The following is a 71,767-nucleotide window of genomic DNA, read 5'->3' on the forward strand; positions in this document are numbered from 1 at the left end:
AAAGTTGCGTACATATCTGAGGATCACGCACGTAAATTGGCATATTTTTCTGAGCTACCTACAGAGAGGCAGGTCGAAATTCGTGACAGAAAAGAAATCTGTTTCTGCGCAGTAATCCAAATCTAGTATTCACTTTACTATCAAAGACTTTACTTGGCACAACAAAACACAAAACTAAGATAAGGAGAGGTTGCTACAGTAGTAAACAACTTCCAAGACTCAAATATAAAACAAAAATACTGTAGTAAAAACATGGGTTGTCTCCCATAAGCGCTTTTCTTTAACGCCTTTCAGCTAGGCGCAGAAAGTGTATATCAAGTGTTATCAAGAGATGGAGCATTGATATCATAACTTGTTCTAATAATAGAATCAAAAGGTAACTTCATTCTCTTTCTAGGGAAGTGTTCCATACCTTTCTTGAGAGGAAATTGATATTTAATATTACCTTCCTTCATATCAATGGTAGCACCAACAGTTCGAAGAAAAGGTCTTCCCAATATAATGGGACAAGATGCATTGCATTCAATATCCAAGACAACAAAATCAACGGGGACAAGGTTATTGTTAACGGTAATGCGAACATTATAAACTCTCCCCAAAGGTTTCTTTACAGCATTATCAACAAGATTAACATCCAAATAACAATTCTTCAATGGTGGCAAGTCAAGCATATTATAGATTTTCTTAGGCATAACAGAAATACTTGCAACAAGATCACATAAAGCATTACAATCAAAGTTATTTACCTTCATCTTAATGATGGGCTCCCAACCATCCTCTAACTTTCTAGGAATAGAAGTTTCAAGTTTTAGTTTTTCTTCTCTAACTTTTATGAGAGCATTTGTAATATGTTTTGTGAAAGCCAAATTTATAGCACTAGCATTGGGACTCTTAGCAAGTTTTTGTAAGAACTTTATAACTTCAGAGATGTGGCAATCATCAAAATCCAAACCATTATGATCTACAGCAATGGGATCATCATCCCCAATGTTGGAAAAAATTTCAGCAGTTTTATCACAGGCAGTTTCGGCAGTTTTAGCAGTTTCAGGCAATTTTGCACGCTTTGCACTAGGAGTAGTGACATTGCCAACACCAATTATTTTACCTTTGATAGTAGGAGGTGCAGCAACATGTGAATCATTAACATTACTAGTGGTGGTAATAGTCCAAACTTTAGCTACATTACTCTCTTTAGCTAGTTTTTCATTTCTTCTCTTTCCCACCTAGCATGCAATTCGGCCATCAATCTTATATTCTCATTAATTCTAACTTGGATGGCATTTGCTGTAGTAACAATTTTATTTTCAATATCCTTATTAGGCATAACTTTTGATTTTAAAAGATCAACATCAGAGGCAAGACTATCAACCTTAGAAACGAGAATATCAATTTTATTGAGCTTTTCCTCGACAGATTTGTTAAAAGCAGTTTGTGTACTAATAAATTATTTAAGCATAGCTTCAAGTCCAGGGGGTGTGTTCCTATTATTGTTGTAAGAATTCCCATAAGAATTAGCATAGCCGTTACCATTATTATAAGGATATGGCCTATAGTTATTACTAGAATTGTTCCGATAAGCATTGTTGTTGAAATTACTATTTTTAATGAAGTTTACATCAACATGTTCTTCTTGGGCAACCAATGAAGCTAATGGAACATTATTAGGATCAACATTAGTCCTATCATTCACAAGCATAGACATAATAGCATCAATCTTATCACTCAAGGAAGAGGTTTCTTCGACGAATTTACCTTCTTACCTTGTGGAGCTCTTTCCGTGTGCCATTCGGAGTAATTAATCATCATATTATCAAGGAGCTTTGTTGCTTCACCAAGAGTGATGGACATAAAGGTACCTCCAGCAGCTGAATCCAATAGGTTCCGCGAAGAAAAGTTCAGATCCTACATAAAAGGTTTGGATGATCATCCAAGTAGTCGATCCATGGGTTGGGCAATTTTTAACCAAAGATTTCATTCTTTCCCAAGCTTGTGCAACATGCTCATTATCTAATTGTTTAAAATTCATTATGCTACTTCTCAAAGATATAATTTTAGCAGGGGGATAATATCTACCAATAAAAGCATCCTTGCATTTAGTCCATGAATCAATACTATTCTTAGGCGAGAGATAGCAACCAATCTTTAGCTCTTCCTCTTAATGAGAAAGGAAACAATTTTAATTTTATAATGTCACCATCTACATCTTTATACTTTTGCATTTCACACAATTCAACAAAATTATTGAGATGGGCAACAGCATCATCAGAACTAACACCAGAAAATTGCTCTCGCATAACAAGATTCAGTAAAGCAGGTTTAATTTCAAAGAATTCTGCTGTAGTAGCAGGTGGAGCAATAGGTGTGCATAAGAAATCATTATTATTTGTGGTTGTGAAGTCACACAACTTAGTATTTTCAGGAGTGGCCATTTTAGCAGTAGTAAATAAAGCAAACTAGATAAAATAAATGGAAGTAACTAATTTTTTTGTGTTTTTGATATAGAGTGCAAGACAGTAAATAAAGTAAAGCTAGCAACTAATTTTTTTGTGTTTTGATATAATGCAACAAACAAAGTAGTAAATAAAATAAAGCAAGACAAAAACAAAGTAAAGAGATTGGATTGTGGAGACTCCCCTTGCAGCGTGTCTTGATCTCCCCGGCAACGGCACCAGAAAAAGAGCTTGATGGCGTGTAACTCACACGTTCGTTGGGAACCCCAAGAGGAAGGTATGATGCGCACAGCAGCAAGTTTTCCCTCAGAAAGAAACCAAGGTTTATCGAACCAGGAGGAGCCAAGAAGCACGTTGAAGGTTGACGGCGGCGGGATGTAGTGCGGCGCAACACCGGGATTCCGGCGCCAACGTGGAACCTGCACAACACAACCAAAGTACTTTGCCCCAACGAAACAGCGAGGTTGTCAATCTCACCGGCTTGCTGTAACAAAGGATTAGATGTATAGTGTGGATGATGATTGTTTGCAAAAAACAGTAGAACAAGTATTGCAGATTGTATTTCAGATGTAAAGAATGGACCGGGGTCCACAGTTCACTAGAGGTGTCTCTCCCATAAGATAGCATGTTGGGTGAACAAATTACAGTCGGGCAATTGACAAATAAAGAGAGCATAACAATGCACATACATGATATGATGAGTATTGTGAGATTTAATTGGGCATTACGACAAAGTACATAGACAATTGCATCTATGCCTAAAAAGTCCACCTTCAGGTTATCATCCGAACCCCTTCCAGTATTAAGTTGCAAAACAACAGACAATTGCATTAAGTATGGTGCGTAATGTAATCAATAACTACATCCTCGGACATAGCATCAATGTTTTATCCCTAGTGGCAACAGACACATCCACAACCTTAGAACTTTCCGTCACCTGTCCCGGATTTAATGGAGGCATGAACCCACTATCGAGCATAAATACTCCCTCTTGGAGTTAAGAGCAAAAACTTGGCCAGAGTCTCTACTAATAACGGAGAGCATGCAAGATCATAAACAACACATAGGTAATAGTTTGATAATCAACATAACATAGTATTCTCTATCCATCGGATCCCGACAAACACAACATATATAATTACAGATAGATGATCTTGATCATGTTAGGCAGCTCACAAGATCCGACAATGAAGCACATGAGGAGAAGACAACCATCTAGCTACTGCTATGGACCCATAGTCCAGGGGTGAACTACTCACTCATCACTCCGGAGGCGACCATGGCGGTGAAGAGTCCTCCGGGAGATGATTCCCCTCTCCGGCAGGGTGCCGGAGGTGATCTCCAGAATCCCCCGAGATGGGATTGGCGGCGGCGGCGTCTCAGTAAGGTTTTCCGTATCGTGGCTCTCGGTGTCGAGGTTTTAGGTTAGGGACCTTTTTATAGGCGAAGAGGCGGAGTCGGAGGGTCGACGAGGCGGTGACACACTAGGGGGGCGCCCCCCCCCCTAGGCCGCGCCGCCCTGTCATCTGGGGGCCCAGTGGCCCCCCTCTAGCGACTCTCGGGTGTTCTGGAAGCTTCGTGGAAAAATAGGATGCTGGGCCTTGATTTCGTCCGATTCCGAGAATATTTCCTTACTAGGATTTCTGGAACCAAAAACAGCAGTAAAACGAGAACTGGCCCTTCGGCATCTTGTCAATAGGTTAGTTCCGGAAAACGCATAATAATGACATATAATGTGCATAAAACATGTAGATATCATCAATAATGTGGCATGGAACATAAGAAATTATCGATACGTCGGAGACGTATCAGTCATCAGTGACGTCGTGAAGCCCGCCGGAAGCATCCGAAGGAAAACGAAAAAGCATCGGGTGGTCAACTCGAGTCTACGCACGGATCGCAAGCATCCGCACCTAGACTCGGGGGCTACTCCCATCGGGAGCGTTGGACGCGCACCCGATAAAATGAGAACTCAAAGATATTCTTGTGAAGAACTCGGGGCTACTCCCATCGGGAGCGCTGGACGCGCACCCGATAAAACTTTTTTACACTCCAGGATCAGGCCCGGGGACTTGATTCTGTGTAGGGTAATGTTGTTTTGCCATCGGCAGTTAACCATCAAAGCTGGGCACGTTACTCAATATCCTTTACGCATTAAAACCTTACTGAAAAATACAAGCCCTGGTACAAATGTATCGGATGGCCTATGAAGACTTGCAGAAAACTTCGGCATAAGAAGACGTTCGAGTGGCACAACTTGAGTCTACGCACGGATTGCACGCATCAGTACCTAGACTCGGGGGCTACTCCCATCGGGAGCGCTGGACGCGCACCCGATAAAAAGAGATGATGTTGTTACAAGATGGACAAGAACAATCAAGGGAGAAGAACATTCGATGGAAGCATGCTTTAGTCTTTACCCAAAATATCTTCGGCTAGACACTTGGGGACTACTGACGTGGGCATTACCCTTCGGGTAACTGACATTGCCCTGTCCTATACGACCCAACTGGAGGCCCATGAAGACACCCGATGGCAAGGCGGGCCACTAGGACAGTGCAGGAGAAGATTCCTTGAAGAACAAGATAGGGAGGAGCCGAACAAGGAAAGTTTAGAGCTAGGTCTTTTCTAAACCTAGTCGTACCCGGACAGATCTCTTGAGACCTGGCCTCTTATATAAAGGCCACGAGAGGGGCTGCCGAGGGACAGAATCAATCTTAGCAACTTTAGCCACCATAAGTCTAGAGCTAGGTCGCCGTAGCACTTAGCCTCTCGACGAGATCACAGCTGAAACCAATGGCACCCCATTGTAACCCGATATTCTCATAATCAAGATCAGACAGGCAGGACGTAAGGGTTTTACCTCATCGAGGGCCCCGAACCTGGGTAAATCGCTCTCCCCGCTTGTCTGTTAACCGATGTCTCGTGTCGGCCTACATGATTCCATCAACCCTAAGCCCCAATCGGAGGGAATTGCCGAGGAGTACCCTCGACAACGGTTGTGTTTCTCGTGGAGCTCATCTCTGCTCTCCTACTAATGGCTGCAAGTACACAGATCTATTGTATATAGTTTCAAAATAAGAGTATCGAACTACGAGGAGCTACTGGTCAAGATCTCAATGTCCCTTGTTACTATTTATGTATTGTCTAATAATCCCAAGTGGGGTTTGGTTTTAAACAAGATTGTGTTGTGGTTTGAGAAACAAAAGTAAACAAGAACAAAGAAATGAACTAAATGTAACCGAGAGCAGCGAGTATGGTTGCGAAAATGACAATATGGCTAAGGTGTTCTTGGGGAGCGTAGGATACACCACTAGGGTTGCTATTAAGTATGGGCAAGATAATATATGTTTTTGTTCTCGTTGTGTGTGGGAAAGACTCGATAATGAGATGCGCGTTTGATAACGAATATCTAAATTACCACTGCAATGACCTTCGGCAAACCACCTATTGATACATCACAATTAAGGGATTCCACATGGTTATTTGTGAAATCGTAGTGAGTCCCTTCTTATCCCCTCCTTCCATACAATAGTGCACCGCTCACGGTATGTCACTTCCCGCCGTATGCACTACCATACGTCCGAAGGTAGTTTCCTCCCATGACCAAAGGCAAATATTACATGGTCGACTTCATATAATATCACGAGAGAAAACTAACACACAATCATAACACAAAGTTATAAATCATCTTTACTTCATATCATAATATAGCTAGGGTTTCTCCATCTTTCCCCAGGAACGAAGGAAGTACTAACAAATGAAGGAAATCAACATGATCTCAAACATATAACTGGAATATGGTAATTCAATTGAATACAAGATGAGATCCACACTAGGGATTAGATTACAACCAAGTAAACAAAGGGGATCGATGTAACATCCATGTTTAACAAAACCCTAATCAGGAATTGTTTGTTCTTTTATGAGCATCATGTAAAATCCACTAAGAAATTTTTGCATTTAAAATTAAAGTGGAAACCCTAAAAATATGCAAATCTTCCTCTATTTTGAAATGGATTAAAATTCTTTGAAAACTTTAAAACTAATATGGGGACATTCCAAAATGGTTTAGGAAAGACCCTAAATACTTTCATAAAGTTGTTGCTTTATTTGGAATCTCCAAAAGGTTGCAAAACTATTAAAAAGCTTTAGAAATGGTGTTGTTTTTATTATTTTCTGGAATTCCACAAAAACCAGGGGTTTCTGAAAAATCCCCTTGTCTTCTTCCTCCACACACGCATGCACCTCCATCTTTTGCTGCCGCCGTCGGATGAGAGGATGCCCTGGAGCTTCACTCGCGCGCCAGGCCGACGCCTCTCCCTCTCCTACCCTCTCTCTTCCTAGTGATGGCTGTCTCTCTCCCCTCGCCCCGACCCAACCCTAATAACCTCCGAGATGCCGCCAGCCACCGCTTCGCGCCGCTGCTACCGGCCACCCCGTGCCCCACCACAACCACCATTAGCTCCGCCTCGTCGCCCTCTACATCCCTATAAAAGGAATCGGCCCGAGATGTCGTTAATCGATGCAAGCGACCTCTTCTTCCCTGCGGCCGGTGAACATGCCGACGAACTCCGCGTTGCCATGAGGCCGCCTCCGCTCGCCGCCAACCTCCTCGCGCTCCTGGTGAGCTGGAGCTCCTCCTGGACCCCTTCGTCTGCTCCCTCTCGCTCTGCACTGCCCCCGCGTCTCCGTCGGGCATGGCCGCCGGCGCGTCTCCGATGACCATTGGCGGGTGGCTCCCCTGCCAGTCGGTCCCCCTCGACCAGCCGCGTCCAACGCCCCCTCTCGCACGGTCGCGCGCCCTCTGTAGCGTCGCCTCTGCTCATTGCCGGCACCGGGCCGCCGTGGTTGACCACCGACAGGTTGACTCGGTGGGCCCCAATGGAAGGCCTTTTCCCTTTTCTTTTTATTGTTTTATGTAATTTGAGAAATCCCTGACATGCGGGTCCTAGTAATCATGATTTTAATCATTTCTGAAAATCCACTTTAATTATTAAAACGCTGATAGTGGGCCCTCTTTGTCAAATATTTAACAATTTCCAGAAAAGGCAGAAAACGAATAAAACTTGGAACTTCAATATCTAATTCATTCTAAATCAGAAAATATGTATAATATATCAAAATGATCAGAAAAAATGAAACCTATCTATCTAAGCTATCATCATGCACATTCGAACAACTTCAATTAACAGTTATGTTAGAACAACGAAATACCACTTTATGGAAGTCATCGAAATGCAATGTTCTATGCATTCGAATTCCATTTAAAATTGATGATGTCGTAGGGTTAGTTTCAATACCTTTAACATGTCATATCATCATCATCCTTGTATGCGAATTGCATCGATGCCATGTGTTGAATGCTTTTTTTTGTTTCCGGTGTGTTTCTGCTTCTTCACGATAGGACTCGAAGTTGATGTGAGGAACGAGACGATGATCAAGATCAACGACTCCGGAAGATCAATACATGTTCATACACGAACAAGTCAAGTACAAGATCTATGAAGCTTCATATTTCTTTGTCAGGGACAAAGGCAAGCCCTATCCTGGTTCATATATGTTTTACAAATGCTTTCATTATGGTTACTTCATATTGCATGCGATTCCAATGTCTTTCATCAATAGGTAGAATTATCCTATCAAATGCATGTTCTATCCTTGTAGCCAAAATACCATGATCCAGTGCTCCTAGCATAACTAGGTTTGGCTTATGTGCTTCGTTAGAGCCTTTATATCTCTATGCTTAGCCATGCTTAGTTTGTTACGCTATTCGCTCCGGCCTTCGGACTGGAGCCTTCAAATGAAATGATTCAAGCATGACAGGTTGTTGTAGTAAGTGTGGAGATGATTGATGAATATGATTAGAGGCTACGATGAGAGGCCACATTGGGATGTGGTGGGTTGTTTCGTTTGTGCCACCCTAGGACCCGATTTCCTGTCTCTTGATCCAAGATTGAGCGTACAACCACACGTGAGGTGTGGGACTCCCGTCGACTCAATAACTTGCTTAGATCTATCCATAAGCTACCTAGTTTGGGTGTTCCATTTGCCATACGCATGAGTGTGTGAAAACATTTGCAAAGAGGTGCATACATAGAGGGAATATGGCCGGGGTTGGCTGGGGGTTAGAGTCTCATGTGGTTAGAGTTCCCTGGGGTTAAAGTCCCTAGGAAACCAACCTCCGCACACAACGAACGGTTCCGCGTCGGAGACGGCCGGCTTACGATGGCGGGTTAAAACCTTTTGGCGTGGCTCATGGAATAGGTCGACGTAAGGTAAAGGTTGTAGGCGATCACCCCTCTGCCAGTGCCCAACCTGAAGGGCATCATGTTGCTAATGGAGACGGTTGTCACGTGTGGGCAAAGTTGTACACCCCTGCAGGGTTAAATCTTTTCAAAAATCCGTGTCCACGGTTGTGGACGACTTGGAGATGGATGACGCGATCATCGATAACATGAACCGAATGGTAAAACTTGGCAACAGTGTGAATAAGGATTCCCTCCTCCGGGGTTTCGAGGGGGTTATCCGAGATGAGTGGTTTCAGATGATGATGATTATTATTATTATTCGGTGGATACAATATGATGATCACTAGAGCTAGTGATATCGTTCTCTTATCCCCTTTTAAATGATCTGAGTAGTCGAGTTTCTACTCTCCCTCTCTATTACAAAGGAAAACTAGCTTTACGCAAAAGAAGCTCTACATGAAGCCTCGCATACCCGCTTTGCTAAAAGGTTGTACTAAGTCTTGCTGAGTCCCTGTCCTCAGCTTTGCATCCTTTTGTTTCAGACGAAGTCGCTTCGACGGATGATGGTGTCTACGTTGACATAGACGAGTAGCTTGGGGTTCCCAGACAGCAGCTTGTGGCTGCGGAACGGGACGTCTAATGCTCCTGGCCTCTTAGGCCTTTTGCTATCTTGCTATGTCTAATAGCATAACTTGCTTCTATTGATTGATGTCATGTCAGGCCAGTGACCTCTGCGTGTAATCATTTTGGATCTTGACTCTGTTAAGAGTTGCAATAATTTGCTTTCGGTCGTAGAGTCACTGTTGTGTTACTGATTCTCTCACCGTAGACTCTCGAGCTCATTGTTATGTAGTTCTGGTTATGATTAGCAGGGCGGTTGAGGTGTCGTTGTGCCAATGGTATTATTGGTGCCTGCCGATATTTCGGCCTGGGATTGGTACCCAGTAGCCCTCAAACCCAACCTGACTATATGGGGTGGTGTAGTCCCTGTTGTGGACTGCCTGCCGATGTGATTCGGCTTGGTAGTGGTAACCCCAGTAAACCTCATATCGCATGACTAATACACATAACATCTCTGTATAACTCTGATCCCGGTGGTGCCACAGGTTTTGGTATCAGAGCAGGACTATCTGTAGGAAACCCTTTCTATTGGTCGATGTTGAGTCTACTGCTTTTGAAAACTATTTGAGAGATAAAAGGTATTTGCAACATCTAGTAGTTTTCTTTTTACTCCTTACCTGGTATCGCTCTAAGTCTGAGTCACCTTACCTGATTTTGTTTGCAAAAGTTTGCTCTCTCTTCTGTTCTTTCAAAATCTAGGTGTCTCATGGGCAGGTCGTTTGCGAACCAGTTGACCTAGTGTTGAGTTGCCAGACTCTAGTGTCTCTGTCTGGTGTGTGTTCTTCGCTTCCTCGTTGTTTTGTTTCAACAAAGAGATCTCCTTTTATCATAATCTCTCTATTTTGTGGGTTCCACATAATTCTATTCCAGGATTCGAGGTTTCCTTTCGCCTTGTATGCCTCCTTTCTAGTTGTTTGGGTACTTTAGAAGCTAGGCTTCTAGAAGCTAAACCGTGATTACACGTAGCAGTGTCCTCTGTGTCACTCATCTAGTAATTACTCCTTTCTCGGTGTCTTAACCCATGGACTCGAACCGAAGGTCCCCGACTGTAGTGGATTCTAGTGTGTGAACCATGTTGTTTCTTAACATGTGATGATCATACTATCTATGTGAATTCAGTACATGAAGTTGGCCTTTAACCCATGATCCATGCCATTGAACACTGGTGTTAATGTTCAAACATTACATCGTGATGACTAACTTCCAAATCAAGTTGGCCTTCAAGCTTGTGGATATTGTCGTGTTGAACAACAACAATAAAGGTCTTTCCCTTCCACTAGCTATGGCAAAGGTTCTTCCATGGAACCAAATAGATCACGACAAGAGTGCTCTTTGTGAGTCTCACATATATGTCTGTGACTTTGTCACACCTCCCTTTTCACCCTACGTTTTGCAAGAGTGTTACCTTGTGCATCTACATCTCAGGATTTCTGATCCTGATCGTGTTGCTCCTCTTTAGTTTCTTTCCGGCCTTTGTTTGCTAGTTAGCAGCCAAGTTGTAATTGTGCATTGGTGTTCTCCGGTGTATGTTACTCTTGTGATTTGTCAAGACATTCAATATTGGTTTGTCAGGAGAAACAAACTCCAGTACTTTGTCCATTTCTAGGATCAGGTCAAAGTGTTGTACTCCGCGGGATATGAGGCGTATGCCGCTTCTATTTTCTCTACCTCATCGTATCACACTCTTTTATATCTAGAGGTCGTGTTGTGTATCATGGCCTTATTGATGAAGTGACGCCCTTACTTACTCACCCTTCCCCCAAGCTACTAGTGCTTGGGAATGTTGGAGTGTGTATTGATGTGAACATATGAGATTCTTAGCGATTCTTATTGCTTCGAAATCCAAGGACATTTATGTCATTCTTAGCATGATTGGTTCACCAATTAGTAAGCGAAGTTTGATGGTGCTGTCAAGTCCATTTGTTCAGGCACACCTCTTTGGTCAAAGAGTTAGGTTGATACCGAAGCTATCAGGACCACATCGATTTCTTTGTAAAGCAAGTTTTTCCCTCTTGAATTTAGTAATATACTGGTGGTTTGTGATATCCTAGTCGCCTTTCTAGAAGTATTGCCATGTTGCCACATGACCGTGTTATCAAATTCATGAGTAAGTTGGTCCTTTGAACTACTCCTTTCTCCAAGAAACCATGTTGGATAAACCTGGACTAGTTGGTTGAGCATAAACAACAACTTGGAGAGTTGAAAGACAAAAGCTCTATCCAACTTTGCTCCTTCTTAAAGGGATGTCTAGTTTTGTTCATGTTGTAGTCAGATAATATCTTCCTTGTGGATCTGCTATCTTCCTTAACCTTTGATTTGAGTTTGGGCTATCGCCAAATCAAAGCCAGTTCCAAGGACTATCTTGATGGTGTTTCTACTCATGGTGTTTCTCCTTTGTATACCATCATGTCTTTGATCTGACCAATACTTTTGCCCTGTTCATGCAAAATATGAGTCCATACTCTTGGAGTATCTTGATAAGTTTGTTGTTGAGCCCATCGACGACATTCTTGTCTCCTCCATATTTTAAGAGGATCATATTGGACAAGTGGCACTAATGTTGGAAACTTCTAAGTACCTATTTATGTCATCACGAGGTATGTGCTTTGGATGTTGGAAGTGACCTTCTCTGGTTCACATGCATTTGCTGAAAGGTGTCTCCGTGGATCCGAGTCGAGCTCCCTTTATTTTCCTTGGGAATCATGGCAAGTTGGTCAGGCATGTGTGAATTATTCTTGAGATGGTAGGTTGTTACCTCCATTTCCCTGAAATGTTCCTATATGCACACCAAGCCACTGAGTGATTTTTTCAACAAAGAGAAGAAGTCCAACGAACTTCATTATCTTCCTTGATATTTCCAAATAAGGACTTGGTCGTGTTCATTGCAGACAGTTCATGTTGGCGCACATGTCTTTATGGCAGTCGTAACCACATGGGTCTTGCAATCTAGCTCATTCTTTTGGAGCTTGACACTTAGTCCATATTTTGAGAATCTAACAACTTTACCTCCTTAGTAATCGTTGTAATTTTCCTTTCGGACATATGGAGTCTAAATCATCATTTCACCTAACCTAAGATGAATCTCAAGCAACAACAAATGGTTGGTGCTCCTCAAGGTTTTTAAACATAGGTCTCTTTGTAAATCCGGCAAGGATGATGTTGTGGTTAACACAACTAGCCGGAAGGCCTTTTATCATAATCTTTTCCTTAGGTGAGAACAACCACACTCCATAAGGATTTTATACGACTTGTTCAAGAAGTTGTCTCTTATTGACTTTTCTAATCTTGAAGTCCGACTCTTACTTGATGTCTGATTGAGGGCTATCTGCAAGCCTAATATTGGTATCTAAAACCTCCACGAGAATGTTAGAGATGGGATCGCTCAATGTCTCTTGGTCGATAGCCTATAACTCTTTCTCCCGTGACAAAAACTCCATCAGGAGAACTTTCACTCCCCGGTGATCTTTGCTACGTCGTTCGACAATGCTTTTCCCCTTCTTTTGGAATTTACTTGAAGATCTCTTTAATTCACACGTTGCATGAATTCATCAGCCATATGTGACCCTAGTACTTAGCAAGCTTTAACGTAATGACAATCCTCTTTTCACATTCAAAGTTCAAAGCCTGGGAGAAGTATCTTTTCTTAGGGCGCCAAATCTCCGCTGTCTATTCATTCAAATAACATGAAGTAATATAATGAATCTCGGCACTTCATTAGCAGTGCTATTTTCCTTACTTTGGTTTGTACATGAAGTTATAATCAATTCACATGTTGTGTGAATTCGTCAGTCATCTATGCCCCCAATCTTTTGAGTACTCTTCAATCGTATCAAGGAAGAGTAACTATGATTTTGAAATATAAAGTTGCTCTGGCTGGATAGTCATTTGTGCTTCCACGAGCTACCCACTCTAAAGGTGTGCCTCATCATGGTATCAAAGGCAGATCAACTCCTCGCTGCTAGTTCCTCTGTATTTTTGTCAAGTATGGAGCCATTGTCTACCAAATTTGAAACTTCTTTCGTATCCTCTCTTACCTTGATGTGTTTCATGGTCGTCATCTCACAAGATGTTTTTGAACATTCCTACCTTGTGTTGACCATAAAATACTCGATCTTCATGAAGATCAATCTGTTCAGAGTTATTCCCTCTTTCCTCAGGTGTAGTTGGACGAAGAGCTTGAAGGTACAAAATGAAGGTCCACGTGGACCAAGAAGATCGTTGTAACCCTTCTTCTTTTCTTAACTACGAATCTAGGGGTCGAGATTCTTGTAAGGTGGGTAGATTTGTAACACCATGTTTAACACAATCCTAATCAAGAATTGTTTGTGCATTCATGAGCATCATGTAAAATCCATTAAGAAATTTTCGCATTTAAAATTAAAGTGGAAACCCTAACAATATGCAAATCTTCCTCTATTTTGAAATGGATTAAAATGCTTTGAAAACTTTAAAACTAATATGGGGACATTCCAAAACGGTTTAGGAAAGACCCTAAATACTTCCCATAAAGTGTTGCTTTATTTGGAATCTCCAAAAGGTTGCAAAACTATTAAAAATGTTTAGAAATGGTGTTGTTTTTATTATATTCTGGAATTCCCCAAAAACCAGGGGGTTTCCTGAAAAATCCTCTTGACTTCTTCCTCCTCACATGCAGGCACCTGCGTGGCCATGCCCTGCACCTCCACCTCCTGCTGCCACCGTAGGATGAGAGGACACCCTGGAGCTTCTCACGTGCGCCACGCCGACGCCTCTCCCTCTCCTACCCTCTCTCTTCCTCGCGCTGACTCTCTCTCCCCTCGCCCTGACCCAACCCTAATAACCTCCTAGACGCCGCTGGCCGCCACTTCGCGCCTCCCCTACCGGCCACCCCGTGCCCCGCCACGACCACCATTAGCTCCGCCTCGTCACCCTCTACATCCATGTAAAAGGAATCCGCCCGAGTCGTCGTTGATCGATGCCAACGACCTCTTCTTCCCCGCAGCCGGCAAATATTCCGATGACCGCCGCGTCGCCATGAGGCCTCCTCTGCTCGCCGCCAACCCCTCCGTCTCGTCCCTCTCACTCTGCACTGCCCCCGCGTCGAGCTACTGCCCGCGCCGCCGTCGGGCATGGCCGCAGCCGCGTCTCCGGCGAACTTTGGCAGGCGGCACCACTGTCAGTCGGTCCGGCTCGACCGGCCGCGTCCAATGCCCCCTCTTGCGCGGTCGCGCGCCCTCTGTAGCGCCGCCTCTGCTTGTTGCCGGCGCCGGGCAGAAAATGAATAACTTGGAAATTCAATAACTAATTCATTTTAAATCAGAAAAAATGTATAATATATCAAAATGATCAAAAAAATGAAACCTATCTATCTAAGCTATAATCATGCACATTTGAACAACTTCAATTAACAGTTGTGTTAGAACAACAAAATACCACTTTATCGAAGTCATCGAAATGCAATGTTCTATGCATTTGAATTCCATTTAAAATTGATGATGTCTTAGGGTTAGTTTCAATGGCTTTAACATGTCATATCATCATCCTCGTATGCGCATTGCATCGATGCCATGTGTTGAATGTTATTATTTCTTTCTGGTGTGTTTCTGCTTCTTCACAATAGGAATCGAAGTTGATGTGAGCAACGAGACGATGATCAAGATCAACGACTCCGAAAGATCAATACATGTTCATCGACGAACAAGTCAAGTACAAGATTTATGAAGCTTCATATTTCTTCATCAGGGACAAAGGCAAGCCCTAGCCTGGTTCATATATGTTTTACAAATGCTTTCATTCTGGTTACTTCATATTGCATGCGATTCCAATATCTTTCATCGATAGGTAGAATTATCCTATCAAATGCATGTTCTATCCTTGTAGCCAAAATACCCTGATCCACTGCTCTTAGCATAACTAGGTTTGGCTTATGTGTTTCGTTAGAGCCTTTATATCTCTATGCTTAGCCATGCTTAGTTTGTTACGCTATTCGCTCCGGTCTTCGGACTGGAGCCTTCAAATGAAATGATTCAAGCATGACATGTTGTTGTAGTAAGTGTGGAGATGATTGATGAATATGATTAAAGGCTCCAACGAGAGGCCACATTGGGATGTGGTGGGTTGTTTCGTTTGTGTCGCCCTAGGACCCGAGTTCCCGTCTCTTGATCCAAGACTGAGCGTACAACCACACATGGAGGTGTGGGACTCCCGTCGACTCACTAACTTGCTTAGATCTATCCATGAGCTACCTAATTTGGGTGTTCCATTTGCCATACGCATGAGTGTGTGAAAACGTTTGCAACTAGGTGCATACATGTAGGGAATGTGGCCGGGGTTGGCTGGGGGTTAGAGTCTCCTGTGGTTAGAGTCCCCTGGGGTTAAAGTCCCTAGGAATCCAACCTCCGTAGACAACGAACGGTTCCGCGTCAGAGACGGCCAGCTTACGATGGCGGGTTAAACCCTTTTGGCGTGGCTCATGGAATAGGTCGACGTAACGTAAAGGTTGTCGGCGATCACCCCTCCGCCAGTGCCCAACCTGAAGGGCATCATGTGGCTAATGGAGACGGTCGTCACGTGTGGGCAAAGTTGCACACCTGTGCAGGGTTAAATCTTTTCGAAAATCCGTGTCCACGGTTATGGATGACTTGGAGCTGGATGACGCGATCATAGATAACATGAACCGAATAGTAAAACTTGGCAACAATGTGAATAAGGATTCCCTCCTCCGGGGTTTCGAGGGGGTTATTCGAGATGAGTGGTTTCAGATGATGACGATGATTTGGTGGATACAATATGATGATCACAAGAGCTAGTTATATCGTTCTCTTATCCCCTTTTAAATGATCTGAGTAGTCGAGTTTCTACTCTCCCTCTCTATTACAAAAGGAAACTGGCTTTACGCGAAAGAAGCTCTACATAAAGCCTCGCATACCCTCTTTGCTAAAAGGTTGTACTAAGTCTTGCCGAGTCCCTGTACTCAGCTTTGCATGCTTTTGTTTCAGACGAAGGTGCTTCGATGGATGATGGTGTCTACGTTGACATCGACGAGTAGCTTGGGGTTCCGAGGCAGCACTTGGGGCTCCGGAATAGGACGTCTAATGCTCCTAGCCTCTTAGGCCTTTTGCTATCTTGCTATGTCTAATAGTATAACTTGCTTCTATTGATTGATGTAATGTCAGGTCAGTGACCTCTGCGTGTAATCATTTTGGATCTTGACTCTGTTAAGAGTTGCAATAATTTGCTTTCGGTCGTAGAGTCACTATTGTGTTACTTATTCTCTCACTGTAGACTCTCGAGCTCATTGTTATGTAGTTCTGGTTATGATTAGCAGGGCGGTTGAGGTGTAGATGTGCCAATGGTATTATTGGCGCCTGCCGATATTTCAGCATGGGATTGGTACCCCAGTAGCCCTCAAACCTAGCCTGGCAGTATGGGGTGGTGTAGTCCCTGTTGTGGACTTCCTGCCGATGTGATTCGGCCTGGGAGTAGTAACCCCAGTAAACCTCATATCGCATGACTAATACACATAACATCTCAGTATAACTCTGATCTCGGGGGTGCCACAATCGGTGTTGGAGATGGTGTTGATAATGAGGATGTTGTAAATCGGTGTTGAATCCTTCAAGATTCAAGCCCCTTATCCTCTTGAGTGGTGGTGATGGATGAGATCTTGTGGAGGCAGCGACTATGGAGTTTGCAAGGTAGCAGGGCTCCGTTGTGGAGGTATGTGGTGATGGGTGCTCTCTCCCTTGGCTCATCCCCTCTTTATATAGGCCTAGGGGTCTCCAATAGCCCCCCCCCACCACCCACGTTGCCTATGATCTAAGAAAGATCTAGGAACAAATGGGGACAGATTCTGTGAAGAAACGCGTCCAGAAATGCATTTTCCACGCTTCTAGTCCTATGGTACGGGTGGACAATACGGTTGGACCTGTCGTCGCTATTCGATTTGGATGCTTTTGTACTTTGGCTGCCATTTCCTCGTACGAACTCCGATTTGAATGTTCTTGGGCTCGTTGAACTCGTATGGACGAGAGCTACAACACCATGGTCGTAGATATTTATTTTGAGACGCTGAAAAAATACCACATTTTCACTCCTCAAATGACTAAGTCTAGTGCGTGCAACTCTTCCATATTTCCCTCTCTTGATCCCTTTGGATTTCTTTATCCATAGTTGTCCATAACACCTACGCACATGTAAAAGACAAAGGAAAAAGTAATAAAATCCTACTAAAAATTACTAAATATGCAAAGCTCATATGAAAGTGAACAAGAACTCGTAAGTACGCAAAATAGGCATAGATGTAGCTAGATGGAGCATGAAACGAGTGACAATATGATTAATTGCATACTTAAAGATCTCAGTAAAAGTATTAAAATTTGGAGCTATCACCTACGACTGGATTTGTCGTCTCATTCCTTGCGAGCATCAAGTTCTCGCCTCATCCTCCTTGGCTCTTTATTCTGCATCTGCAACATGTACTAATATGCCATAAGCTCATCCCAGGTAGCGTTAGACCTCAGAAAACTTCTGCCTTCGATGGCATCCTTCACTTTGTCCCAAGTTGCTTGCGGGAGTTCCAGCAGTGGTCTCTGCCGCCCACGTGAACCTTCAGCATGTGGCGTATCCGCGGTGCCGTTTCTTGCACCGACATTGGCGTTACTAGCGTTAGCATCGCCGCTAGTATCGGTATTGTGGTTACCAATATCCTCGGCTGCCGTTCTTCTCAGACGCCGTTCCGATTCTAAAACGGTTAGGGTCTATCCCGACGTTGCCGTTTTTATCGTACTCCTCTTCTGCATCTCAATCTTCTTCGACATAACCATCTTCACCGGGGAGTCAAGTTATATCGACCATAAACACTTGATGATGTGCTAGGTAGATCTTGTTAGTACAAAAATCAGGGTACGAGTCGACTTTCCTGATTCCGAAGTCTGCGATGTCTCCGTTGTCGATGTTCTTTGAGTTCGTGTGCTGGAGCACCCGAGTGGACGATGCGTCTCTCTTGGTGCCGAAAGAGACGCCGTCGAATAGATCGACGAGATATCCCAAGCTTCCAGCGGAGCCAACATTACTCCGCGTCATCGGAGTTGATCATTCTTTGCTTACGGAGCCGACATATGATGTTGATGTTGCAGTTGTTGGTGTCGATGCTTCGGCCGTTGAACTCGAACAGATCGGTTCCGATTGGTGGAAAGTTCCTTGTGTTCCGACGTGGAAGTCAAAGCTTCCAATCGCCAGATCTACCCCTCGGCTAAAGTTACTAAAAGCCAGGAGATGTGCCGGCGGGGGCAGACGAAAATCGATTGAGCCCAAACACACCTGATCACCAGATCTCATCCAGTTGTTGCTCGAAGAAGAGGTCGTCGAACGCATGCTTTCAACGTCCAAGCTCCCCACAGACGGAGCCAATTAACAAGGGGTAACCTTATCAATTCCCATGACGATGGACTTGGGTTTTGAGGAAGGAGAACGCCGGTGAATTCAAAGACCGGTCAGCCAAACCAGGCAGTCGACGAAAGTAGGATCAAGGGTGTAAATCGTTGATATTGTATTATCAGAAAACTAGGGTTACAGGTGTAGCACGGGTTGTGAATCTCGTCCCCCCTCGGTGGCTCCTCCTAACCCTTATATAGTGGATAGGTCTCGGAGTCCACCTCGAGGTCGATTACATTGTACATTTCGGTTTACCCAACATGGGCCTAGCTTTCCTATTTTACATAGTAACTAGGCTTCGGCTTCATGTACTTTCCTTCATGGGCTTTCGCATATTCCATCTTGAACTTCGTACTAGGGATGGTAATACTGAGTACTTGACATGGCAACCCATGTCATCGGGTAAGGGGGGATTTTTTGTAGTGTCAAAGATTGGCTTGTCCTCTATGATCTCAATTTCAACATTGTCCAAACCACAACATGGAGAGTTGGTGGCTCGCGACGTCGAGTGGCGCATTTCACATCGAAAAGCTTTTGCTTTGCTCACCTTGCTTCCTTCTTGGATCATTTGGAATGAAATAAATGCACGAGTTTTTTCAAAACAAGCAAGCGTCTCCAATGGTCCTCCTCGAGGAAATTAAGAACGAGACCCATCTTTGGGTGATTGGCGAGGCTAAGAAGTTGACAAAAATAATGCCGATATAGTAATGTTCATTTATAATATTTTTGGTTGGGGATTCTTGTCATACTTCTTCTTCAAGACTCTCCACAACAATTTTTGGGTCAATCAAATCAAGATCTCTCATGAGTTTGGTGTGCCACACATTGAAGAATTTTTCAAGCTTTTGGGACTCCTTCAAGACGTGCACCTTCTCCATGATGTTCCGGACACCATTACTTGGAAGTTCACGAATGATGGAAAATATTCCTCCTCTTCGGCCTACAAGATGCAATTTGAAGGCCTAGTTTCAATCTCCCTAAACTCCACAGTTTGAAAAGTTTGGGCACCTCCAAAGTGTAAATTTTTCGCTTGGTTGATTATGCAAAATAGAGTGTGGACAGCGGATAGGCTTCAATGTAAAGGTTGGGAGAATTGTGACAATTGTCCTATGTGAAACCAAGTACAAGAAACGGCGGACGACCTCATGTAAAAGTATCGCTTTACCTTGCGGATTTGGAAAGAGATTCTAGCTTGGTGTGGTATTCATGATAGACCCCTGGAGTCGTGGATCAATGAGCCAAACATTGATATGTGGTGGACAAATATTGCCTTAGAAAGAGGTCAACATAGGAAAGCTTTGGCATCCTTGGTGATGCTTTTATCTCTTGGGAAGTTTGAAATGAGCGCAACGTTAGAGTCTTCCGCCATTACCATTTCGCCACACATGCTATCATCAGCAAGATCAAAGACGAGACCCATGCTTGGTGCTTGGCCGGTGCTAAAGATTTGAGCAATTTAATACGGGGAGTAGGCTTTTGATAAAGTCCTAGGGCATGTCCTAGTCATTTGTTCTAAAACTCTAAACCTCTTCTCTATTAATAAAAAAAATGGTAAATCTCTTGTCTTGTTTCAAAAAAGAAACGCGGCCCGCTTTGTAGCTAGAAAATAGGTCAGATTAGTTGTAGAATCATTGTTAGCAATTAGTTTGGTTTAACTTAAACTATACTTTAGCGGGCTTATGCGGAACGTCTAGTCAATCAACACCTCTATCAAGCCCCTAACCCCTACTATAGGCTTTGTACAAGGGAATTAAATCCGAATATATCTTTCAGATATGTTAACTTTATGCTGAATTTTCCCGACGGGTCAGTTTTGTCAATTTCGCGTCCCGTCGTGGTCAGCACGTAGTTGCAATCAGCCATAGCTCCTCGCAAGTTCAGAGTTTTCCGATAGAACCGTGGCTACCTACCGCGATCGCGGCGTCGGTCGAAATAGAACGGGTGTGCAGCCCGGCCGCTAAGCCGCCTGCCCAGCTGCGCGAGTGTGACGCGCCCACGTACTTTTCATGTGGATGTGCCAATATTTTGCTACCGGTAGCGGTTGCGCCGATCGCTATCCCTTTGTTCTGGCTGGCACCTTCTGTCGCCGCTCGTGGGGAGCGAGTTTAAGGATAGTATCATAATCTACGCACCTCGTGCAGGAGAACGAAGCAGATGCTATGTGATGCAGGAAAATTTACAAGACGATCCCTTATTGGGCGGAGTCAATTGATTCATTCCATGGACAGCTAGGTACCGCAACCGGTTTGATAAACAACCTCCAGCATATATATATATAGACCATCATTATCAATTCTCTTGTTCTCCTCTAACTACAGGGCAATAAAATGGAACAATGTTGAGTTAGGTACCTACCTACACAGTACCTAACCCTACTTTTATATTGATAAGAGTGCTTATTATAAATAAATATTTTTTTGGAAGTATCCATGATTACTACCAATAAATATGATATAGTTTTCAATCCTGGATTTTTATGGTATATGGAATTTCTAGGTTTCTTTCATGCAAATCCAAGTATCTAAATTGGAAATAAGAAACAAAATATTGGTGTTGATACTTTTACCGATGTTAGTTGAATACTTTAACAGTTGCATCGTTCACACAACCTTGGCATTGTGGATCAAAATTATGGGAGAACCCTCTTATGGTATTTACATGCATGTGTATTACATCTATGTTTTTTTTAGTACGGCTGCCTTCAGAAAAGTATATGATTGTATCTTGAAAAAGAAAGAATTTAAAGATCTTAAACATTTGTTGTTGCAGTTAGACTTTATTTTTATAATCGTTAGAGACTATTTGGTACTATAAAAATTCATGGTATTGACTCCCAAAAATAAAATATTATGTGAAAATTGATGAAACTGGATTTTTTTGTAGCAAATGTAAGAGAACAACATTTCCATGTGGCCACCGCAAATAGTTTTATGTATGTACAACGGATTCACAAAATGATGTTTTAAAATGAAAATGGATGCTGAGAAAACTTTATAACTGTATATTTTGTTGTCGTCTTATTTTCCATCGTGATTCATGCACTTAAGTTATAAGTTATGTTGTAATTAATTTTTTTGGAACTCCCGTGAGATCTTATCTGGAAAAAACCCTCCCATGCTGCTCCCCTCCCGAGTGGCGGCGGAGGCCCCCAAATTCGCAACCCCAGCGGCTGTCGCTGCTTCCGACTCCGGTGGCGGTGGAGGCGCCCCCCCCGTAGAAGGACAAAGCGATGGAGAGAGCTTCGCGGTGGCGCTCCATGGGAGGCGGTGGGGCGCATGCTGAGGATGCCGGGTGGCACGACAGCGGTGGCCGTGGCCTGATGCACTTCGTCGGTCATCCTGGAGGAGAGGGTGGAGCGTGGCGTCCATCGCCTCCGGCGGCGGCGATCTGGCCCACCTTGGCCCCAATCGACGCAGGAACCATGGCTTCGGCCAAGCCATCGTCGGTGCTTCGTGCTGCCTTATTCTTCTCAGGTGATTCGGCAGGAGTGACTGGTGGCGTGGGGGCCGCTGTTCTCACAAATAATGGTGGTGGTCCTAGGGTTCCTCTCGCGCCAAGACGAAGATCCACTTGATGCATGTCCCTCTGGATTTGGCTGGAGTGTGGATTTCCAGAAGGCTCCGCTGGCGAATGTAACAGTGTGCCTTATGCCTGGAGTTTGCTGGATCGGGAGGTATTCAGTCGTGCACTGATACGTCTCCAAAGTATCTATAATTTCTGATGTTGCATGCTAGTTTTATGAAAATACCTACATGTTTTGCTCACACTTTATAATGATTTCATGCATTTTCCAGAACTAACCTATTAACAAGATGCCGAAGTGCCAGTTCCTGTTTTCTGCTGTTTTTGGTTCCAGAAAGGCTGTTCGGGCAATATTCTCGGAATTCGACGAAACGAAAGCCAAACATCTTATTTCACCGAGACGGACCAGAACACCGAAGGAGAGCCGGAGGGGAGGCCCAGGGCTCCCACACCACACAGGGGCGCGACCTAGGAGGGGGGCGCGCCGCCCTATGGGGTGGGCCCCCCAGGCACCCCCTCGCGCCGCCTCTTCGCCTATAAAGTCCCTCGCGACGTAAAAACCCTACACCAATTGACGAAACTCCAAAAAGACTCCAGGGACGCCGCCGCCATCGCGAAACTCCGTTTCGGGGGACAGAAGTCTCTGTTCCGGCACGCCACCGGGACGGGAAATTGCCCCCGGAGTCATCTCCATCGACGCCACCGCCATCTTTATCGCCGTTGCTGTCTCCCATGATGAGGAGGGAGTAGTTCTCCCCCGAGGCTGAGGGCTCTACCGGTAGCTATGTGGTTCATCTCTCTCTCCCATGGTGTGATCTTTATGTGATCATGAGCTTTGTATCACTATTAATCTATGTGCTACTCTAGTGATGTTATTAAAGTAGTCTATTCCTCCTCCATGATGTAATGTTGACAGTGTGTGCATCATGTAGTACTTGGCGTAGGTTATGATTGTGATCTCTTGTAGATTATGAAGTTAACTATTACTATGCACTCTAGAGGTTACTTAAATATGAACTCCGGATTCTGTCCATGGTGTGACGGTGACAGTGTGCGCGTCGTGTGTGATTCCTTTATGAAGTTGTGGAGCTTGTTTATTCCGGCTTGAGGGTGCTCTTGTAGCCCTACACAATGAATGGTGTTTGTTATCCAACAAGAGAGTGTTTGAAGTAGCACAAGTGAAGAGAAGTTATTTATTTATGTGATCATTGTTGAGAGTGTCCACTAGTGAAAGTATGATCCCTAGGCCTTGTTTCTAAGCATTGAAACACCGTTTCCAACAAGTTATGTTACATGTTTGCTTGCTGCCATCTTTATTTCAGATTGCAATTACTACTTACAATCATCCATATCACTTGTATTTCACTATCTCTTCGCCGAACTAGTGCACCTATACATCTGACAAGTGTATTAGGTGTGTTGGGGACACAAGAGACTTCTTGTATCGTAATTGCAGGGTTGCTTGAGAGGGATATCTTTGACCTCTACCTCCCTGAGTTCGATAAACCTTGGGTGATTCACTTAAGGGAAACTTGCTGCTGTTCTACAAACCTCTGCTTTTGGAGGCCCAACACTGTCTACAGGAATAGAAGCGTGCGTAGACATCATGCACACACATGCTTTTATTTCGATCGTTTGGTTCTGGAGGGAGCGACGCGAAGCTCTGTTATGTGTTGGCATGAGATGACTTTCTGGTCCACGGTGAAATCAGAGGCGGAGAATATCATGAAGCCAGATTGGAGGAACAACGATGGAGGTTTGAGTCTCTGCGGTATTGAGGAACTTGCTTGATATTCTGGGTTTGGCTGCAACAGTATGCAAGTGGGGGGCGACAACACATGTGAAGTTCAGAGTCTTACCTTTCAGGGTGAAAATCCAAGGTTTGACTTTAATTGGTTGTGCCTTTCAATGACCTTGTTGAAGGTATTGTTTTGAGAGCGGAGACTATCTTCATGGTGAAAATCTAAAATCTTTTGATCGGGCGACGGTGCCGTTTGTGCACCGTTTTCTTGTTGGAGGCGTCACTTTTGGAGAGGCTGGAGTCCAGATGTTGTCTTGGTGGTGGTTGTATTGTTGCTGCCAGAGCTGGAGTACCGTAGCGGGACTTTTCTTCTTTTAGTTTTCTTTTTCATTTTTTCGCAATGTGCATCCATACTATTATTAGGTTATTGTGTTGTTACACAGGCCCGGGTGTAATTGGTATCTTTTGATACTAATATATTTTCTTTATCGAAAAAATTAATATTTTTTCAGTTACAATTTAGATTGCAACTGGATTTTTTTCGGTTACAAGTGAGATTGCAAGTAGAAAAATATCTCCTGATCGTTAAATTTACTTCGTAATTTTTGCTAATGATGAGTTGCAGCATAGGTTACAACGGACTCGGACCTAAGTTATTTGAATTAGTCATAACTAATTTTAAAAGGTTCAGCTAAAAACAGGAGATAGAAGTACCTTGGAGGCGGAGCTTGCGGCTTGTGACGAAGGTCTTAGATTAGCACTTAGCTGGTCGACGGAGGCGATCGACTTAGAGATGGACTGTGCTGTGGCAGTCAAGATGTTGTTGGCAGAAGGTAGAGAAACTTCATCGCTGGTACACCTGGTTAGGAGCATTAAGAATTGTTTTGGAGAGAGATGTTAGTGTTAGGAAGATAGATAGAAGTCAAAACGGAGCTAGTCACAGCCTGGCTCATCTGGGAAGAAGTTCAAACCAAACCCAGTTCTGGCTTAGAAGCTATCCTCCCGTTTTACTTGACACTATTTATAAGGATTGTACTTCTTCCATAATTTAATAAAATCTCTCTTGTCCCGCAAAAAAAAAACCAGGAAAGTCCCAATTTTCTCTTCAACTCTCCTTGCAAGAAATTTATGCTGACCATTTTATTGTGCCAAGTGCCAACCAGCCAATGGGGTGGCACTGTTCGTTTTGATTTCGCCCCTTCCCTTCGCCCACCCGGAAGGCAGAAAGAGAGAAAAAGAGAGGGGAAGTCAACATACGACTTGGCCGGTAGCGGAGGTGGAGACGGGGAAGAGGGTGGGCGGGGAGTCGCTCGGAGATCGTCGCATCCATCGACGGATCTCTCTTTATTTATATATATACTCTCCCGGTGGCCATCGCTGCTGCCGCCCCCCGCCTGGAGTTGGATCTCACTGCATCTTCCCATCCGCCCGACCACCTCCTCCGACCCCCGCCGACGTCGCCTGGGCCAGCCATGGGCACCGGCGCCACCCCGGACCAGCCGGCTGGCGCCTCCCCCGACAAGCTCCGCCACGTCGAGTCCATGTCCGAGCTGCCCTCCGGCGCCGGCAAGATCTCCGGGATCAACGCTGTCGTGCTCGGGGAGTCGCTCGCCGACGAGGAGCACGACCTCATCTTCCCCAGCCCTGACTTCTCAGCCAACGCGCTCGTCTCCTCCCCGAAACAGGTATCAACTCAACTCAGGCGCTTGCTTCTGCGCTTTGCATTTTGGAGGCCATGCAACCGCGCACAAAACTCGTTTCGTCCTGATCAAGACTCGTGGGTAAAAAGTCAGACAAGGACATTGCTGGATCGTCTTCTGGTGACAGACATAGACAAAGACAGCAACATCGCTGGGATATTAGGAGCTAGGATGCATTCATCTTAGTTTGTGCTTCCTTTTGTTGCTGCGTTTCATGACTGCGATGTGATAAAGTTGTGATCTTTCATAATTTGTCTCAGTACCGAGAGATGTACGAGAGGTCCATCAACGACCCGGCTGGGTTTTGGTCCCAGATCGCCGAGACCTTCTACTGGAAGGAGAAGTGGAACCCCAGCGAGGTCTGCTCTGAGAACCTCGACGTCACAAAGGGTCCCGTCCAGATCACCGTAAGCATTCTCTGACGGATGTTGACTAGATTTAGCATTTCTAGCGAATTCTGAATCATCTAGTTGTTCTTGGCACTGACCAGTGGTTCAAAGGAGGCAAAACCAACATATGCTACAATGCTGTTGACCGCAACATCGAGGCTGGAAATGGGGACAAGATCGCATTGTACTGGGAGGGCAATGAGCCTGGTCAGGATGGGAAGCTCACCTATTCTGAGCTCTTGGACAAGGTTTGCCAGGTAATGCAGGCTCACATCTGATGGTTTTGTTAAAAAATAAGAATTTGCCAAGGGATGTGGATTCTCTTAGAAATTCAGGGCAGGTGCCGAATCTAATATGTCAGTTTCTGCTTTATGGTAGCTTGCCAATTACTTGAAAAGTGTTGGTGTCGGCAAGGGGGATGCTGTGGTCATCTACCTACCGATGTTGCTGGAGCTTCCCATTGCCATGCTTGCTTGTGCACGTATTGGTGCTGTCCATTCGGTAATGATTACTAATAGCTCTATGTGTTATCCTGGTTGGTCCTGTTTTCATTTTATGATGTGATGCATCCCAACTTTTCTTTAAGGTCGTGTTTGCTGGCTTCTCTGCGGATTCGCTAGCCCAAAGGATTGTTGATTGCAAGCCTAAGCTTGTGCTCACTTGCAATGCGGTGAAAAGGGGGGCCAAGCCTATTCTTCTCAAAGATATAGTAGATGCTGCTCTGGTGGAAAGTGAGAAGAATGGATTCTCTGTAGGTATGTAATAGGATCCGTGTTCAGTACAGCATAGACAATTTGGGCTATTGTTGGGTTAAAGGGGTTATCCTTGCTTAGTTGTGAATATTAGGGTCAGATCCGTATATTGTCAATGCTGGCCAATGGGATCAATGGTTATGATCATTGTCAGATCGATATATAACTGAACACTGTCCAATATATATGGTTTGTCGATGCTGACTAGTGACTACTGTTGTGCTGAGTAGGTCTTTGTTTGACATATGAAAACCAGTCAGCAATGAAGAGAGAAGACACAAAATGGCACGCTGAAAGGGACGTTTGGTGGCAGGTACGTGATTCTCCCTTCAACAGAACCTCATCAACATTTCGAATATCATCTGTTATTTCAGCCTAAACATGTATCCTCATTCCTCAGATAACTGTAATCTATCATTTACTTGTACATGTATTTCAGGATGTTGTGACTCAATTCCCTACCAAGTGCGATGTTGAATGGGTGGATGCTGAGGATCCATTGTTTCTATTGTACACAAGTGGTAGCACTGGAAAGCCTAAGGTACTTTTAGTTACATTGGATTTTCCATTGTCACATTACAGGAATATTAATATCTCTTAATAAATTTGTAGGGTGTGATGCATACGTCTGGGGGCTATATGGTGTATACTGCAACAACATTTAAGTATGCATTTGATTACAAGCCAACGGACATATACTGGTAAATCACAATTGTTGTTTTTCACTCATGTAGAGTATAAAACATGTTTGTTTGGAGAATTACTCACAGAAGGTGCTATTTTCCCTTATGCATTCCATTGTTTGTTGACATTAGGTGCACTGCAGACTGTGGCTGGATTACCGGACATAGTTATGTGACATATGGTCCACTCCTGAATGGAGCTTCAGTTCTTGTTTTTGAAGGGGTATATATATTTCTAAAAGATTTTTAATTACTTTTTTGTGAAATTTATGACATCTCTACAATTTTGATAAACAAACGAAAGTTTAGTGACCTGATGTTTTTTGGTCTTGTCATCATTGTTCACTAGACTATCTACTTTTGTGTGAAAAAATGCTTGACAACTCTTACTTTTTGTATGTATTTTTTTTTAAACACAATTTGCTTTCTTTGATAAATTTATCTGTGGGCTTGTTTTCAATTTTACTATGCCTAAATATGCTTTTGGATCATGTACATGTAGACTCCAAACTACCCTGATTCTGGTCGGTGCTGGGACATTGTGGACAAGTACAAGGTGACGATATTTTATACTGCACCAACACTCGTCCGTTCACTTATGCGTGATGGTCCTGAGGTACGCATGTGGTTCTTTAAGCGAGCTCCCAATGGTGTGAGCAGGCCATTAGGTGATGCTGGATGGCATTGTTCTAACTCCACTGCCATGCTCAAATCTGTTTATCTTTGATTGACGGAAGAACAATTCACTATTCTAACCCATCTAGTTAATAATTTAAATGATCAATCAACGTTGTAGTTCAATTTCTTATTTACTAACATTTGCCAAAGAGTTAGTTCCACTGAATATGAACTGAACCGCCTGATTCGTGTTGGAAGTTTGTTTTGGAGCTTGTCTGCATTGTTACTGATATATCTGCATTCGACAACCCAGTCAACCTAATATAAATCATCAACAATTCACATACTGCTTATTGAATATGTGAATACTTCACTTGCTAAGAATCTCTTATGACTCCTCAACTGAAAATTCTCAAGCTGTTGCTACTATGCAGTATTTTTAGATTAAGTGATAACTGATAAACACTTTTTCTGCCAGACTGAGCTCTTTTTTTTTTTCCAAAACGGCTACACTGAAATATTTATTGCTAAAAATGATTGGAAAGAATCCAGCCCGGAGGTTACAATTACAGAACACTTTAAAAAAACTCAGTGGCTGAATTTGTTTTGCATGACAAGAAGAATCGTATTAGTTACTCCCATACACTTTCTATTTGTAAGTTTTCTGTGGAAATCACCTTTTTTGCTTATTAATTCGTATGTTTTTGCAGTATGTTACACGCTATTCACGAAAATCTCTCCGAGTCCTGGGAAGCGTTGGTGAGCCAATTAATCCTAGTGCATGGAGGTACATGGGAAAAATTATCAATTGTTAAAGATTACTATACAGCCACACTTGTAACAGGTTGTTCTCATGCATGCTTTGCTTGATTTAGATGGTTCTACAATGTTGTTGGGGATTCACAATGCCCCATATCGGACACTTGGTGGCAGACTGAAACTGGTGGTTTCATGGTAAGTCTCTTTATAGTCCACGCCTGTCAATTTTTTTTTATGAGACAATAAAGTGATTGATCTCGAAATATAATTTTTAACTGATGTAAATGTCCCCGCAGATGACTCCTTTACCTGGTGCTTGGCCTCAGAAACCAGGTTCTGCAACCTTTCCCTTCTTTGGTGTCCAGGTAAACACAACTTATCTGTGAAATAAAGATGCATAACCGCACATTTTCTCTAAAACTCTTGCGATTTGTATGGTTTATTACAGCCAGTCATTGTTGACGAGAAAGGACAGGAGATTGAAGGAGAATGTAGCGGGTATCTTTGCATTAAGAAATCATGGCCTGGGGCTTTCCGGACCCTCTATGGAGATCATGACAGATATGAGACCACGTACTTCAAGCCATTTGCTGGCTACTATTTTACTGGTGATGGTTGCAGCAGGTAACTTGTTGAATTATTTCCAGCAATATGATAATGAGGTCCAGGTGTATTTAAAGTTTACTACAATATGGTTTACTTTTCTAATATATTTATGTCAGGGACAAAGATGGTTACCACTGGCTTACTGGAAGAGTAGATGATGTTATCAATGTTAGGTAAGCTGCTTCTTTGGTTCATTTGCTATTTCTAGAGGTTGAGTTCACTATGGGACAGTTGAAAATTTTGATGCTATAACTGAGTTATCTTGCCCATATGAATATGAAGTGGCCATCGAATTGGCACAGCAGAGGTTGAGTCTGCTTTGGTTTCACATCCACAGTGTGCAGAGGCTGCTGTTGTTGGTGTTGAGCATGAGGTATGGTCCACCAGTACTTTACATATCCCTTGCACTTCTATTGTATTTGTATCACATCATATATATTATCTGCTTCAAATTGTAATAAGAAATTCTTCAGGTCAAAGGTCAGGGAATATATGCTTTTGTAACTTTGGTGGATGGTGTTCCTTATAGTGAAGAACTACGAAAAAGCCTCATAGGAAAAGTCCGCAATCAGGTATATCTGTGATACTATTGGATGTTTTTATTGTGATCATTCTATTAGATATTGCATAATTTTCAATCATTTCTAAAACTATTTTCACTATCAAGAAAATAAAATTCTGCGTTTATATCTATGTATGTGATCCTTAAAAGTTTGTCTATTCAGCAGTAAATTGTGAATAATACTAACAAAAAATGTGAAGCCACCCAATTGTACACTCACCACTGGACCAGCTATTATTACATGGCCTGTAGTTCATGCAAAGTAATTAACATTCTTACTGAGATGAGCATACTTCAGCCTAGTATTAATCTTATGCTGGCTAGGAAGACTTGGCAAAGAAAAAAAAAGGCAACCCAAACATGTATGCACAAGCAGAGTTGAAAATATCCTTGTCAACTGAGCCCCTTCAATGATGTTCGTTGCCTGTCATTCATATGTTTTTCTATGATGTGAACAAAGTTAGTAAGGAAACTTTCATGTTGACATGATTTGTCATGTCCTGTGTCAGATTGGGGCATTTGCAGCTCCTGACAAGATCCACTGGGCGCCAGGACTTCCTAAAACCCGCAGTGGCAAGATTATGCGCAGAATCTTGCGCAAAATTGCCGCAAAACAGTTGGATGAACTTGGTGACATCAGCACTCTTGCTGATCCTGGTGTCGTTGACCAGCTAATTGCCCTCAAAGATTGCTAGTGTGTAAAGGATTTAGAGTGGCGGATGCAACTTCGTGGATGCGTGCATGTTCCAGTTTTTTCTATGTGATTATATGATGGGATGATGTTGATTATAGCATATCCACTAGTCTCCGTATATGCAGTACCAAGTTCTTCTGAGGCTAGTGAATTAAAATGAGGTGTAATGATCTTCAGTTTGGTATTCCACTTTTGTGAACCTCTCCTCACATACCGAGAGACCTCCATTATGTATTGATTTACTCAATAAAGATGTGTCAATAGAAAAAAATGTCAGACTGTGTAATCTTTTGTATGTAACAGATAAGTCTTGTCAATACTGCTAAAAAGCAGTAAACAGTCAAGACCTCATCTACTGATCGTTTGTTATGCCATGGGCAGTGTGCTGCTAAACTAAAAAATACAGATGAACCTTTTAAATACAGTTGAACTTGATGTGAGTTTTACATTCTAACATCTTTACAGTTCCTGTGAACAAGCGCATTAGGCTCCTTCAAATATATAATTTGAACGGAGCAGATCCTCTTGCAGAGCTTATCATATACAAAATACAGAGCATCTTAAGAGCGCAGAGAGGGCAATAGTCCTGCAAGTGGCAACAACAGCCATTCGTCATCTCTGCTGATAGAATAGGCAGCAGGGAAGTTTATCAATCGTCAAGCTCTGGTCGAACATAGAAAAACAACGAGGCCGAATATATTTGGCCCCAATCGCCTACGTGCTATTGTAGTTTCATGCTCTGATTCCAATGTACTTAAGCTGTTCACAACAAGATGAAGAAGACACGAAATAAAAGGTGCGTCAGTAGGAGGTGTAACACAACTTCAGTTACAGCATCGTCCAATGAAATCAGCAGCCAAAAGAAGCACGACATGGTCTCGAACTTACAAGGTTGTTCTTGGGCTCTTTCCAGTAGAAGCCATGTATAAACATGGGCAAGACGTTGCAGGCCACCAGCACATATATCATCAGGGCGTGCTTCCCAAGCCACTCCATGGAGATGGTGGGTTTCCTGAACCCATACATGTCCACCTGAAGGATTAATTTCTTAGATTTAACATCCACTTGGTCCCAAAGTTCAGATGTGGTGATAGAGATAATTCTTGGGGTGTAGTAAGAGAGGCTCAGAGGACTGACCAGGGTGTAAATTCCAGCGAAAAGAAGCCCAGAAGCACCGGCAGTGGCTAAGGTGTAACTTATCGTGTATAGCGGCTTGTTCATGCGCATTCCTGCATAAGAATCGAGAAATGTTCTGATCTACCTCATGCATCTTAGGATTTGTGCGAAAGATGACATGAGTCAGGTCAGTGTTCAGTGGATCCTTACCAATGAAGTCCATTGAGAAGGCAACTGCTAACATGCTGAATGAAGGGATTAGCCAATTGATAATTCTTTGTTTGTCTTTCTGCAGGATAATTTAGCCCAGGAGAAAAAAATCAGAATATATTTTACTACTCGACATGAAGAAATGTACATATGCAGAAACAAATACCAGTTTTATACCTCAAAATGTATAATTACATGTCCAAATTGCAGACCAATCAAACATGTGACAATTGCCATAACAGAGCTGACAAGCAGAAAAACAGACGGTCGGGACTTGCGGAGCTACAGCCAAGCAGAAAGATAAAATTGCAGACAATGATGAAGAGTTAGTTATTTAATGACCTAAGTAGGCCTTCAGGATCAAATGGAGCCTGACACCATGATGGAGCATTAGGTGGAAGAGGTCCACCTTGTGGAGAATATATGCTGCATTCCTGCAGTAAACAGTGATAGGGTATTCAAAAAAGGGAGAGGAAGAAATACTTTTGAGAGATTTTGCATTGCAATTCATATAATACCTTGGTACGCGCATAAACTGCTCTTCTATAGAGATGATCAATCCCCAACATTGCACGGTCAACCATGCCAACTGCATTACAACCTGGTCCGGTATCGCCTCTTACTTCACATTTCACCTAACAAATTCACTGAAGCATGAGGTCTATGATGTGTAACATTTTTAGTAGATAAAACGAAGAGGTTGTGGTCACACATACGAAGAATGACTTCTGTGTAGAACCAGGACCTGTAATCTGGTACTCCCAGTCTGGAACGTAGATACCATATAGAAGAACAGTATACATGATTGAGAGCAGCAATCCTACAAACCTATAAGGAAATCGAATAACATGTCAGAAATGTAATGAGAAAGGAAATCCTTGCAGATTGTCCCTCTAGACACTAGAACAAATGTAAAAGTGCAGCAAACAGAAAGGACATGGTCGATTTGTCCACTGGCATATGTTTCGTGATCACTGGGCTTATGAATACTCATAATTCTGTTTAACTAGTTACCATTTAGGATACAAAATATGCATGGGGAATGAGGTATATCACGATGAGCTCACAACTGGTAGCGGTATCTCTTAAGCACATCAAGCCCATAATTAACGTCATCATCTCCCTTGAGCCAAATTTCACAGAGAGCAGCTACAAGGTAAGCTATTGCAATCCTCTGCAAAAAAGAGAACATCGTATGATAATCAAAATGACTTGTATATTTTCTCGAAGTCATAATAATATTGTATAATGAAGCTTGTATAGTCCTAAATGGTCAAGGATCTTTTTTGTTGTAAGAAAATATATAAGAACTATACCGGGATGAGTAAAGTAAATGGACAGTTCCGGAGCAGGGCTGGGAAAAGTATGAAGGAAACTGGCAGGGCTTCATGGGGTGGAGTTTTAAGAAATGGACAGGGCTTGATCATTTGGTTTGGCAGCGTATTGTGCAACGTTTCGAACTTCCAATGCAGGGCATCTTTAATTCAAATGCAGCTCCCGTGATTATTGAGTATGGTTGTACTGAGGTTGTTGATGAATTAATCATGAATTTGCAGAGATACTCATCATCTCCTGGAGCAGATACCGGTCTTTAGGATTCAGAAAGTCAGTCGAGGGGCAAACATGGTTGTCCATGTTTTAGCTAAGTTTTGTAGGGAGCTGTGGAGTGATGGGGATTTGCAGTGGGCAGCGCCAGCCTGGTTGTTGGACCTGGCCTTGCCAGATTGTAATGTTACTATTTCAAAAACGTTGACCGATGGGAGAAGGATTCCTCTCTTAGCTATAAGCAGGGTCAGGGCCAGAAATATTATTTGGAGGGGGCCAATTGAACAAAACTTTTCTTGGAGGGAGGCAGGTAGGCAAATATTCGAAAATTTAGGGATCAATTCATATATATTCTAGAGCGTCTTTCAACAAAATTCCTAGCATAGGGGGGTCATGGCCCAGCTGGCACCCCTAGCTCTGTTCCCGGCTTTACTTTCTTAGATAGACGAGACCTCTCCAGCATTTTTTTCACGCGGATAACACCCCCATTTAGTCCGAGCATGCTTCAGCTGCAACTCGTTCCTGGGTGGGCTAGCTCAACACCCCGAGCTCTAGTCACCAAGTCAACGATTAGATCTCTAATGTTACTATTTCTACCTAATTAATATATACACCATTTCAAAATAAAAAGTACATATGAAGGATACATGCCTGCAGTGTACCCATCAAACGTATTTTGGTAATATCAACACCAAAAGTGAGACTGCGGACGCCATGAAGAAACCCACCTGCATAAGTAGCAGCTCATAAACTGAAGCTAGATCGGTCATGGCAATCTAGGATGAAATATTACTCAAAAGAGAACTTTTAGAAAAGCACCCTGGAGTACAAGACCAAGGCAGAACAGCTTGAGCGCACGAAGTACAGCCTTTTTAGTCGCCTCTAGTTTGTCCGGCACCCTCTGTACACACGGAATCGCATAGTTAATTCAATTACAGCATGTTAACTGGTTAGTTTGAAAGAACGCAAACATCATGCTCTTAGTGGCTTCAGTCAGTAGTGTGCTATACCTTGTATGCTAGTGTTAAAGAGACCCCGACTATGAAAAGGAAGAAAGGCATGACAAAATCGCCGACAGTTACACCATTCCAAGGAGAGTGGTTCAACGCCGGGAGAAATCCTCCAACATCATCAACAATGATCATAAGCTGCAGCAAGGCGACATGTTTCAGTTAGCGAGATATGGACAATGCTATAGTTACTTTTCTTATGCAAGGTACTCTCAGTTTGCTTCACCAAACAACTGTAAGGGATACAAGTCAACAAGCTAATAGTTCTTTCCCAACGATTTGTTGATGATTTCTTTAAAAGAAGTACTGTGTAGTTTTTTCAGGACACACTATATGTCTTCTTTGTCATGAATCTTTACAGGTACAGAAAAGATATGGACATGTATGTTGTTAAAAAAACTTCAGAATTTGAAAATTATTTTATGTTATTAACGATTTTAGTGTTCATCCCAAAACCATACTCCCTTCATAAATTCATACGGCTCTGGGTTGAGCTTAGCAATGTGCATCTGGATGAAGATATTGAGGATTCCATTGTGTGGAACCTAACAATTAATGGGGAGTACACATCATTTCGGCTTACAAGACACAATTCTTTGGGGCCACGTCTACCATTTTCAACGAGGTCGTGTGGAAGTCCTGGGCGCCTCCAAAGGTTAAATTATTTGTTTGGTTGGCCATTCAAAATAGGCTATGGACGGCGGAAAATCTTGAAAAACAAGGTTGGAATAATTGTGAACTATGCCCCATTTGCAAGCAAACTCAAGAGACGGCGGCACACCTCTTTTTCCATTGCCGCTTCTCCAAAAGGGTTTGGGGATGATAAAGGAGTGGCTCCGCCTTGGTTCCATCAACACCGCCAATTGGACCACGGACCTATCTATTCTTACTTTGTGGGTTAGCTTGCCAAGTAATGATGTCCCAAACCGCAAGGCGACATCATCCCTCACCATGCTCACTAGTTGGACCATTTAGAATGAGAGGAATGCACGGGTGTTCCGTAACAAATCCGCCCCTAGGACGGTGCTTCTTAGCTCCATTAAGAGTGAGGTTAGGCTTTGGATAGCCGCGGATGGCAAGCATTTGTGAAATGTAATAATGGGAGAGTAGTCCCCTTGTACCCTTGGTTTTACTTTACTTTATTGTCAAACTCTTTTTTTCGATCAAGGAGCATAGCCCCAGCCTCTGCATCCAAAGGATGCACACAGCTTTCTTCTTTATTAAATTATTCGCAATGCCTTACAAGGGGAATACAAAGATCAACTCAAAGCCTCCTTCCTAGCGACAACTCGCTATACCTACGATGAAGGAGGGGCCATGAACAAGGCCATACTCCCTGACGGTACAACAACACACATCATCCAAAAAGCAAAACCCTGTGGGTGTGCCATTGCACACGTCGCAGAGTTTATCTCGAACCCATCTCCAAGCGAGATCAATGCATTGACCGTGCCAGGCCTGCCGTCGATGTCACCATAACACCAAACAACTCCACCATCCTGCCCGCGTCCAGCAGTCCTCGCCCGTCTTCGATACTCCGCGGCTCCACGCCGCTGAGAATCATCGATGACAACGTGGTAGATGAACACCACTCCACCAAAAACCACCTCCATCCAGCCGCTGCTCCAAAAATGATGTCGCAAGAGGTAGCACGACGCATGGAACGCCGTCATCGTCCGATCCTTGCTGGATCTAGGGTTTCCCCCGGAGCAGCACGAGTGAGTTCCCGCGGACTGCGACGACGATGCCTTCAAGAAGGAAGCGACGCTTAACGCCGCCATCGCCCGCCAATCTTGACACGGTTTTCACCGACAGCCGCGAGTCCCCAACTCGGCGAGAGCAAACGGAGAGGCCAACAAAGATGATGCCTTCGCAGGGGAACGACGCCAATAGCCGCGGCCATCATCCGCCAAGAACGAAGTCAAGGCGCGGTGTTCACCGGTGGCGCCTTCGCCGCTAGCTCGTCGTCAACTAGATCTTCATCGCCGGGGTAGAGGGATCTCGTGATCCGCCACCCCAGCAACCAGCCGACCTCCTCCGGTGAAGAAGAAGGCCGCCTCCACCGTCGAACCCAAGGCTGCTGCCTCGGGCGATCTCGTATCGCGGGAGAAGCCCGAGACCATCTCCACGCACCGGTGAGAGGCCGGGGGGGTGGGGGGGGGGGAGGGGGGATGGCGTAGATCATAGGCCTGGCCGCCGCCCACCACCAGCCCCTGCCGGCGTGCTGCGGGGGGAGCCGACGGGAGGAGGGAGTCTGCAGCGCCGGGCCGCCGCCGCCCATCCATCCACGCCGACCGGTCGCAGCGTCGAGGAGGAGGGAACTTGCCCGCCATCCACTGCGCTACAGCGAGGAAGGGCCCCCGCCGCCACCACACCCCGAGGTCTTTGCCCCGGCGGCGGCGGCGGGAGGCGGCTAGGGTTGGGAGGGTTGGGGGTGCGGGAGGGTTGGGAGGGTTGTGAAACTCTCTTCTTATTTAATGAAATGAGGCAAGTCTTTTGTCTCTGCTTCAAAAGAAAAAAAAGGAGTGCTACTCCAAATATATTTCTATTGTACCCCACTAAAATTACACCACCAAAGGTTGCTGGATCTTGACTGTGTGACGCTGTGAGAGGCACTAGTTATGCTCAGGAATAGTCGAATGCCAAAGGATGAGATATAGCTATCCTGCGCTGAAAAGAAAAAGCAGACGTGGCCGTGCACCTTTCTCTGGGTGCTTGACACGGCAGTAAAAAAGAGAAAATAAAGAAGCAATCACTACAGCCAGAGCCGAAAAAGGTTGTGTTGCGATGGTCTCCGGCTCTGGCAGTGGCCATCTCGGAAATAATTAAGCACGACCTTTTGTCGTCGATCGGAACGAAACAATGATAACCAGCAATTTGTTTGTCATATGGCAACTGTTCTTTGTCTCCTAATCTGCTGTACTGTTGTACTTGTTCAGTATCGATTCACCGCCCCTTTTGTGTCCTTGGCCCTTGGCTGCCTGGGCTGGGTTATTCCCGGTCGAGAGGCCACCTGCCTTGGGCTTTGGCCAAGAACAGTACGCGTCCCGCGAGGGGGAATATGTGCCTCCGGGCCGGGACGCGAATTTACCTGCTCAATTTGGATTCCAAACTTTTTGAACGATGCTTTGCTACGTGGCCGGCTGAGATTTTAACGCTGATGGACAAGAAACGTTGCCTGTAAAAGTTCATGTGGATAATGCTAGTTGTTGAACTCAGCTCCATCAGGAGCCGCAGCTCCATTAGGATCCATGTATGTTTAATAAAGGTAGATTTTGCGTTGGCAAGAACAAAGATCGTTAATCCGGATGTTAGACCCATCCAATCAAGCCCGGAATATAGACATGAGAACGCCTAGAGTAAGGTAACAATACAAGTATGGTCCTTACTAGGTCTGACATATAAAGGCTAGATCTCATATTTTCACCTCATAAGAAGTGGTGTTTCATTCACCATGGGAAATCCTTGCCACCTTCAGCGATAGCATGGGGAGCAATACCAGCTAGTGTGAGATCTGACAATGTTAGCAAGACTACTCCTTCCCGAACCTTGTCCACATACATACCAATGACCACCTTGTGATCACGATGGGCCCAGCCTCGGTGTGCCCAAGCAACGCGGTTGGAACCCATATAAGTGCAAATAGTTTCAAGTTGATTCAACAACGAACCCAAATCTATTTACCTATATGCTGACAGATAGAGGAATTAGCTGCTCACTATGGAATGGTGGTAATTCAAGAGAATGTAGCATTAGATGGCCTCCTAGATTGGTCAATGTGGACATGTGGTGCCTTGAGGGTTGGAGGTTTATCATGGTTGGACACACTATGCCCACGTGTTCGAATCTCTACGTTATGCCCCATTCGACCGTTCGTAAATCGGGCTAACCTCGTAGGAGATATGAAAGAAACGTAATGTGTACATTTTTCAGAACACCGTTAGGCAATCCTTTTGTCTCTCTAAAAAAAATCAAACGGGGCTTCCAACTTCCATGAACTGTTTCCACTTGGAAGGGGCCATTAGTGAGTTTTGACATGTTGGATACAAATTATAGTTAGGAAGATTTTTCTCTTTGTTTCGATAAAGAGAATATATTAATATCAAAAGATACCACCCAGCCTCTGCAACAACGTAACACCCTAATAGCAGTACAGATTCACATAACCAAAAAAGAGAAAAGAAAAGTAAGAAATAAAAGTCCCGCTACAGCATCCCAGACCTAGCAACAGCAATACATCCACCACCATGATAACACCTGAAATACAGACTCTCCAAAAGCGACGCATCCAAGAAGGGAACGGTGCACCAGCGCCATCATCGCACCAAAGGTCTTAGGTTTTTCACCCTGAAGATAGTCCCCGCTCTCAAAACAATGCCTTCAACAAGGTCATTGACAGGCACAACCAGTTAATGCCAGACCTTGGGTTTCACCCTGAAAGGTAGGACTTTGAACTTCACCTGTGCTGCCGCCCCCACTTTCATGCCACTGCTGCGGAGCCTGGAATGCTAAGCAAGTCCCCCAACATCGCTTAGCTAGTTCACCAATCCGGCCTTCATGATATTCCTTCTTCTCACTTCACCATGGACCAAAAGTCACTTGATGTGAACACGGAATAGAGCTTCACGCCGCTTCCTCTGGAACTAAACAATCGGAATAAAAGCACGGGTGCGCGCGACCAAATACCACCCTATCCAGCAAACTCCAGGCAAAATATGCACTGTTCCATTCGTCAGCGGAGCTTTCCGGAACTTATCACTCCAGCCAGATTAGGTTTTCATCTTCGCATGCGAGAAACCCGAGGACCGCCACCAAAACAAATCTATACCAGCAGCCCCCACGGCGCTAGTCACTCCTGCCGGATCACCAGAGAAGAAGAGGCGGCGCGGAGCACCGATGATGGCTTGGCCGAAGCCCTGTATCCTGCGATGATTGGGACCAAGAGGACCCAAATCATGCGTAGATCACCGCCACCGTCGAACCACCACCGGGGCGGAGGCCGCCACGCTCCACCCACTCCACCATGGCGATCGGCGAAGTGCATCAGGCCACGGCCAAGCAGCCGTGCTGCCCGGCGTCCTCAGCCCGCGCCTCACCACCTCCCATGATGCGCTGCCGCGGAAGCCCTCTCCACCCCATCGTCCTTTGACGGGAGGGGCGCCGCCACCGCCACCGGAGACGGCAGCAGCGGCGGCGGCCTGAGGGACGGCTGCTGGGGCTTGGGGACGGGGTCCTCCGCCACCGCCCGGGAGGGGGGCGGCAGGGGAGGTAGGGTTTGGATGATCTCTTGTTTCTAACTATCATCCTTTTTATTTTGTTTGGACTTCTCCTATTAGTATGCTTTTCGAAAGAAGCAATTTAAGGAAAGAGGTCATGCAACAAAATCCCTGTCAAAACTACTATCTCACACAATCTTTAATTACCAAGGTTTAATGTAGTATATGCCACATTGGTGGCATTGTAATATGGCATTCCTTCCACTTCATTAATAAAAAATCAGAACACTTAATTTTTAAATGTAATTTTCCCGTTCATCGAAATCGTGAGTCGATTCTCTTCTTGAATGAAAACAAAAACAGTTTTGGTTTCAACTTACATAAACTCTTTTAACTTGAAACTTTAAAGAGACCAGAGGAGAAGAATCGCTCGGCTTATAATTTTATAAAATGAATAGAAACTGGTTTTGCGAGCATGGAGGCTCGAACACAGGCGTGCAGGCACATATTAGCTGGTTCCTGCTATCCCGGCTATGCTGTCCACTATGAATAGAAGGAAAGATTATGAAGGATTCTCATATTCATTACATTGTAAGTTCTCCTGTGGCTATGGTATTGGAATTTGGAAGGAGGCGAGCTCCCTGGAAAAATTTCCTTCAACTATCCCTCTGCAATATCCACACGCTCACTTTCTTACAGATTATTGCGTTTCAGCTACAACTGATCGCAGCATCCTAATTTCCACGCCTTCCTCTTTTTGTGTTCTTAAGGTTTGCCTTGAATTCCCATGGCATTTCAGTGTTCTTGTTACTTGTGACTTTAGTTCTACCTCGCCAGCGAGAGAAGGCTATTGGTAAGGGCATGAGCAATGGAGGCAGCTGTCCAACTAGGTTTGGATAAAACTTTTGACATATGCATGTCATGTTATGGTCCCATTAATATGTCTTTCTCTCAAAAGCTGATTTGGTTTTCTCTTTCTCTCTCACATTTCCACTCAGTTTTCACTTTATGGCTGAAGAGGCTGCCTCCTTATCCGAATCTAATTTAGACCACCCGAACCAAGATAAAGCTGCGAGGCAACACCCCTGAGGCTATGCATTGGACATACCCTTATAAAGGAGAGTAGCTATCCTCCCGTCAGACCGGTCTTTTGAGACGAGAGGTCTCTTTAATTGTGGGGCCTGCGATGGCTAACAACATCTGTGATTCTACCCGTTGTTTCCAGATACAAAAGCCTGAACCGCAAATGCGGAGCACTTTGCAGGCCACGACAGCCAGAAACATCCGTCCATACGGTGCTAAACCTGACAAGTAATGGCTGATTGGTTTGCTTTAAGCAACTCTGCATCTTTTGTGCTTTGTCTTTCATTGGCCAAGTTAACCATGACTCGGATCCCTCTATGCATGCCATACATGACTAAATCGATCAAAGTTCCTACGACATGTTCCTTTTGCGGGCAAAGTTGTCATGAGTGAATGGAACAATAGTACAGTAAAGTTGATGCGCACACGAAGTTCCTATGCCGTCTCGTCTCCTAGAGAAAAGAGAAGCCAAAGAAACAAATGAAAAGAGCAAGAACAGGGCAACAACCATGCGCGGGGCACACGACAGTGGACGGACAGTTCACGCATCGCGAATAATGAACCGGTCTAGCTGGTCCACGGCAGGATCATTGATGAAAGAAAGGAACACGGATGGACAGGGAAGGCGCAGCAAACACCAATGGCAACATCGCAGCAGAACAAATACTAGATCAAGGAGCATTAACATCGCGGGAGGTACGTACCAGCACGGTGATCCCGCGGAAGACGTCGAGGGAGACGAGCCGCTGCCGTGCGGCGGGCGATGGCGGCCGCGGCGGTGGCAGGGGTTCGGCTTTGGAGCTGGTGGAGCCGCCGAACTCGAGATCGGGCGTTGTGGCCGCGGCGTCGTCGCTCCTGACGAGCTCGTAGCCGCCCATGGCGGTCCTCCTCTGCCGGCAGAACAGAGCGTGCGTCGACGCGCGGCCGGGCAATGGCGCCCCTGCATTCCCATCCATCACCATCGCGTTTATGTTAAGTGAACAACAGCTAACGAGATTCAGCTAAAGACGCGGCGAGAAAGATAGATAGGGGTAGAGAGAGTCTTCCTTTCCCAGCTTTCGTTGCCTTCCCTTACCTTGGCACTAGTCGGCACCTGTCTTCCTTCCTTGATTCTCTTGCCTTTCTTGTTTGGACTCCGATTCAGTTGCCAAGCGTAACAAACTTTCGGATCTCTCGCTTTCTCGTCCTCTCTTTTATCTCTCTATCTCCTGCTCTCCTCCATCTGTAAAACTTGTGAGTTCCTCCTATCTCTCGTTTTCTCTTCCCAGTTTCCGCTGCTCGTGGAACACTGGGACTCCGACGCCACTCTATCCGCTAAGTTTGCTGTGGGGTGTCATTAATTTGGTTCGGAGTTCTGTTATGCGTTCGGATCTGCTGCCTCCCTTGTTAGTCGAGGAGTTGATGGAGATATATACTGGCATGCCTTTCCCGCGTTTCCTTTTCCTTCTTATCTTTTCTCATGGCTTACAGCACTCAACTACTGACGCAGATTGGGCCTTGGGCTGGCACTGCCATGCCATCTCTCGGCTTCTCGCACCATTTGCCATCTCAGTATTTCGGTGATGCCTTCCAAATTCCTTTTTTACTTTGTTGCTCGGTTTGAGTTTACAAGTCTCCTACTCTTGTCTTCCCTGGATTTTTTTGTTGTTGTTTCGCTCTCTTCCCTGGATTCCTACGAAACTGATGTCCTGGAGATAAATCATGAACCACAAGAATTATGTAGTGATTATGTAGGTTTTATTTTTTAAAAGAAAAACAAGGATCGCTCCCCGGCTCCATTTTCATAGAAAGCGAAACCACAGCATCAGGTTTTAACAGCAACATCTAAAAAGGACGAGCCTAATGTCTCAGCAAGAAAAGTAGAACCCCAAAACAGATACGCCACACCTGGCGAAACCATAAAAAAATGAGATTTACATCAAAATCTGGAGAGTTTCCAAGACTCCAACAGTTTCATAGGAACACAACTAGAAGCTCTATCTTATATGATCAGTGCAGTTCCAAAATCAGCTGAAAGCATTGCAGGGACCATGCCATCACCATGTGAACTGCCTCATCTTCAGGGTGTTCCTAGAGATACAGAGCTGTCGCTCGACCTCCATGCAAGGATTAGTCTGACTTCAGTTCCGGTAGAAGTTTGAGCATTTTGATTAGTAGAGCCATGAATCGATCCACCTGAACCCATTCCTGTTCTTTGAACGGTTGCTTCCAATTTCCCGTGTAGGACAGGGTCAACTGGAACCTATGTCATATTCAACCAAGTTTTCTTGTTAAACACAATATTTTTCATGTTGCTCCTATATTAATAATTTCATAAAGGGATTTGGATGAATAGACCTATATCTCGGCATGGGAAGCCTGCCAGTCGACCCGGCCCGAAAATCCCGGGCTTGGGCCATCCCAGCATGCCAGTGGGCTGGCCTTGGGGCTGTTTATTAGGAACGATGTCTGGGCCAAGCCTGGGCCTCATAAATGTGCGAAATTGGGAAGAGGCCCGGCCCATGGCCCAAATCCCGACAAGCTTGTCCTCTAATGGGCCGGGCTAGGGCCTGGAATTTAGGCTCGATGGTCGAGGCGGGCCTAGTCCTAGATTTTCTACACCGGGCTTTGTTAGGCCTGGTCCGAAGCCCGGCCCAACCCGAAGGATGGCCAGGTATAAGTAGACCCCACTAAATTCATATCTCCAAATCAATTGTTTTTTTTTTGTCGGTGAAGTTTATATTGCTAGGTATTTCCAAGATTTCCTGCCACTGAGTCATCGTAGATTTAGTAAGAGTTCTCCTAAATGTGCATCATAGTTGTCATCCATCCGACAACTCTTCAATAGTTTTCGTTGTAACAAAATATGTTTCCCAAAATTTGATAGCTCAGGAAATATTTCCAAACCAAACATCCTCCCATAATTTAGTGGATTTACCATTTCCTACATGCCACTTACATCAAAATTTAATAACATGTGATGCCCACGTCACAACTTTTCAATAAACAGATGGTGTGTGTGTCTTAACAACACATAATGTTTGGGTTTTCTGTGTTATACTTAACATCTACTATCTTTTTTCAAATACTACCTTCAGCCTAGATGTATCTTTTAATCCAAGAGCCCAACAAACCGATATTAAGGTCTTGTAAGTTGGGATGCCTAACCCACCATATTACCCTATATAAAAGTTAGCTGAATTCACGCTCTCTGATTCCTCCTGGTACTGCTCATGAGGTATTTTCTGCCTTGCTCTTCTAATTAGCTTCAGACACGTCTCCAAAATATACTGTTTAATGGTCGCTAAAAAAAAATTACCAAGCGGGGCAACCGGCTACCGGTTGTGAGGAGCGGTGCGGTCAAAGCGGTGGGCGGTTTCCAGTCTTCAGCCATCAATTTCTACGTGCTTCTCTCTCCCATACGACCCACCGCTCAAGAGTACCCCACAGAGTCTGTGTTTTTTTTCCGTATCTACCAATTCACCACCGGGCTGCCGTTTTCCAAGATGGAGCAGAGGACATCCTAGGCGTCCTGCCTGCCGATGGGGGCAACCTCAGGGCGGGGCAGGAACAGCCAGGGGACGGCGACCTTGAGGGCGGGGCACGCGCGTGCCGACGAAGGCGAGCACGGGGCAGGCCTGGGCCGGCGGCGGCGAGCACGGGGCGGGGAAGCCGCGTGCCAGGGACGGCGCCCTTGGGGCGGAGCAGGCGTGGCCCTAGGACGACGACCTTGGGCCGACAACGGCACGGGCCCAAGGGCGGAGCACGCTCGAGCTGGCGGTGGTCACGTCGGGCGGACCGAGGCAGGGGCCGCGGCGGCCACGTTGGGGCTGAGCAGGCGGTGGCCGGCGGCGGGGAAAAACGGTGGTGGCCGGATGAAGAAGACAACAGGTTAAAGACATACACATGTCGAATGTTGGGAAGCACAAAGTTCTGGTGTGTAGTGTACTACTGCCCTCCTGCTCCTCCACATGTTTGTTGTTTTGTTTCTTCTAGGTTGCAAGTATCATTGCCTTCATATGTTCATTGCGCCACATACTTTTGTGTAGTACGTACTAATGCAAGGATAGCATCAGTTCACCTTCCTTTTTGTTGGCCTACGTGTACCACATGTATTCATAGGTTTAGTAGCGGTGATTTTGGTGTTGAGGATTTAAGTGATATTTTGTTATTTCTCTCATGATGTAGGCCTGAACCTGGCTCAACAAGATTGAGGTAACCTCTGTCGGTAAGTGGGATTGTCGTTCTACCAAGATGGTAGTGTATCCTACCTTATATATGTTAATGCAAGCATACCATGAGCTGACCCTTCCTTTTTGTTGGACTAGGTGTATGACATGAATTTAGAGGTTTACCGGGGTGATGCTGGTCTCGAGGCTTTAAATGACATTTTGCCTTCTTTCTCATATAGGCCTGAAATTGGCTGAGTGAGGTAATTAATTGAGATGAACAGAAATTCTGTATTTTTTGTTTTCATTCTTCCTGTTCATTTTCTGCTGAAAATTATCACTAGGAATATGTTGGATAGGTAAGATCTTCCGTGCAAGTGATCATGCATTCATTTGATTCCTTCGGGGTAGTATGAATGTTACCGTCCAGCAACTCTGTGTAGACCAAAGCAAAGAGTATGGTCGGAAGAGAGCATGGAGAGCTTTTCGACAAGATTGTCACTAGGGGCAGCTACAAGATTGAGATCATGGTATGCTAAAAAATTAGGACATATCCCATATTTAAGTTATTTATGTGTTCACATAGCAGTAAAATTATTTGATGACCTTCTCCGGAAAAAAAATCGGTTATCTATAGTCCCTTGAAGTGGTACTGCAATATCAGGTTGACGCTGTACTATTTGCATGGTCTACCAAGCTCCTTCTTGAATAAGTGCTGACATGCCTGTTTTTTGCCGCCGCAATAAAAATTATTATTCTCAGTATTGGCATGAAAGGACAATTTCTCCAACATCAAATTTTCTCCCCCCAACAGCGACTAGAACTATGTAGCTGAATGTACTTATGCTCCCTTTGATGATCTTCATATTTTAGGTTATCCTTAAATGGAAATAACATCAAGAAAAACATTAATGTATACTGTCTTTGGCTTAAATCTTTTAGGTTCTCCTTTATTGCATGTTATCAACAGATCACTGTGTGTAATACACATGCGGACAGATTTAGGGAAACAAGACCAATTAAGTAGTTCACAATATTATTTTCAGCAACTATATCATTTTATATATTCACACCATTTCCTATTTCAAACTGTTTCGACAACGCTATTTAAATTACAAGGTAATTTTATAGCTTGATGTTCCTCTTTAATCTCCCATCTAGGTAGACTGATGTTCCGTGCTACCTTTATGGGTTTGTTGCAAGGTACAAATCTAATAGTTATCTTAATGATGTTTTGCCTCGGTTTTCTTGATTTCCTTATGTGCTATGCTTTCCTATTTATTGTGAGATGCTTAATTGTAGGTGCGCGTGTTTGCTGGTCTTGGACAACGTACAACTTTTCTGCTAGGGCCTTTATTCGTCCCACCTTCGGACAAGGTACAACTTCTGACAACGTACAGCTGTTATTATTGGCTTTAATGTCCAGCCTTTTCCCGCTTCATTTATTGATCATGTCGGGGTACCTTCTTCTACTCATTCTTCTATGGATACAGATGCTCGGAAGCGCATAATTCATCTTGGTAAGCGACCAGTTAAACCTCCTCATGATTTATGTCACTGTTGTACCCAGTTTATTGATTCATTATGATATAGTCTAATATGTCAAATCTTAGTTTTCATATTACACATCTTTAATCTCAAATAAAAAACCTCAAATCTTTTTAAGACTACAGTAGATAGCTTCACAGTTAACAGGGATCTTAATGGACATATTTGGTTGGCTGGGTACAACCGTAGAAGAAGGGTCCTTGTGGATGTTAGCAATGTACCCTATATAAAAGTTAGCTGAATTCACGCTCTCTGATTCCTCCTGGTACTGCTCATGAGGTATTTTCTGCCTTGCTCTTCTAATTAGCTTCAGACACGTCTCCAAAATATACTGTTTAATGGTCGCTAAAAAAAATTACCAAGCGGGGCAACCGGCTACCGGTTGTGAGGAGCGGTGCGGTCAAAGCGGTGGGCGGTTTCCAGTCTTCAGCCATCAATTTCTACGTGCTTCTCTCTCCCATACGACCCACCGCTCGAGAGTACCCCACAGAGTCTGTGTTTTTTTTCCGTATCTACCAATTCACCACCGGGCTGCCGTTTTCCAAGATGGAGCAGAGGACATCCTAGGCGTCTTGCCTGCCGATGGGGGCAACCTCGGGGCGGGGCAGGAACAGCCAGGGGACGGCAACCTTGAGGGCGGGGCACGCGCGTGCCGACGAAGGCGAGCACGGGGCAGGCCTGGGCCGGCGGCGGCGAGCACGGGGCGGGGAAGCCGCGTGTCAGGGACGGCGCCCTTGGGGCGGAGCAGGCGTGGCCCTAGGACGACGACCTTGGGCCGACAACGGCACGGGCCCAAGGGCGGAGCACGCTCAGGCTAGCGGTGGTCACGTCGGGCGGACCAGGCAGGGGCCGCGGCGGCCACGTTGGGGCTGAGCAGGCAGTGGCCGGCGGCGGGGAAAAACGGTGGTGGCCAGATGAAGAAGACAACAGGTTAAAGACATACACATGTCGAATGTTGGGAAGCACAAAGTTCTGGTGTGTAGTGTACTACTGCCCTCCTGCTCCTCCACATGTTTGTTGTTTTGTTTCTTCTAGGTTGCAAGTATCATTGCCTTCATATGTTCATTGCGCCACATACTTTTGTGTAGTACGTACTAATGCAAGGATAGCATCAGTTCACCTTCCTTTTTGTTGGCCTACGTGTACCACATGTATTCATAGGTTTAGTAGCGGTGATTTTGGTGTTGAGGATTTAAGTGATATTTTGTTATTTCTCTCATGATGTAGGCCTGAACCTGGCTCAACAAGATTGAGGTAACCTCTGTCAGTAAGTGGGATTGTCGTTCTACCAAGATGGTAGTGTATCCTACCTTATATATGTTAATGCAAGCATACCATGAGCTGACCCTTCCTTTTTGTTGGACTAGGTGTATGACATGAATTTAGAGGTTTACCGGGGGTGATGCTGGTCTCGAGGCTTTAAATGACATTTTGCCTTCTTTCTCATATAGGCCTGAAATTGGCTGAGTGAGGTAATTAATTGAGATGAACAGAAATTCTGTATTTTTTGTTTTCATTCTTCCTGTTCATTTTCTGCTGAAAATTATCACTAGGAATATGTTGGATAGGTAAGATCTTCCGTGCAAGTGATCATGCATTCATTTGATTCCTTCAGGGTAGTATGAATGTTACCGTCCAGCAACTCTGTGTAGACCAAAGCAAAGAGTATGGTCAGAAGAGAGCATGGAGAGCTTTTCGACAAGATTGTCACTAGGGGCAGCTACAAGATTGAGATCATGGTATGCTAAAAAATTAGGACATATCCCATATTTAAGTTATTTATGTGTTCACATAGCAGTAAAATTATTTGATGACCTTCTCCGGAAAAAAAATCGGTTATCTATAGTCCCTTGAAGTGGTACTGCAATATCAGGTTGACGCTGTACTATTTGCATGGTCTACCAAGCTCCTTCTTGAATAAGTGCTGACATACCTGTTTTTTGCCGCCGCAATAAAAATTATTATTCTCAGTATTGGCATGAAAGGACAATTTCTCCAACATCAAATTTTCTCCCCCCAACAGCGACTAGAACTATGTAGCTGAATGTACTTATGCTCCCTTTGATGATCTTCATATTTTAGGTTATCCTTAAATGGAAATAACATCAAGAAAAACATTAATGTATACTGTCTTTGGCTTAAATCTTTTAGGTTCTCCTTTATTGCATGTTATCAACAGATCACTGTGTGTAATACACATGCAGACAGATTTAGGGAAACAAGACCAATTAAGTAGTTCACAATATTATTTTCAGCAACTATATCATTTTATATATTCACACCATTTCCTATTTCAAACTGTTTCGACAACGCTATTTAAATTACAAGGTAATTTTATAGCTTGATGTTCCTCTTTAATCTCCCATCTAGGTAGACTGATGTTCCGTGCTACCTTTATGGGTTTGTTGCAAGGTACAAATCTAATACTTATCTTAATGATGTTTTGCCTCGGTTTTCTTGATTTCCTTATGTGCTATGCTTTCCTATTTATTGTGAGATGCTTAATTGTAGGTGCGCGTGTTTGCTGGTCTTGGACAACGTACAACTTTTCTGCTAGGGCCTTTATTCGTCCCACCTTCGGACAAGGTACAACTTCTGACAACGTACAGCTGTTATTATTGGCTTTAATGTCCAGCCTTTTCCCGCTTCATTTATTGATCATGTCGGGGTACCTTCTTCTACTCATTCTTCTATGGATACAGATGCTCGGAAGCGCACAATTCATCTTGGTAAGCGACCAGTTAAACCTCCTCATGATTTATGTCACTGTTGTACCCAGTTTATTGATTCATTATGATATAGTCTAATATGTCAAATCTTAGTTTTCATATTACACATCTTTAATCTCAAATAAAAAACCTCAAATCTTTTTAAGACTACAGTAGATAGCTTCACAGTTAACAGGGATCTTAATGGACATATTTGGTTGGCTGGGTACAACCGTAGAAGAAGGGTCCTTGTGGATGTTAGCAATGTATATAAATGTCTATCCTGCTACATCTACTTCCCACATTATATTTATCGCAGTTGGTATACTGAAATGGAGTCTACAAAATATAACTGTTGGCTGAAGCAGTAAACAGCCATCAAATTTCTGGTTCAGGAGAATAGAAAACCCAATTGCCAACATTTTATTTAATGTCTGTATAAAAAGATACTAGATTAAACAGGTTGAGATGAAGGGCTGCTGGTGTACCATGTATATCTATCCAGTCTGAGTGTGGCAACAGTTGATTCGTCCTCTATACAACATTTAGGGTCAACTCTAGATGATGCAAATTCAACTTTTTAACTGTAAATTCATTAGTTATTTTTTCTAAGTAAGTGCATCCTAACAATTGTTTTCTTCGAAAATTCAGTTGTTCACCTGGAGATTAAATTGAACTACATGCAAGTGCATTCATGGTATCCATCTTCAGTTTGAGGCACTCACCGAAAACATTGGTCATGGAAGTTGCTTGGATGCATTCAGATGACCAGAGAGGAAGACGACGAGTAGCAGTGCCTAGGAGAGCAAGGCTTGGGCACGCTGGAATGCTGGAGCTTCACCTTGGCATGAAAGCAACAAGGACGGTGGCCAGGTCGCGCTGTGTAGCGGACGGCGGTTCTGCATGGTCACTAAGCGGCCTCAGCAGAGTCGGGAAAGAAGAGCCCTGATCTCCCTGAAGAGCTGCGTGAAAACCAAATCGAGGTCAGTAGCAGAAGGTAACATGGTACACCACAATCTGGAAAGGATGAACTCACACTAGACGGACGCCGGGGACATAGAAGATTATGTTGATCCCATAAGCAGCAGAATGACCCAAAGGTTGTGCATGTTAAAATTTCTTGGATGGAAGGAATGCACAGGAGACGGTGAAATCAATGGTATAGCATGCAGAGATTGGTGATTTGTTCTTGGATTAGATGGAGGTAGAAGACAATGGGGTTTGCTCTCGCCTGAGGGAAATGAAAAGAAGCCCTCCAGAGTGGGTTGCCTGAGAGTGGTAATGAAAAACAAGAACATGAGTTTGCCAAACGGTAGTCAGTAGGTCGAGACCTAATTAAGGCCTAAGCGACAACAGTCCTCCACCTGTCCCAGATACTTGAGTGTGCTTATTCAAATCAGCTTTACCTAGCTCCACGACAAACACATGAGTGCATTTTCCTTTTTCAGAGTGCCCATCACCAAAAAAAAAAAAAACAGAACTAAAGGGCACATATCTAGACAATCTACTGTACTGTACAGCAAGCCTGCCCGTACAAAGACCTACAAATTTTCATGAACGAGGAAAAAAAGGGTGTTAGGCTGCTAGCTGTTCAAGCCAGAAGTTCCAGCCGTTTATTTAGCAATTTTTCAGAGAAGGCCATTTATTTAGCAAATTTTCAGAGAAATCTCGGGCTTCCTCTTTCGAGATACGTCATGAGGATCTAGAAACAGCACCCAGTTATTCATTTTTGGCACTCAGATCTTTCTTATGATATCTTCTCTTAATAGTGCTACCATATGTACTGTGCGTCTGAGTTTGCAAAGTATCTACAAAATGGTGCCAGTGAATTCAGACACAAGCCCATGTCTCCTTACCTTCTCCACATCCATCTATTTGTTCGTACCATTTTGGGCTTCTCCTTTATGGCCTCCAAAGAATGTGCAGGTATATGCAGTCTATGCTTTCCAAAGAATGGCTCCAACCTTTAGTCAGCGCCTCCACCTTCATCCTCAGCACCTGATTCTCCTCCTACGCGCAACGCCACCCAACACAAGAATTATAACGGTTGTTGTTCAAGTGGCGCATGTTCTCCCAGTTGAGGTCCATCTCAAATTTATGTTCCCTCTCCAGCTTTCGAATCATGGATTCGGCGGCTCTCTCTTCAGCCTTCTCCGCCGTGTGGGGCTCTATGTCGGTGGAGGTGAACACCTCGTGCAGCTTTTGCTGACGCACGAACATCGCTGAGGAAACTGCCATACCTCAGGTACGTATCGAACATATGTCCCATCATCTACCAAGAGTCTGTTATCACCAGAATTTGACCAAGTCAGAGGTGGGCCGCGATCAAGATGGACTTGAAGAATATACATGGAAGAAATACGGGAATCGGCCTTTTATACCAAGTTGGGCTTAATTGCCCGTGTATCTGTAACATATTAGATCGCATCTTAGTTTAGAGTTAGAATCTTACTCGTGCACGGTTTGGTGCACGCCCACATTAGAAAGTCCCCTGGACTATAAATATGTATCTAGGGTTTATGGAATAAACAACAACCAACGTTCAACCACAAACAAATCTCGGCGCATCGCCAACCCCTTCGTCTCGAGGGTTTCTACCGGTAAGCATCATGCTGCCTAGATCGCATCTTGCGATCTAGGCAGCACAAGCCTGCCCACGTTGTTCATGCGTTGCTCGTACTGAAGCCTTTTTGATGACGAGCAACGTAGTTATCTTAGACATGTTAGGGTTAGCATTGTTCTTCATATTACATGTTTTCGTAGTGCAACCCTTGCATGTCTAGCCGCCCTTACGCCTATCTTAGGTGTAGGGACGGCACCCCGCTTGATCATAGTTTAGTAGATCTGATCCGTTACGATTGCTCCTTGTTCTACAAGGATTAGTTTAATATCTACAATAGTTAGGCCTTACAAAGGGGGGGAGGATCCAGCGGCACGTAGGGTGTCGTTCGTTGGCCCTAAGCAGGATGTTCCGAGGATCAACCTCGTGTTGGTTTTTAGGCCTTGTTTAGGATCGGCTTACGATCACCGTGCGTGGCCGCGAGGCCCAACTCTGGAGTAGGACGATCCGATTATGCGGTGAAAACCCTAGATCGTCGTAGATCTCATTAGCTTTACCTTGATCAAGCAGGACCACCATATATTCGGACACCTCGTCCGAATCATGGGTGGATCGGCTCTTTGAGCCGATTCACGGGATAACCCGAGAGCCGATCGAGGCTCGTATTTAACGTTTACGTGTGTGCCTCGCAGGAAACTAAGCGAGGCATCATCCACACCTTCCGACCAGGTATAGGTCAGGTGGCACGCCCTTGTGATAAACATCGGCGCGTGCGACCAGGAGGCTTTGCGGGCCGTCGCTCCGAGGGACCGGGGCCAGCCGCAGCCCTAGTTGTTCCCGGCTCTACCGTGTTGACCGTCTCTGCCCGCCGGGGGGTTTCGACGTCAACACATTCCGGCACGCCCGGTGGGACGAGTCGACGACATCCACGACATCGCCATCTACATCCGAGATGGCGGAAGACACTCCGGTCACGTACGAGGATCCGCCCGATGAGCTCAAGAAGAAGCATGACGAGATCAAGGCAACCCTCGAAGCCGAACTCATCGGCTCCTTCCACCGAACCCGCTCCCATGGCGTCAGGTGGAAGGGTTTCACACCCGAAGGCGCGCTCGATGGAGTGGACCTGTCCGCCCCGTCAGAAGAACGCACCAGGTCGCTACGGTAGGAGATCAACTACATGGTGGCTCATTCGCTGCACCGCCACTCTGAGAGCCTGGTGAACACCTTGGAGCGTGTCGCTCTGCGCGTCGTCAAGGAAATCATGAGTCACCGGTACTCCCCGTCGGGACCGGCTCTGGGGACTTTCAAGGGAGAGATGCCGCTCCAGCCCCAGCCGTTCGCATGGGCAGCACCGGAACTGCCGAACTCATCGGCATACGTCGTCTACAAGGTTGGTGGTGATCCTAGTGACTACCAATTCCTACCTGAGCCACCTAAGGAGATCCCGCACGGATACACATGCGCATACGTACCGGACTGCAACGCCTGGGCACTCTCGAACCAGGCTGCAATATCAGCGGCCTTTGGAACGGCAGGAGGAACGTCAGGAGCCGATCCTGAGAAGCAATCGTGGCTGGCTAAGTACGCCACCCCGACGAACCTCCAAAGCCCAGCTCCTGCAGTTGGCTTAGAACCGGAAAAGCAAGCATGGCTGGTTAAGTATGCCACCCCGGCGAATCTCCAGGGTTCGACACCTTCAGCCATCACAGCGGATCAGATTTGTACAATTCTGAAAGATCAGTTCGGTATGATGCCGAAAAGGAAGGCGTTCGGCTACACCAAGCCGTACCCCAACAGCTACGAACTGATCCCGCTGCCACCCAAATATCGGCTCCCGGACTTCACAAAGTTTAGTGGATCAGATGGGTCCAGCTCCATCGAGCATGTGAGCCGATATTTGGCACAGCTGGGCACGATCTCAGCGTCAGATGAGTTGCGCGTGAGGTTCTTCTCACAGTCCCTCACAGGATCGGCTTTCGGGTGGTACACATCGCTACCACCGAACTCCATCCAAACTTGGAAGCAGTTGGAAGAGCAGTTCCATGAGCAGTATCACTCAGAGGCTTCCGATCTTGGTTTTGCCGATCTAGCGCAAATACGACAGAAGCGCGGGGAGACAGTGGCAGAATACGTCCAGCGCTTCAGGACCATTAGGAACCGATGCTTTTCGGCTCGTATAAGTGAAAAAGAAGCAGTCGAGTTGGCGGTGGTGGGTCTCTCATCATCAATCAAGGACGTGGCCTCCCAAGCGGACTACCCTTCGTTAGCGCACATGGTGCGAAGGCGACAGCATATGAACAGCGCCACCCGGATGTTTACCGGGACAAATTCAAGCGGGTGGTGACCGTGGTTGAGGCGGACGAAGATGAAGGTGCCATGGGAGATCGGGAGGTAGCAGTGGCTGAATGGACTCGAGCGACGAGGCCCCGTGACCTGCAAATGGGTGAAGCCACAAGGCCCTCCAAAAGGGTTCGACTTCGACGTGACTAAGACGGAGCAGATTTTTGACCTCTTACTCGCGGAGAAGCATATAAAGGTACCCGAAGGCCACAAGTTCCCCACGGTGCAAGAGCTTAACGGAAGGCCATACTGCAAATGGCATAACACGTTCTCCCACACCACCAACGACTGCAGGGTGTGGCGGCAGCAGATCCAAATGGCGATAGAAAACGGACGGTTGATTTTCAACCAATACGCCATGAAGGTCGACACACACACCTTTCCCGCCGTAAACATGGTGGAGTATGCTTGCCATGGAGGGTGCCAGCCGGGTTTCTGTGCAATATCAACATGGTAGATCTTGGACACCACGCCGGCAAGGATGGAGATGAGGGCAGCTGCTCTCATAGCAAAGATACGAGAGGAAGCCGCTCCACGCGATCGGCTCCGCCAAGACGGAAAGCGCTACGTTACGGAGGGAGAAGTGAAGAACATAAGATATCGGCGACCTCTCTCTCGATCACCTCCTCAACAAGTATGTGAGTCGATACGACCAACGCCGACGGTCAAGCGATGATGATGAAAGAGATCGTCCGGCTAGAGAAGCCGGAAGACATCGTCGGCATAATCGCGATGAGGAGGAGCACGAGCATTGTGCCAAGGAAAAGGCAAGGGAGCAAGACGACGAGGACAGGCACTGGGACTGTCCCTTCTTCAGACACTGCTGGGATTCAGGAATGAGCCGATTACCAACAATCGGCAATTGCCCAGAATGCAACCGAAAGAAGAAGGAGGCAGCCAACGTGTCCGTGTTCGAGCGCTTAGGACCTCTCCCGCCACAGAGCAAACGGGCTGAGTCCCCTCGGTTGAGAAATCTCGAAGATTCAGAAGACGAGGGAGAAGAAGAAGACAGGTATCACCGGCCAAGGTGGTGCCCTGATGGACTCAGCCGTTCCCAGAAACGCAGGGTTCAACGATTACGCGGCCTGGAAGAAGCCGAGAGGTTATACTTGCATACATGGAGGAAGGCAAGGCCTGATCTGGCTGCGAAGGTTCAGCGAACCCTGGATGAGGAGGGTCGTCCACGAAAAATGGAGTGGCGCCCCAAGCAAAGGAAAGCCGATGATGAAACATCGGCTGGCACAAACATGGTGCTCGTTCTTCCGACGACACTTAGTGCTCCACGATTACACGATGCACCCAAGATGGGCGACAGCAAGCGCACCAACATGATGAAGTCAGAGATTGGGCTGGTCTTATCTACCGGCCTGAACGAGTAGCAAGAACACGTCAATGAGCAAACATGGCGAGACTGATCCTTGTGATCGGCCCCAAAAGATTTATGAAAGGACATTACAAAACCTTTCATCGAACAAGCAACATGGAGGCCGATTCCAGCAATCGGCCAAAATTATCCTCACCATCCATTCTGCCTGGGTTCGACATGTTATCCAACAGAGCCGATATCATCAATTCTCTTGACAGAATCGGCTCGGGGGGGCACCCAGGTGGATAAAACACGAGGATATGCAACGGAAGCGTCTCATCCTTTGGTGATGGGTATCGGAATATGGGGGCCGATGCGCTAGTCGGCCGTAAAAAAAAATTCTGAAAATTCGAAAATTTTCGAGCACAGCCGATGCAGCAGACATCGACTTAAGGATATAAAAGCTGATGAGGGTCAATGGAGCACGAAGGGGGATTTTAACGGAAGAACTCCTCAATGGAGTAGTTTAAGAGCTCGGATCCTCTCTTCTAGAACAATGCCAAGAGCAGCTTGGACGTGCAGATCAGGTCACCAAAGGAAAGGAGCCGATCTAGCTGGCAAGGCGCAGGAAGAACTGAAGAAGCTCGGGGGGCAGCTCACCTTGAAGGTTCTCTGCTTGGGCTACATCACGAGTTAAGGCTAATGTCGGCACATGTGGCTGATTCGCCTTCATTAAGGCTCGGGGGGCAGCTCGCCCTAAAGGTCGTTGCTCTTGGGAGCCGATTTGGTTGGAATCGGCTAGCCCTATGACACAACTGATTTGGAGAGCGGTGTTCTGTTACAGAGTCATCAGTTTGAGCATCCAAGGCAGTTCCAGGGCTCTTTTAAAGTCGCCTGCTCAAAGATCAAGTCGCCAGCTTACCAAGATCGGCTGTGTCATCGTCATCGGCAGAGCCAGCTAGCTTGGAGGGGTGGCTAAATTGGCCTCGTCTCGCAGATTATTATGAAACTGATGCGTTGCCATCAGTCATTAAGCATGGATTAGGCCAACAGTCGACAAACTCAGCATGAAAGAAATCGGCGAAATCAAGCTAAGGGAATTCTTCATTAGTATTGGGATTTCTTACAATGGGGAGCCGATTGCTCAAGGAGGGAAGAACAAAAGAAGGGTCTATTGACCAATCTACTACTGCTAGGCCTATACTATTAGATCCTAATCTACGGGCCATCACTGCCCTCATCGTCATCCTCAGAACTCTCATCGGCACTGCTGCCGATGGGCTCCTCGTCGCTACCCCCGTAGCCCTCCACGGGGGCTTCATCCCCGTCTTCGTCGTCGCTGCTGTCGTCGTCCCACCACATGCGGAGGCGCTTCGCCGGTGGGTAGCCCTCGAGGGAGTCGTTGTCGTCGTCGTCTTCTTCTCCCTCTTCTTCAGAGGTGGGACAGCCGTCCCAGGAGAACTGGTCGTCCTCGCTTTTTGACTCCAGTTCCCCATCGGCGAGGAACTGAAGATCTTCATCCCCGCTGGTCAAGGACTTGTCGTCCTCAGACCAAATGGAGGAGGCATGGCTCTCCGCGTCCCAGTCTTCCGGGGCACGAATCTCCGGCGGTGTCTCGCGGGAGGAGTCAGACCCGTAGGAAAACTCGGAGGAAGAGGAAGAAGACATGGCGGCACAGAGGGTTTTTGGTGCTAATGTGAGGAGGACGAAGGAGACGCAAGCTGTTTAGAACGGTTAAATAAAGGGGATATGAGAGAGATTCAATGCCACAGCAGCTTCCGAGGAGATGTTGCCCAACAGGAAAATTTTGCGGCCACGTGGAGAAGTGGAAGGGGCAAGACATCATGATGGGGATTCTGCGGCAGCTCGCTTCTGCCACGACATGACCCGACGAAAGAAAGCGTAATGATTTTGGAAATGTCATTTCCAAAACCAGGGGGCATGTGTTATCACCAGAATTTGACCAAGTCAGAGGTGGGCCGCGATCAAGATGGACTTGAAGAATATACATGGAAGAAATACGGGAATCGGCCTTTTATACCAAGTTGGGCTTAATTGCCCGTGTATCTGTAACATATTAGATCGCATCTTAGTTTAGAGTTAGAATCTTACTCGTGCACGGTTTGGTGCACGCCCACATTAGAAAGTCCCCTGGACTATAAATATGTATCTAGGGTTTATGGAATAAACAACAACCAACGTTCAACCACAAACAAATCTCGGCGCATCGCCAACCCCTTCGTCTCAAGGGTTTCTACCGGTAAGCATCATGTTGCCTAGATCGCATCTTGCGATCTAGGCAGCACAAGCCTGCCCACGTTGTTCATGCGTTGCTCGTACTGAAGCCTTTTTGATGGCGAGCAACGTAGTTATCTTAGACATGTTAGGGTTAGCATTGTTCTTCATATTACATGCTTTCGTAGTGCAACCCTTGCATGTCTAGCCGCCCTTACGCCTATCTTAGGTGTAGGGGCGGCACCCCGTTGATCATAGTTTAGTAGATCTGATCCGTTACGATTGCTCCTTGTTCTACAAGGATTAGTTTAATATCTCGCAATAGTTAGGCCTTACAAAGGGGGAGGATCCAGCGGCACGTAGGTTGTCGTTCGTTGGCCCTAAGCAGGATGTTCCGAGGATCAACCTCGTGTTGGTTTTTAGGCCTTGTTTAGGATCGGCTTACGATCACCGTGCGTGGCCGCGAGGCCCAACCTGGAGTAGGACGATCCGATTATGCGGTGAAAACCCTAGATCGTCGTAGATCTCATTAGCTTTACCTTGATCAAGCAGGACCACCATATATTCGGACACCTCGTCCGAATCATGGGTGGATCGGCTCTTTGAGCCGATTCACAGGATAACCTCGAGAGCCGATCGAGGCTCGTATTTAACGTTTACGTGTGTGCCCCGCAGGAAACTAAGCGAGACATCATCCACACCTTCCCGACCAGGTATAGGTCAGGTGGCACGCCCTTGTGATAAACATCGGCGCGTGCGACCAGGAGGCTTTGCGGGCCGTCGCTCTGAGGGACTGGGGCCAGCCGCAGCCCTAGTTGTTCCCGGCTCTACCGTGTTGACCGTCTCTGCCCGCCAGGGGGTTTCTGACGTCAACAGAGTCCAAGGTAGAACCTTCAGAACGGATAAAGGAAATCAACAACAATAGAGAATAATCGATGAAATCAGACATCACTCACGAGGGCAGGGCATCACATCCAGATAGGTGCCCTTAAGATACACGCCAGGATCCAGCCTCTCGAGCAAGTTATCCATATCCAGCGGCTGATCCATCTCCGCGTCCATCCCGATTCACCCACACAACAAGAGTATATGATCCTACCCTTCCCCTGAAGTGAATAAACGCATCGAAACGAACAGAGGGCAACCAGCGGCCACATGTGTTTCTAGAGTTCATCCCTGCCCACGCTCCAGCAAACAACATTCCCACCTTAATATCTACCTGCATTACCACATCTAAATTCACCCCTGCCTCTCATTTTCCCTTTCCTCTATTGCTACACTACAGCAATCCTTCACCGTCCCAAGTCAGCAGACCACCTAGCAGATCAAACGCTTCCAAACACATTTGACTGCTGCACATCACAGCTAGCTAGCTTCCTCTATCAATCAGGCCAAACTTGACTTAATAATGGTCTGCCACAAAAGAGAGGTCGGCCAGAAAACACTACTCACGGACTGCCTCTAATCCAAGTTTAATAAAAATTTCTAGAAACAAACGCCCACAGGCGCGGCGTGCCGCTGCGCCAGCGCCCTCCTAGTTTTTTTCTATTGACAAATGGAAGGTCACTTCACTAGATGAATATTTTTATTACCTTCTTTAACACTCCATAAGCAATTAGCTAGTGTTTATTGACCAATTTCAAGGCACATTTCGGAAACTTGAAGAAAGACAATATATAAATAGAAATACTAGCCAACACTGTTTGTATCAAGATCTTTTTTGCTTCTAAAGATAGAGGTTTCCCTCTCCAACATGTCATCCTAATCAATAAACTATCAACAATAGGTTGCAAATCATCCCTTTTTAATTTATAAAAATGTTATTGAAGCCCCAAATACTTGACAAGGAATTTTCCCTCCACGTGTTGAAAAATACTCCCTCCGTCTCAGATTACTAGTCTTCCCCGTATCCCTAGGTCGCTAATTTAACCTATATAATTAAAATTATATAATGCAAAAATTATATCATTAGAAAATAGAAAATCTAAACTTTCTAATGATATAATTTTTATACTCCTTCCGTTTCTTTCTATAGTGCCTATAGATTTGTTTCACGGAAATTAGCGCAAGAGTATTTTTTACATAAGACCCTCTGGCTGAACGATTTGAGATCAGACTAAAATTAGGGAAATCGATAACTTCCTAACTTATCATAACAAATACCACAAATATATCTGGTTGACTCTCCATATATGTGCAACCAGGTTTAGGGTTATTGGCGATCTTTATTGCACTTTCGTCATCACATTGAAGAGGCACTGTACCAAGAGACACACCATAGTCTTTCATGGTTTGCTTCATCCATAACAACTGAGTGCAACAAGATGCCGCGGATATGTATTCGGCTTCGGCGGTGGATAAGGCGGTGGAGTTTTGTTTCTTGGATGACCAACTCACCAATGACCGGCCAATAAATTGGCAAGTCCCGGAGGTAGACTTCCGGTCAACCTTATCATCGGCCCAATCGGAATCCGAATAGCCAATGAGTTCAAAGGTTGACCCTTTTGGATACCACATCCTGAGAGTAGGAGTAAGAACAAGGTATCTTAGAATCCGTTTGACCGCCATTAAATGGCTCTCCTTAGGAGCAGATTGAAAACGAGCACACATCCCTACACTTAGCATGATATCCGGCCTAGAGGTGCAAAGGTAGAGCAAGGATCCTATTATGGAACGGTATACCTTTATATCCACATCCTTTTCATCATCACATGAGCCAAGTTGCCCTTTTACGGGCATGGGTGTCTTCATTGGGCTTGCATTGGTCATGTTGAACTTCTTGAGCATGTCCTTCACATACTTTTCTTGAGAGATGAAGGTGTCTTTTGCAAGTTGCCTCACTTGGAAGCCTAGAAAGAACTTCAACTCTCCCATCATGGACATCTCAAATTTCCTAGTCATCAATAGCTCAAAAGCTTTGTTATGATTGGGGTTAGTTCCACCAAAGATAATATCATCAACATATATTTGACATATAAATAAGCCACCCCCTTTAACGCGTTTGGTGAAAAGGGTGGAATCGACCGTACCCATGCAAAACCCATCATGTAGTAAGAAATCCCTAAGGAACTCATACCAAGCACGTGGAGCTTGCTTGAGACCGTAGAGTGCCTTATGGAGTAAGTACACATGGTTGGGTCGGCATGGGTCTTCGAAACACGGGGGTTGAGCCACATATGCGGTTTATTTTAGGGGACCATTCAAAAATGCACTTTTCACATCCATTTGATATAGTTTGAAATTGTGGAAAGATGCAAATGCAAGCAAAATACGAATAGCTTCAAGACGGGCTACCGGTGCAAAGGTATCCTCAAAATACATACCTTCTATTTGGGCAAACCCTTGCGCCACTAACCTTGCTTTATTTCTTATGACAATGCCATTCTCATATTGCTTGTTCTTGAATACCCATTTGGTCCCAATAACATTGATGCGATGATCCTTGGGTCTCTCAACTAGAGACCATACTTCATTACGAGTGAAACACTCCAATTCTTCTTGCATGGCAATTACCCAATCCGGATCAACCAAGGCTTCATGTACCTTGAGTGGCTCAAAACTAGACACAAAAGCATGGTGTTGACAATAAGTAATAAGTAATGCATGGTGTATACAAGTTACCACTTCTTTTGAGATGCTACCAAGGACTTGATCTATTTTCATGTCACTTGCCCTTGTAGCAACCTTGATCTTCCAAATGGTTCCTTCATGATCAATAAATTCATCTCTTGCTAATACTTGATCACGAGGGACAACTTGAGCTTGAACATGAGTTGAGGATGTGTCTTGATCATCATCATGATCTTGCTCAGTGGGTTGAGGGCTTTCTTCTTGTTCTTCAGAATGTGACTCATCTTGAGTAGAGGATGGTTCTTGAGTTGCACTTGATGGCTCATCTTGAGTTGAGCTAGGCTCCACTTGGGCTGAGCTTGATACTTCTATTTTATCACTTTGATTATCAGTATGAACTTATGTGGGCCGGATGTGTCCAATTCCCATAAGCTTGATGGCATTAGAAGGATCATCATCACCTGCAACACATGGAACAACTTGCTCCACTTGGGAGCCATTATCCTCCAAGAACACCACGTCACAAGATACTTCAATAGCCCCAGTGGACTTGTTGTAGTATCTATAGGCATGGGAGTTCTCCGCATATCCAACAAATGTGCCCTCAATAGTTCTAGTTCCAAATTTACCAAGCTTCCCTTTATTGTTCTTAACAAGACATTTGCATCCAAAGACACGAATGTACATGACATTAGGCTTGTTACCTGTGAGATGCTCGTATGGAGTTTTGTTATGTAGAGGACGAAGGAAGAGCCGGTTGGAGTAGTGAACAGCTATAGAGATGGCTTCTCCCCAAAAATTGTGGGGTGATTTGAATTCACTCAACATAGTTCTTGCCATCTCAATAATAGTCCCGTTCTTCCTTTCAACAACACCATTTTGTTGAGGGGTGTACGGAGCTGAGAACTCGTGCTTGATGCCCTCATCATCAACAAACACTTGCATAGTGTAGTTCTTGAACTCTGTGCCATTCTCGGTCCTTATTGCCTTGATCTCAGATTCATACATACGTTGAGCCTTCTTGGCAAAGGTGATGAACTCTCTATGGGTCTCATCCTTAGACTTGAGGAGAAAGACCCAAGAGTATCTTGAGTAATCATCGACAATGACAAGTCCGTACTTGCTCCCACCAAGAGTATCATAGTGTGATGGCCCGAAAAGATCCAAATGAAGGAGCTCCAAAGGCCTAGATGTGGTGACGATGCTCTTGATAGGATGTTTCTTCTTGAGTTGCTTTCCAGCTACATATGCACTGCATACACGATCTTTCTCAAAATAAATGTCGGTTAGTCCCACAATGTGCTCACCCTTTAGGAGTTGTTTAAGATTTCTCATGTTGACATGACCAAGGCGGCGATGCCACAACCAACCTTCATCATGTTTGGCCGTCATTAGACATGTGGAGGGAGAGGGGCTCTCTTTCGAGAGGTCAACCACGTATAGGTTGTTCTCCACATATCCAACAAGGACCAATTTGATATTTTCTCTCCTAAAGACTTTCACACAATAATTAGTAAAATATGAATTATAACCGGCATCCGCAAGGTGATATATAGAAAGCAAATTATAGCCAAGAGATTCAACAAGCATGACCGTCTCGAGGCACAAGTCCTTAGAGATTGCCACCTTGCCATACCCATGTACCTTTCCCTTTGAATTGTCACCAAAAGTGATGCTTGACTTCTTGTTTACATCTTCTATGAATTGGTCAAGCACACCTCTTCCTCCGGTCATATGATTGGTGCATCCACTATCAAACACCCATTTTGGACCACTGGAGGAATACCCCTACAAAATCAAGTAGAGGATTTAGGAACCCATCGATTAATGGGTTCCTTTGTAATGGCAACAAGATCTTTTGGTACCCAAATTGAGTACCCTCTATAAACATAGCCATTACGAGGGCCAACATATCTAGCATAAACATCACCATAATAATCAACAAATAAATCATAGTGATTGTTAGGTCCCGTGCGGTCACCACTCGTGGCTTTGCCTTTTGAGGCTTTGCCAACATTAGTGACCTTCTTGTTCTTCTCTTGAGCGGGTTTCTCCTTCTTGTAGTTGTTCTTCTTGTGGGACTTGGGAGCATATCCAAGTCCAAACTTTTGATTGTTTGACCTTTGCTTACTCAGGAGGTCATCCAATCCCATCTTATTCTTGGCGGTGGTGAACTTGGCAAGTTCCTTTGTTAACCTAACATTTTCCTCAAGAATAGTTGCTTGCTTCACAAGACGATTCATTAGGATGATAGTTGAGACCATATTTGGTCACCAAAGATTCAAGATATGCATTGGTCTCAAGATGCAAAGATAATTCCTCTTGTAAATGAACATGTTCCTCTACAAGTTTAGCATGCTCATGAGTAAATAAGGTAGAGGAACTAGCAACATTTTTAGTAATAGCGGGATCATTCATTGATCCAAGAGCCTTTTGTAGGTTTCTTGAAGTAGGTCATGGTTCTCTCCAAGTTTCTTGAGCTCATCCTTAGCAAGCTTGTTAGCTCTTTCAAGATGTTCAAGATCCCTAGTGAGAGAAGCATGAGCAACTTCAAGCTCCTTATTTGAAGCATCGAGCTCTTGGGCCAATAATTGAGCCCTTTCAATAGTTTCAAGATCTTTAACTTTATCTAGTTCAAAGGTTTCAATTTGTTGCTTAAGGCCTTGAGATATGCACCTCTCGGTTTTCAGCTCTTGTCTTAGGAGGTTGAATCTCCGTTCTTTATCATTCAAATGATATTCTAATTCCTCAATGGACTCGTCCTATTCTTTGAGGGAGTCCATCAAGAAATCAAATTTGACAAGAGCATCACCACGAAGAGTGCATCTTACTTTGTAAAGTTCCTTAAGCATAGCTAACTCTTCTTGATTTTCAATTTCATCATCAAGAACACTAGATAAAGAAGGTGAGGATTCCATTACCTTTGTTTCTCTTGCCATTAGACAAGAGCCGACGATTGTAGAGGAGGGAGAGTCATCGGAGTCATCATCTTGAGTTGTTCTTGCCATGAAGGAAGAACCAACATCATTCTTCGTGGAGTAATCCTTGGAGTAGTCATATGTGAAGAGTGACCCGGGCTTGGAGAAGGCCAAACCGGCCACTCCGGCCTCCTTCTCCTCATCTTCCTCATCGTCATCGGAAGTGTACTCAGCCCCAACAAAGGCTCTTCCATTGTTCTTCTTGTATCGATCATTGATTGGGTTTGGCTTCAATCTTGGCTTGACCCCTTTGACAAACTTTGGCTTGTCTACCATTTTCTCATAAGGGCACTCATTTGCAAAGTCACCATCTTCATCATAGTTGTAGTAGGTTCTCTTCTTCTTATCATTGAGCAACATTGGAAACTTTGCCTTGTACTTCTTGGCAAAGAAAGCAAAGTCTGTAGCAATGTCACTAGTGGAAGTCATCTCTTCATCTTCTTAAATTTCATAGACTTCTTCTCTTTCATGGTCAGCTCTAGCTTTTAGGGCAAGGTTGTGTGAGGCTTCATCAACACAGTTCATCGCCATGAGCCTTTCTCCTGTTTTGGCCATGTTCTCATTGGCTGCCACATAGGAGACTAGATCATCTGCGTTCAGATCAACGCTCTTGGTGATGATTTGCAAGTTGAGTGCAAGGTTGGTGTCCTTTTTCTTGACTGCAATCATGGCAATGACCTTGGACTTTATGAATGCTTCATTCATCTCAAACCCATCGTTGTATTTCTCACATCCAGGGCCCTTGACCTTCACTCTCGGAGCACCAAGCCTTCCATAGGCATCGACCAATGATTCTCCTTGTCTAATCATGAACATAGTTGCCTTAGTCTTTGATGACTCATAGAGAGCTGATTGGATCAGATCGGTTCCCTCTTGGAGTACTACGATCCGATCCCACAACTCTTTAGCGGAGTCAATGTCATTGACTTGATCAAGGAGCTTGCGGTTGATGCCACTCCTAATCTTGTCACGTGCGGAGGCATTGAGTTGGCGGTTGTAGAATTCGGTGGAGGTCAACCGAATGAGATCTTGTGGCTTCCGGTATCCATCAACAATGATCTCCCATAAATCCACACTGCAGCTGCGAATATGAGACTCCATAGAAGATTTCCAAAAAGGAAAGTGAGTTCCATCAAAATGGGGAACATTCCCACTATGGTTTATATGAGGCATGGGTGAAGTGTTCTTGGGATAGTCATGATTGACTTGATGGAAACCTTCCGGAGGAACCGAAGTCCCACTAGAAGTTCCACTAGTCAGGTTCTTAAGCATGGCAGTCATCTGTGCCATTTGGCTTTGGACTTCATCCTCCTTCAACTTTTTCTCAGCATCATATGCCAAGAATCTAGATTTCATCTCTCTAACCGAAAGGTTAGAGTCTTCATCCAGACCCTCGAATAGTTTATCCATCTCCCTCTCAAGGATGTGAAGCCCTTAAAAAGAGTCCAGGCTCTGATACCAATTGAAAGTTCAGAGATGGTAAACCTAGAGGGGCGGTGAATAGGTTTCTACAAATTTTAATTCTTTCTTTGCAATATTAGGCTTTGCGGAATATAAAGGTGAGCCTAATGCAAACTAGGTGAGGCAACCTATATGATGATACTAGTAACTCGAGCACGAAGGCTCTCACATGCAATTATATCACAAGTAAGGAGTTCGGTTAGAGATAACCGATAGCACGCGGAGACGAGGGTTTATTCCCGTGTTCCCTTCCTTTGCAAGAAGGTACGTCACGCTTGGAGGGGTGGAGGTCCCACGAAGGATTCCCCAACGCCACAAAGGCTCACCCTATTCTCCGGAGCCTATCCCACGAAGGAATAGCTCACTCACTTGTGGTAGAATTTGAGGTAGCCTCCAAACCTTCAGAATCTTGTCAGGAGCAAATCCACAACCATGATGCTTCTGAACCACTCTTGCCCACCTAGGGTTTCCAAGGAACCCTGGAGAGCAAGTATCTTGATGAATACAAGGGGAACAAGATTTGGCTTGGTAGAACGGTAGATCGGGTCCTCCTCTATCTTTTCCCCGGAGGGATTTGAGTTTGGGTGGAGGAGGAGAGAGATCTGAGGCTTTTGGTGTTTCTAACAATGGAGTATGTGAGAGAGACCTCAAGAACAGCTTTTAGTGTAGTGCCTACCCCTTCAGAGGTAGGAGAAGGGGTATATATAGTGTCACTTGAAATATGGACGTTGATGACTTACCACCTCAGCAACTTCCTCGAGGAACCCGGTAAACCGGGCCGGCCGGCGCAGGGTCCGGTCAGACCAGGCCAGGGATCGGGCCAGCCAGTCCCAACCGGAGCTGGGACTGGATGTTGACCGGGGCAGGGCTTTGTCTTGCAGTAATGCCTCCGGATGTCATCAGCGAAAGAATCGGTTGGCGCCGGGGCACCCGGCCCACAACCCGGTCCGACCGGGCTCCTGACCGGACAAAGCCGGTCCAAACTGGACCGCCGACCGGGCCTTGACCGGGAGGTCTCTGTTACTTACAGTACATCCCCGGGCTGGCACGAGCCCAGGGGCCGGTCGGCGCCGGGCTGGCCGGTGCCAAGGCCGGTCTGACCGGGCCTATGGCCGGCCAGGTGCTGAAGAGCTCTTCTTGATTGTTGTCGAAGTGGGGGGTTGATACGTCTCAAACGTATCTATAATTTCTTATGTTCCATGCTAGTTTTATGACAATACTCACATGTTTTATATGCACTTTATATCATATTATGGCATTTATTGGACTAACCTATTAACAAGATGCCACAGTGCCAGTTTCGTTTATTATGTCCGTTTATTGCGAGAAAGGCCCAAAAACCAAAGTGCTCGGAAAAATCCAGAAAAATCACAAAAATTCTATTTCACCGGAAGACTCACGGAGCCGGAAGGGCCGGGCCGGAGGAGGCCCGGGGCCTCCTCACAATAGGCCGGCGCGGCCAGAGGGGTGGTCACCCCACCCTATGGGGTGGGCCCCTCGGGACTCTTCCGACTCCGCCTCTTTGCCTATAAGATGCCTCGTGACCTAAATCTTCGACACGGATTGACAAAACTCCAGAAAGACTCCAGGGATGCCGCCGCCATCGCAAAACTCCAATTCGGGGGACAGAAGTCTCGTTACGGCACCTGCCGGGACGGGGAATTGCCCCCGGAGCCATCTCCATCGACTCCACCGCCATCTTCATCGCCATCGCTGTCTCCCATGATGAGGAGGGAGTAGTTCTCCCCCGGGGCTGAGGGCTCTACCGTAGCTATGTGGTTCATCTCTCTCTTTGTGATCTAGTTGAATATCATCTATGTGCTACTCTAGTGATGTTATTAAAGTACTCTATTCCTCCTCCATGATGTAATGTTGACAGTGTGTGCATCATGAAGTACTTGGTGTAGGTTATGATTGTGATCTCTTGTAGATTATGAAGTTAACTATTACTATGATAGTATTGATGTGATCTATTCCCCCTTTCATAGATGATGTTGACAGTGTGCATGCTATGTTAGTACTCGGTATAATTGCGTTGGTCTATCTTGCACTCTAAGGTTATTTAAATATGAACATCGAATGTTGTGGAGCTTGTTAACTCCGGCATTGAGGTGCTCTTGTAGCCCTACACAATTAATGGTGTTTGTCATCCAACAAGAGAGTGTAGAGTGGTTTTATTATGTGATCAATGTTGAGAGTGTCCACTAGTGAAAGTATGATCCCTAGGCCTTGTTTCCAAACATCGAATCTCCGTTTATTTGCTGTTCTGTTGCATGTTTACTCGCTGCCATATTTTATTCAGATTGCTATTACCACTCATATACATCCATACTACTTGTATTTCACTATCTCTTCGCCGAACTAGTGCACCTATACATCCGACAAGTGTATTGGGTGTGTTGGGGACACAAGAGACTTCTTGTATCGTGATTGCGGGGTTGCTTGAGAGGGATATCTTTGACCTCTTCCTCCCTGAGTTCGATAAACCTTGGGTGATTCACTTAAGGGAAACTTGCTGCTGTTCTACAAACCTCTGCTCTTGGAGGCCCAACACTGTCTACAGGAATAGAAGCGTGCGTAGACATCAAGCTATTTTCTGGCGCCGTTGCCGGGGGGGTAAGGTAAAAGGTATTCACATCCTCCGACTACTAAGCTATTTTCTAGCCTTGTTGCCGGTGTGTGAGTGCTCGAAGCTATTTCCTTTAGATCCCGCAATTGCATCTTTTTGTTTCTTGTTCTTTATTTTTCACTAGTTAGGCATAATGGAAAACAACAATGAGCTTTTTAATCTATTTCCTGAGTTAAGATATGAATTGTTTGATGCGAAAATTAAAAAACCTATGGAACCTTATCTGCATGATAGTAACAATGTTATTAGTATGAATGCAATTACTGCTAATGCTATGGAAAAGTCTAAGCTTGGGGAAGCTAGTTTATATAAAAGTAATCTTTTTTGCTCCTCAGCTTTGGAAGAAATATTTTGCTCTGATAATACTTTATCTCCCATATGCGATAACTCTAATGATGCTTCTAATATTTTAAATCCACCTGCTGAAAGTATTCCGTATAAAATACCTATGAAAATTATTGAACATGTTATGGATAACCGCTATGAAGGGGATGGAACTGTCCATCCTGGAGATCATTTACTGTTTTTGCATGAATTATGCGGGTTATTCAAGTGTGCAGGTATCTCTATGGATGAAGTGAAGAAGAAACTATTCTCTATGTCGCTGTCTGGTAAAGCGGCGCATTGGTACAAACTGCTGAAGGATGGGCATTCTCTTGATTGGAAGGATATTGTGCCTCTATTTTACTCTAAATTCTATCCTCCAAGTGAAATTCACAAAGACCGGAATCGTATATATAACTTCTGGCCTCATGATGAAGAGAGTATTGCCCAAGCATGGGGAAGATTGAAGTCTTTAATGCTCAAATGCCCCATTCATGAGCTTCCTGGTAATATCATCATTGATAATTTCTATGCAAGACTTTCTTTTCAAGATAAAACCTTGCTGGATACTACTTGTTCTGGATCATTTACACGCAATGGAGAAGAGTTTAAAAGGGACCTTCTTGATCGGATTCAGGAGAATACTGAAGGATGGGAGAACAACAAAGGTAAAGAGTCAGGTATAAATTATGATTATGAGTGCATTGAAACTTTTATGGATACTGATAAAATTCAAAATATGAGTTCTACTTATGGTCTTGACTCTCAAGTTGTTGCAAATCTTTATAAAGCTTTTGCCTCTCATTTTGAATTGCCTAGGAAGAATTTTGATAAGTATCATGAACCTTTTAAAGACGCTTGCATGAAGGATGAAATTGTTATTAATGATAGCAATAAGCATGCCCAAACTTCTGAAAATACTATTTCTTATAAGCATGTTAATTTTTGTGGAATGCATAGACCTTGTGGAATTAATCAAATCGAAGATGAATATTGTATCCATCATGGGAATGAAAAAACTAGAAAGTGGTCTAGGGCTCTAGATGATCTTGGTAAAAAGGTTTGTCCCATCTATCCTTTTATTTGTGAACTTTGCCATAGAGTGGGTCATTTTAATTTTCAATGCTCCTCCAATGATAATTCGAACCCCATGAGTACTGCAAATTTGTATTGTGATGATGAAATTACTCCTAATCAGCATGATGAACTTACTTTATTTTTGTGGTGTGAAGAGTTATCAAGAAAAATCTCTTTGTTACATATGAGTGATCTTGATATTGATGATGTCCTGCGTGGGTGTTTTTCTTATTGCATTGATAATTGCCATACAAATACTTACATACAAAATATTTTAGAAGATGACACTTTGCCAAAATATGATAGGACCTCTGTGTGTTTTGAACTTATTAATGAAAAGGAGGAATCCTCCCAAGTTTCTTCTATTGTTTCTAGAAATAAATCAGGTTATGTGGAGGAGCCTCCCTTCAAGCCTCTTCCTCCTAAAGAAGGGAACGAGGAGAAGGAAGAGAAGAAGAAGAAGAAGAAGAAGAAGAAGAAGAAGGGGACGAAGAAGAAGAAGAAGGGGAATAAAGAGAAAGAGGTAACGGCATATCCCGCGTGTATGAGATAACGATAGGTAACCGTAAGTATGTTGCTCCTAATGATTATTATGATAATGAATCTGAGTACAATGATCTTCCTATGCCCTTTACCTACATTAGTGATCATGATTTGAAAGAGCACACTACTTTTGATATTGGAAATCTCTAGGAAACTAATTCTGAAAATGATGATGTTAATAATTGCCATAGTATCAGTACTATCCATGCTTCCTCCCATAATGATATAGAAAGCTCTAAGCTTGGGGATGAGGTGTTTGAAAATCCTTTTGCTACTGATCATTATATGTTTGATACATCTCCTTCTAGTAACAACGATGGTATGGACACAGATGAACATACTGTGAAAGATAACTATTCTATTTCTTATGATGACACTATGCCTCCAATCTTTGATGATTATTATAAAGAATGCTATGATATAGGTTATAATTATCCTTATGAAACTTGTCATAGTTATGATTGGATTGCTAAAAACAATTCCCTTAGTATGCAACTTGTTTACCATGTTCAAATTCTTGATAATAATCTTGCTCCAATTACTATTAATGAGAAGAACTCTTCTTATGCCAAAATTAATGATACTTTTATGCATATGAACCATGATAAGAATGTTTTAAGTGATGGGTATATTGTGGATTTCATCAATGATGCTACTGAAAGTTATTATGAGAGAGGGAAACACGGTTATATGCATCTTAATAATATTAAGTTTCCCCTCTTTATGTTGAGAATCTTGAAGTTACTCGTGTTTTATCTTCCTATGCTTGTCACTTTGCTCCTCATAAATTTATTTGTGTACAAGATTCCTTCTCATAGGAAGTGGGTTAGGCTTAAATTTGTTCCATACTTGCTTTTTGATGCTCCCTTTGCTTCAACTTTCATCCTTATGTGATCATCATTAAAACTGCTGAGCCCATCTTAATGGCTATAAAGAAAGCACTTCTTGGGAGATACCCCATGTGTTTATTTTACTACATCAATTTTGTTTTATATTTGAGTCTTGGAAGTTGTTACTACTGTAGCAACCTCTCCTTATCTTTATTTTATTGCATTGTTGTGCCAAGTAAAGTCTCTAATAGAAGGTTGATGCTAGATTTGGATTTCTGCGTAGAAATAGATTTCTTGCTGTCACGAATTTGGGTATGATTCTCTGTAGGTAACTCAGAAAAATCTGCCAATTTACGTGAGTGATCCCCAGATATGTACGCAACTTTCATTAGTTTTGAGTTTTCTGATTTGAGCAACGGAAGTACCTCTTAAAAATTCGTGTTTACTGGCTGTTCTGTTTTGACAGATTCTGTCTCTGTTTTTTGCATTGTCTCTTGTGGACTTTAAGTGAGGCTTTCTAGACGTGGAGAGCTGTAGCTAATGTTTTATTGAGTTCTTGCAATGT

At 44.6% G+C, this 71,767-nt stretch overlaps 2 protein-coding genes and 1 long non-coding RNA gene across 5 annotated transcripts; 2 read left to right on the forward strand and 1 right to left on the reverse strand.

Moving 5' to 3' along the window:
* Positions 1 to 25,305: 25,305 nt before the first annotated feature.
* Positions 25,306 to 31,186, forward strand: LOC124692316 (acetyl-coenzyme A synthetase, chloroplastic/glyoxysomal). The gene is made up of 18 exons (XM_047225654.1): positions 25,306 to 25,684; positions 25,960 to 26,106; positions 26,190 to 26,345; positions 26,467 to 26,589; positions 26,675 to 26,843; positions 27,071 to 27,153; positions 27,280 to 27,381; positions 27,453 to 27,541; positions 27,656 to 27,746; positions 28,026 to 28,139; positions 28,852 to 28,928; positions 29,017 to 29,095; positions 29,197 to 29,265; positions 29,349 to 29,524; positions 29,623 to 29,679; positions 29,789 to 29,879; positions 29,980 to 30,078; positions 30,578 to 31,186. Exons 1-18 carry the CDS (start codon positions 25,472 to 25,474, stop codon positions 30,761 to 30,763), a joined length of 2,121 nt encoding a protein of 706 aa, XP_047081610.1. The 5' UTR covers positions 25,306 to 25,471; the 3' UTR covers positions 30,764 to 31,186.
* LOC124692317 (heparan-alpha-glucosaminide N-acetyltransferase-like) lies at positions 30,974 to 42,334 on the reverse strand. 2 transcript variants are annotated; one of them, XM_047225655.1, is made up of 14 exons: positions 42,018 to 42,334; positions 41,647 to 41,882; positions 34,644 to 34,781; positions 34,453 to 34,534; positions 34,285 to 34,361; positions 33,156 to 33,262; positions 32,805 to 32,916; positions 32,607 to 32,723; positions 32,431 to 32,522; positions 32,266 to 32,332; positions 32,089 to 32,167; positions 31,900 to 31,991; positions 31,651 to 31,794; positions 30,974 to 31,521 (listed from the first exon to the last, which is right to left on the reverse strand). In XM_047225655.1, the coding sequence occupies exons 2-14, from the start codon at positions 41,818 to 41,820 to the stop codon at positions 31,495 to 31,497; spliced, it is 1,308 nt and encodes a 435-aa protein (XP_047081611.1). In that variant the 5' UTR covers positions 41,821 to 41,882; positions 42,018 to 42,334; the 3' UTR covers positions 30,974 to 31,494. The 2 variants fall into 2 exon arrangements, with proteins under 2 accessions (XP_047081611.1, XP_047081612.1); XM_047225656.1 differs by lacking the exon at positions 42,018 to 42,334 and having other exon boundaries at positions 31,651 to 31,774; positions 41,647 to 41,702.
* A 5,671-nt stretch (positions 42,335 to 48,005) lies between these two features.
* Positions 48,006 to 50,612, forward strand: LOC124687178. Of its 2 annotated transcripts, XR_006998128.1 has the most exons (5): positions 48,006 to 48,110; positions 48,254 to 48,377; positions 49,150 to 49,224; positions 49,341 to 49,367; positions 49,998 to 50,612. It is a non-coding gene; the product is annotated as an uncharacterized LOC124687178 (long non-coding RNA). The 2 variants fall into 2 exon arrangements; XR_006998127.1 differs by having other exon boundaries at positions 49,150 to 49,367.
* Positions 50,613 to 71,767: the final 21,155 nt, after the last annotated feature.

The sequence above is a fragment of the Lolium rigidum genome, chromosome 2 (assembly GCF_022539505.1).
Source record: "Lolium rigidum isolate FL_2022 chromosome 2, APGP_CSIRO_Lrig_0.1, whole genome shotgun sequence".
Classification (NCBI taxonomy): Eukaryota; Viridiplantae; Streptophyta; class Magnoliopsida; order Poales; family Poaceae; genus Lolium; species Lolium rigidum.

Excerpts from the sequence above, each read along its gene's own strand:
- LOC124692316 (XM_047225654.1), top strand. The coding sequence starts at position 25,472 with ATGGGCACCGGCGCCACCCCGGACCAGCCGGCTGGCGCCTCCCCCGAC. Across the intron at positions 29,680-29,788 it reads GATGATGTTATCAATGTTAG|TGGCCATCGAATTGGCACAG; the intron begins GTAAGCTGCTTC and ends ATGAATATGAAG. Across the intron at positions 30,079-30,577 it reads TAGGAAAAGTCCGCAATCAG|ATTGGGGCATTTGCAGCTCC; the intron begins GTATATCTGTGA and ends GTCCTGTGTCAG.
- LOC124692317 (XM_047225655.1), bottom strand. The coding sequence starts at position 41,820 with ATGGGCGGCTACGAGCTCGTCAGGAGCGACGACGCCGCGGCCACAACG. Across the intron at positions 34,362-34,452 it reads CCTTGGTCTTGTACTCCAGG|GTGGGTTTCTTCATGGCGTC; the intron begins GTGCTTTTCTAA and ends CTACTTATGCAG. Across the intron at positions 32,168-32,265 it reads ATGTAATTATACATTTTGAG|AAAGACAAACAAAGAATTAT; the intron begins GTATAAAACTGG and ends ATTATCCTGCAG.